The sequence below is a fragment of the Perna viridis genome, chromosome 11 (genome assembly GCF_037379345.1).
Source record: "Perna viridis isolate PV_CMFRI_1.1 ecotype Kerala chromosome 11, ASM3737934v1, whole genome shotgun sequence".
Taxonomy (NCBI): Eukaryota; Metazoa; Mollusca; class Bivalvia; order Mytilida; family Mytilidae; genus Perna; species Perna viridis.
In genome coordinates, this window is record NC_142455.1 from 16,402,921 (window position 1) to 16,475,009 (window position 72,089).

General features: G+C 32.9%; 3 protein-coding genes across 4 annotated transcripts; 1 reads left to right on the top strand and 2 right to left on the bottom strand.

Annotated features, from left to right (window-relative positions):
* Positions 1-1,478: 1,478 nt before the first annotated feature.
* LOC148603133 (UPF0415 protein C7orf25 homolog) lies at positions 1,479-25,257 on the bottom strand. 2 transcript variants are annotated; one of them, XM_088551521.1, is made up of 8 exons: positions 25,142-25,257; positions 22,378-22,553; positions 21,066-21,089; positions 8,600-8,855; positions 7,108-7,962; positions 6,107-6,291; positions 5,393-5,473; positions 1,479-1,718 (listed from the first exon to the last, which is right to left on the bottom strand). In XM_088551521.1, exons 1-8 carry the CDS (start codon positions 25,248-25,250, stop codon positions 1,650-1,652), a joined length of 1,755 nt encoding a protein of 584 aa, XP_088407647.1. In that variant the 5' UTR covers positions 25,251-25,257; the 3' UTR covers positions 1,479-1,649. The 2 variants fall into 2 exon arrangements, with proteins under 2 accessions (XP_088407647.1, XP_088407648.1); XM_088551522.1 differs by lacking the exon at positions 21,066-21,089.
* A 5,089-nt stretch (positions 25,258-30,346) lies between these two features.
* LOC148603134 (calaxin-like) lies at positions 30,347-45,226 on the bottom strand. The gene is made up of 7 exons (XM_088552642.1): positions 45,087-45,226; positions 42,702-42,839; positions 40,386-40,490; positions 37,435-37,520; positions 36,267-36,335; positions 34,722-34,826; positions 30,347-32,789 (listed from the first exon to the last, which is right to left on the bottom strand). The coding sequence occupies exons 1-7, from the start codon at positions 45,166-45,168 to the stop codon at positions 32,736-32,738; spliced, it is 639 nt and encodes a 212-aa protein (XP_088408768.1). The 5' UTR covers positions 45,169-45,226; the 3' UTR covers positions 30,347-32,735.
* Positions 45,227-47,802: 2,576 nt separating this feature from the next.
* Positions 47,803-48,902, top strand: LOC148603135 (uncharacterized). The gene has a single exon (XM_088553669.1). The coding sequence runs from the start codon at positions 47,894-47,896 to the stop codon at positions 48,662-48,664; it is 771 nt and encodes a 256-aa protein (XP_088409795.1). The 5' UTR covers positions 47,803-47,893; the 3' UTR covers positions 48,665-48,902.
* Positions 48,903-72,089: the final 23,187 nt, after the last annotated feature.

Genomic DNA, 72,089 nt, shown 5'->3' on the forward strand with positions numbered 1-72,089 from the left:
AATCCAATAAAGGAGAATTCTGACCAAAAATGAAAAAGGCGATTTTTTTGTCCATTTGAACCCCCATGAAAACGGTCCAAAAAGCATGGATTCTACTGATAAATTTTCTAACCAGAATTAAATAGGAACACAATAAAAAAGGAATAATCAAAATCGGAAGAGAAAAAAATCATTCAGTATAGGTTTTAATAAAACACCTATATTCTAAAATGATAGGGGTCACCATCTCCAAATTAAATAGGAATCTTCCGTTCGGTGTAAGTAAAACCATATCAAAGATTTAAAACAATTGATAATCCACAACTAAAGTTATCGAACATTTTTATCTATTTAACACGTCTAATAATTTTGCAATCATTATTTCATAAAGTTAAAGCCTGTGAAATTGCTGTTTTGTTTCAGATGGTTATAACAATTTTCTTCTATATCAGCGAGGTGCTTAATTTTTTTGTAACTTCGTGTTAGAGCAACCCTTGAACGATTATCTCTGTTATTTATCATATTTTGGGAGATTTTACACAACACATTTCATATTCTTTAGTGCTATATATAAACAATTGAGCTAAAACATACTAGGAATAGCCCATATGATATCAGTTCGGTAATTTTGTTATTAGCCTTCATTTTAAACACTCAAAAGTAGTAAATCTTTAATATTGTAAAGAATTTTAATTCAGTGTAAATTGTTGTAAGAATCAGGCAAAATTTGGCAAATCAGAAACATTCATGTCAAAATCCCACTAATATGACAATACAACTTCATTCAATGACGTTTTCTTTATTTGATAACACCATTATTTTATCTTTGCATCACTAAATTTTCTCAGAAACGTTTCAATAGAATGTTAAAAAATTAGGTCATAAGCAGATTTATCTACCCTTGTAATCTTCACTTTCAGTGCATATCAATGAAACGATAACTCAATTTACCAAAATGATAAGGAAAATCTTGTCTTTTTTACTGATTCTGATGGTGGAAATAGTTGAATTAAACTTTCAAATTAGTGGTTTTTTTCCGTAACATGTTTCACCCACTGCCTGATTCTTACAGAGAGTTAAAGAGTGATCAAGGGAGCCAAGATTCTAGCGGAAATCAAAAGAATGTAATCCAGGAATAAAGACCAGACATGGAAAACAGACATACACAACAAAGAACATATAATAACCAAAACCATACATACAAAGTAACAAAAGCAAATGAGAATCTCGGACTCCACTAAAAACTGGGAGCATGGACCAGGTGCACCGGCAGGGTAAGAATATGAATTAATGACAGTTAATAAGTATTTATAGTTTTGGTTCCAACAAGAACATATATACTAGAACAATATTTTTCAAGTGCAAATGCTCTTATATATAATATACAAATAACAAGTAACTTTATTTTAATTTGGTACAAACTGCTTCACCATTCATCCTAAACTGACGACAGACCCTCATCACTTATCCAAAATTTGTTGTTTTAAGGCAATATAACATTGAGTAAAATGTTATTTAATTCACAGTATCAAATAAACAATAATAACCAACTAGTATTAGAATATCAACACAAGCAAAATTAAAAAAAAACAACATAAAAATGTTTGCAAAGGAAATTATGGTCACTATTATTTCCGAACGATAATTAATGTCAGTTTTTTTTTTCAGAATCATGTTTCTATTTGCTTCCTCTCCGTCAACGCCCTTGATTGATGAAGGTAAACAGCAAATGATAATCCCTGAAAGACAAACGAGATATAGGCTGCAAGAAAACATGTCAATAGCTAACAAAAATAAACATACCACATCTTTTCTCTGGACGTACTTGGTAGTAAAGTCTTACTTATATACGTTAGGGCTATTTACACGCCTAATAACTTCTATGTAAACCATCAAATTTGCTTTGAAAATAATAAATCATCATTCCAAGCTAACACTACAAATGGAAACTTTCTTACTTGCCTCCCAAACATTTCCGACAAATTTTCAAATTGAGATTATTCTCAAATCCTTCAGTTTGTCCTAAACTCGTCATTTTCAAGGGATTTGATTCGTTGAAATATGAGTTGGGGAAGAATTTGAGGAAAATTTCAAATTGAGGGCCTGGTTCTTTTTCCAATGATGATAAGTTGAAAATATACCCCTGAAACATATATATGTCATGTGACGAAATGATTCTGTGACATTTAAACACAGGCGCAGTGCACAAGTTTTTGTCTTTAGAAAAACTAGAATCAAACAGGGATATGAAATATCATACTTGCACATAAGATTGAAAATAATTAAGAGTTTAAGGCTGTGTTTAAAGTATAACAAGTCATTTTTTTTTTAAATAAGTCTATATATCTCCACATTTTGATACATCGTCCGTAGTAACATGGCACAGCATTATCAACAAATTTATTGAATAATACAACCAATAAGAAATGGATTTGAAAAAAAAAATGAATTGTGCAGGACACTTTTATTTAAATGAGCACAAGATTATTTCTCTAAAAGTATTTAAAAATCTATACGTATGTTCTCCTATAAGAACGTGTATTAGCTTGCAGTTTTTTTTATAATATTGACAGAACATAAAATTATATTAGGGGACGAATATTTGATATTGACACCGGGTACTTGGAAGATTTTTCCGAACCAAATCATTAAATTTCACCATGTTAAGAGAAAAATAACAGATTGAACAAAAAGAAAAATGCTATTATAGTGATTTAAAAGGATCAAAATATTTATCTCAAAGTACCCTTTCATAATCAAATAGTCTTTCTCTAATTTCATTATCGCATATACATGAGACAGATTCAGAAAGAAATAGCAACATTACGTAAGTTAAGAATCAATAAAGAAAGAGGAAGTCTATATAAGTCATAGAATGAATATTAATCGTAAAAATAATAACATCGCCCATTTCGATTTCAATTTTCTTCGTGTTTCATTAATATTTAAATGCCAAAATTAGTGACGAAATTCCAAATATCACAGGAAATTTCTTCTGGTAAAATGAAATGAAATTTATTCAGAATTATAAATCGAAGGAAAATGTCAAACCTTCCCTCAAGAAGTGTAGTTCTCATGTTACATTTATCAGCTTAACGTCATTTTGCAAAGGAAAAAATGTACAATGTAAAAGATTTGATGTCTATTTCTACAAATAAAATTAAATTACAAACCATTTTACATTGCAAAAAAAAAACAGTAAGTCGGAAGTATTGCTGCGTCTTTATTATGTAATTTATTTCATTTAACTGCGAAGTCAGCAAATTATCTAAATAAGAGGCTCCCTGGAGTCTGAATCTCACTTAGTTCATGTTTCGCCTTTCAAGGGCAATAACTCTAACAAGGAGTTATCGTACAAATTTGAACCAATGAACACAATTGAACGCCTTATAATAAAATTCATTTCATTAATGGGTTTTTTTTTCTATTTATTATGGTTTTCAAGACATCGGATAAAGACAGTAAAACAAGAGGCTCCCAGGAGCCTGAATCGCTCACCTTGTTGAATTTTGCTTTTCAAAAGCAATAAATTAAACAAGAAGTTGTCCAACAATTTTGACTCAAGAAGTCTTTGGTAGGACTATCACAAGATCTTTTCAACAACTGAAAGTTTCTTTTAATCTATCATAGTTTTCAAGATATTGACTGAAAACTATTTAAAAAAAAAGTTTTGGAGATATCTGTGAAAAACTACTGTCTGACCCATACGTTCTATTTTTAGTAACGGCGGCCGTGTTTTTTTTCGACAAATCAAAAATTAGGATACTCCAAGGAACATTCACACCAAGTTTGGTTTCAATCGGTCCAGTAGTGTCAGAGGAGAAGATTTTTGAAAGAAATAACATCAAAAATAGCAAAAATTGTTGAAAAAGGGCAACAACTCCAACATAGCTTAACGGATTAAAACCAAAATTTGACCAGAGATAGATCTCATCATGCTGAACACTTTTACTAATGTAAGAATTCAGCTATACCTAACGGTTTAGGAGATATATGTGAAAAACTACTGTCTGACCCCTTTGTTCAATTTTTAGTAACGGCGGCCACATTTTTTAACGAATTAAAAATCCCCACTTCACTTCTATGCAGGATACCCCAAAGAACATTCATAACAAGTTTGGTTTCAATTGGTCAAGTGGTGTCAGAGGAGAAGATTTTTGTATAATTGTTAACGACGACGACGGACGACGCCAAGTGATAGCAATGGCTCACATGGCTTTTGGCCAGGTGAGCTAAAAATATCATTTTTCGCAATTCAATGACAATAGCACTAACAAAGAGCCGTCCTATAATTTTGTTCCCATACATACTTCAACGAAAGGTTATTTCAATTGGCTATGATTTTCAAGAAATTTGCTAAAAACTGCACAAAAAAGAGTCTTTTTTACACTTCAAGAGCAATAACAAAAAGTTGTTCTACACCGTCGACCCTATTGAGACTATAGTATCTTCAAGCTGGAGAAGGAAAGCCTCCTTCCTTTTTCTCTATCCCACATAGTTTTAGAGAGATATACCTTAAATTAAATGGCTTTACCCAATCCCACTCCCGTTTTGCAAATAAACTTTGTATTAAACAGATCGAAAGTCCACACGCATTTTTTCGCAGTATACCATAAGAGTTATTCAAGTCAACTTTCATTAAAATTTATTTTTTCCAGAGATGTTTCAAGAAAAATGTACAGATGACAAAACTGACGACGAGTGCCAAATAATGACAATAGACCTCATGGACCTGAGGGCGAAATGAACTGATATAAAATGTACCGAGTCATGCTTATTAGAATTAATGATTCTTTGCCTTTTAAACTATCTTAAACAAAATTTATATCCTACCTGATGACCCTTCGGGAAATGGTTGTTACCAACAGGTTGTTGTCCGGGTAGAATGAGACTAACTGTACCTTCCTTCTTAATATCTTATGACTTTTGAATTATATACGCTTTTAAATATCCCTTTACCTAGGTATAATTGGTAGAACGAAAAATTCACTCTTTTATAATATTTTGTTTTCGTATTGATTTTTGGAAACCACTATTAATCAGTCCTTGCTATGCAGTAAATTGAGACATCTTTATTACCACACCACAATCTTGATAATTTCCCAAACTCTTTGATGTGTCCTCTTTCAATCATTCAGTACATATAATTACCTGATATTCTGAAGTCCTATTTTCCCAAACTCGTGTCCTGCTCATCTATATTTCCGACCCTCTGTACTAATTCTCTCAGTCCTTCCGTAAATACAATTACCTGATTACCTTTTCTCTTACATTTTTCAGTTAATAGAATTAACTGATTGCCTGTTCTAGTAGATACAAATACCTGATTACCTTTTCTCTTACATGCCTTCAGTAGACGCAATTACCTGATTACCCGTTCTAGTAGATATAATATATCCGTTAATACAATTACCTGATGTTCCGCAGCCCTGACAAAACCAGAATTTGCTGATACTGTTACACACTTCAAGTGATCTCCTGTTCCAAATATTATCTATAGCAAAACAAAACCGAGGTTTTAAACAAAGAAACTGTTTAGTTCATCGCGTACCTAAAATGGTCAAGCGTCGGTTTCACAAAAAGTCGTAAGTGTGAAATTGATCGTAAATCATGACGTCACAATGCTATTTTAGTTTATGACGTCATTACTTACGATCAACTTTACACGTACGACTTTTTGTGAAATCGAGATTTGCAGGAGCTTAAATCAAAATTAAACATCAAGTGGAGCATAAAACATACATAATGTAGCAGACTGCTCTTTTATGTATTGTTAATGTCAAAAAAACAGGGTCTGGGTGTATGCTCCCATGACAGTTTTAAATCAAATTGATTTTGAGAGTATTTGTCGCTGGTTTGGTATCAGAAATTATAAGTTGCATATTTGTTTTGGTAAAGCAGATATGTTGCTAGCCCAAAGGACTGCGGGGATATTTTTACTAGTTCAAGTACTTTACTAGTATAAGGTTACATGTACAGAACTGCAGTAAATCTCAAGCCCTGATTGTGTCATTATACCTGTTTACATTATTTCTCTTTCAGTTACAGGCTCTCCCTTTGCTAAAAATTTTAATGACCATGTCTTATTATCATGTCAATTCCAACGACTCAACTAAAGAACAAATACCTTAGATCGTTCACGTATTTTACCAGTATTGGGTAAATGCTGTGCCCTTTTAGAAGGTTGATCAGGTATTATATTACACCTAGACAGCAAACTTTCAGCACGGTCTTTCTCATTTTTACCACCTAATGTTTCTAATATAGTCTGAAAATCTTCTACTGCGGTTTGGCAAACAAAAAACTGTTTACCTAGAAATAAAGAAGAAACGCTGTTGTATAATAGGATCATTAATATTTATGGTCTCGACTGGACATGAAACAAAGCGTGTATGAGATTTATCGTGAAGTTCAATGTTTGGGTCTTATCAAATCATAATCCCGTGAGGATTGCAGCTTCATTTACAGTAAAATTCTAAATTATAAAACTAACCTTTGGCATTAAATCTTACTTCAATCTGTCGTAAGTTTCCTTTATACAGACAAGTTATTAAACCTCCACATCGGTCGTTTAATGAAAGAATGATTTCTACTTCGTGCAGTTTTGTTTACATTTTTCGTCGGTGACAACTGTTATAAAGCTATAAAGCCACTGTATTATTTTACTGCTACGTTTCTGTCGTTCAAAGACTTTTTTAGCCCAGTTAATGTTTAACAACAATCCATGTAAAATAGCACCCACAAAATACCAAATCATCAAAACTACAGGCCAGGGAAACTAAAATGGCTAAAATGTAACAGTAGTATAAGAAATTGGAAATTCAGAGATAAGTATACACAATGTAAACGACATCACAAAATACAATTACAACAAAAATACTGATGGTGAAAAAAAATTGATAATTGAACTCGATCGCAAGCACATTCAATATGAACTAAAATAAACTGAGAGTGACATAACTTGCTCCAACTAAGTAACCACGTTCTGCTCCGCCAATGGCACCCGTTTCATTGCAAGTGACTAAACTCTGGAAAGCGTACATTTCGTGGGTTTTCAATCTGGTATTCTATAAAATCTCACTTCTGTTTTGTGCTTCGGTATTATTGTTCTAACTGCGTGATAAATACCTTCCAAATAACTCTCCAACTCTGGTAAAACAGGTGTTTGTCGTTCCTCTTCCGCCTGCAAGGAAAGAATCTTTTCCTTAAATGAATATTTACACCCTCCGTGTGTTATATTAGACACCAGTGTGATCATGGTTGTAATATCAAGATTGACTCGAGTTGTATCGATACTACTGTCTTCCTTATCAATAGAAGCATGACTACAGCTTTGATTGTTTATCTTCAACTCATCAAGACTATACACAGGAGCACTGGTCAAGACCTGGAGCACTGATTGCTTACTATCTGAATTTTGTAAAATTAAAGCAGATTCATTTTTCTGAGATAAATCAGACTGTTTATCATCTTTAGACGGATTTTGAAAAAGAAGATCAAGGGATCTACAATCGCTTTGCAACACTGTATTTCCTACTCCTAAATTCAATTTAGCAGTATCACCATTCTGATCAATAATGCATTTACTTTCATCCAAATTCAAATGTTTCAATCTTTCTGTATTTGATTTTGACATCAGTTCACTAGCACTAGGAATATCACAACAATCAGCGTCAGATTCACTATCGTTGTAATCACCGGTTAAAATAGCGTCATTGTTCATGTTGTTATTTTCGCATTCTGATTCATCTGACATATTTGCAGACTCGTCAATTAAACGCTGCAACTCCTTAGGAACGGGGATTCTTGTCCCCCAGACTGTGATTCCAAGTTGCTCCAGCGCCTCAGCCATGTCAAAAGTTACTTCGTTATAGAAAGCATAATGAACTTTCGGGATGACGAAGTTAACTGGGTGTTGTTCAGCACATTTCTTGTAATCTTCTGCCTGACGTATTATATCTCTATCTCCATACTGTCCTTTGCCTGTAAGATAGCCAAAATCTGTTATATCTGTCGACCAAAATCCGACTTGATATAAGATAAGTCTAAATATTTTTTAATTATTCAAATCTAATGACATTGAAAGTTATACATTTGATTATGAGCAACTCGACGGTGTCTCTAGAATATTATAAAATATACGGGTATTATTCCATTCTAATGTTCATTGTCCATGATTGCAGTACTTTGATTGAGGAAGTGTTGTAAATTATCTTTCCTTTATTTTCTTTCAGTTTTATGTGTTGTTAACTGACTTTGTCTCGGCTTTAAATATTTGGTATTTTGTCCTGGTCTCTTAAAGCTTTTACATTGATACATATGGTCTCTATACAAATACTCAATACTGCCGCTTGATATACTGTCTTAACACAGGTTTCATAATATATATATTGAATTTACTAGTTAAGTAATAAAACTCTCATTTAGTTTTTCTAACTAAATGCTTTCTTTTATTACGATTTTTTTATATTGATACAACTACTACATGTAACAGGCATTAAATTTGGGATCTTGTATGACAGGAGTATAATGAATACTGGGGACAGCAACTTCGAAGGATCCGATAAACAAACACGGGATCGTTAGCGGAACATTTAAGGTGTATTATTTTAAGTATTACCAGCCCAAATGAGGTGTAAAGCCTGTGCTTTTCTAGCAATGACTTTAACCCATACTTGGCAATCTTGTGCCACTACATCCACTACCAGATTGTCAACTCTTTCTTTGTAGCTGAAAGGACATAAGATTTTCTGGACGTTCGGCAGGTTGTTAATGGCGTGAAGTATTGCAGCAAAATGGCTGAGATTGCTACTTTTCAAATCATGCTCCCTCACACTATTATTCGGTTGATTTGTCATCTTCTTGCGTTTCTTTAACTGGAACGTAAATAGAAACAGCAATTCTTAAATAAAGTCAGAAATTAAAAATATGAATATTTAAGTGACAGATAATACACTGAATTGCAAATATAAATATTTAAGTGACAGATAACACATTGCAGGCATTGTTTTACGAGTGCATTTGGTAAAAATTGGTCAATGCTACACCTTAATCAATAATCAACGGAACCATGATTCTAGCGGAAATCAAAAGAATGTAATCCTGGGATAAAGACATGGAAAACAGACCCACACAACAAAGAAAATAATATATATATATATATATATACACACACACACACACACACACACACACACACAAAGTAACAAAAGTAAAATAGCAACTCGGACTCCACGAAAAACTGGGAGCATGGACCAGGTTCACCAGTAGGGTAAGCGTCCTCTGCTTTTCTAGTGATCATAAAAAGCTAAGTCCAGGTTAGTCGAAAGAGGAATGGAAAACTATGTCACGATGAACAAATCAGTTTTCATAGTGCAGATGGATACATCGTAACGATCCAAGAGTTCATAATGTCGACCATGAAACTTCTGAAGTGATGACTTCATTCTTGTAGCAACATAAACCTATTCCTGAGGCTTAATTGAAAGAAGTGCGTAGTTACGGCAAGCTCTGGCATAACGTACGAGTTGTGATATTAAAATTTCATACGAAGGGGCTGAAGGTATGTTGCCACAAATGAAAGGGAAATTGACAAATCGGAAGATGTTCCTTCTCTTGGATCGGATCAGCTATAAAGTCAGCCTCATAAGAGTAACGGAATAAGTAAGTAGAGGAGCACATTTGTCCCATTGGAATACCGACCATTGGTTGAAAAACGTGTCCACCTCACTGAACAAATATGTTGTCGATCGAAAATTCCAGCATTTTGAAAAATCTTCTTCAGTATATTTGGAAGATGAATTGTTTTTTGTATTTTATTTATTTTGTATTTATTTATTTTTTTTTTACAAAGTTTGGGAAACACTACCAAGAACTACATATCTATATCTAGATGTACCGCCTTTTTTTGAGTAACAACGATGTATAATGTTTTTCCGTCGGATTTGAACAGAGTATGGCGTATAGAAGTATAAAGAGTTTTAATGCTATTGTATTCTGATAATAATCTTGAATTGAGGGTTTCCAGAGATCTTTCGAATTTTCAGGGGCCATATTGAATTAATACTACTACGGGAGTAACACGCGTCGTGGTAGGACTGGAGACTCCCCTTGACAGCTGTGAATACAGAAGTTAAAAGTTTTGAATGATGTTTGGTGGAACATTCGGCAGTTCCAGCTATGTAGCTTTATTTCTATGGATTCTTGTGGAGATAAGAAATCCAGTACACAGACAGTAGATGACAATCATAGTTATGGAAGAGATACCAGTAAAGGATTGCACAGATTTATGGTTTTCCACTATATTTTCTTTCATAATAAACTGCTGCTTGAAATTTATCATTCTTAATGTCTATCGTATATATGAAAAAGAAAGACGATGAAGAAGAAATCATGTTGAACATAATTTTGATATAAATTTAATAGAAAGTCCACCGACAAACTCAGTCCTCGTCTTATGAATGCACTCACTGTAAACAGATCATATTCGAGCTTCAAAATAGAAACATAATACATATAAAGGCTAGTAAAAGTACACCCCTGCACTGAAAGCATAATTTTTTTTCTATTTCATAATGCTAAAGAAAGCGGTAAGGTATGCATGAAATAAAAAAAAGCATTAAAAATGTGCAACTCCTATAAATTAATTACCGACATCAACAATGGTGAAATCGTTATCTGTCATTAAACGCCTCGCAGGGAATCGTTGACACTGAGAAACAGTTTTTATATTGAGTAACTCCTAACAAGACATAGGATAATTCATTTGTATGGATCACGATAAGGAACGATTATTTTTCAAGTATCATGAACTGAGGTTGTGATACAAGAAATCCACAACGACTCTTCGTGCATGTGTTATGAAATAAGGACTCCAACCGCGTCATTTTATTGTGAAATACACAACGTATGTCATGTGCATAAAACTACACAACTATTCAAAATTATATTTTCAGGTGTAAACTAATTTTCATTTGAATCATTTTTTTCTATGGTAGATATGACCAAAAAAATGCGTGCAAGCAATGCCAAAAAGCTTTCGCTGATTATATCATAGTTCCATATATAACAAACCTGCAATATAATTACTTTATAAAATTTAAATTTCCAGAACCGTTTAATAATGTATGATCATTTTCCGAAAGCTATCAAATACCAATTTGTATTGACGCACAATAAGGCATGGTTCAACTACATCCTTCAATTATTACTCGTTTTCTAATATCATGACATATTAGGAACGGTTATATATTTCTATCTCTGACAAATATTTTGTCTTTTACCTATAGTCTCTGTCCCCAGCTGAGCATAAACATAATGGCTGACATTCAAGGACAGATAATTAAAATAGTGCTAACAATTTGAGTGAAAGTAACAATTCAATTAATAAACGTTGATCACTTCAAAAAATATTATTTTCGTCAGCTTCACGACGACATTTTTAAGGTCTAAGATACATGCAGTTTTTGCAACTTTCAGGATTATTTATTTCCTGTTTAATTTGATGAATTGAAAATAACTTAAACAAATGGACAGCCTCTCCTTTACACAAGAATCATTTGCATTAAGTTGTAGTCTTAAGAATCATTACAAAATGTTATACACCCGAAAAAAAGCTACACATTTTAATTTTTGTTATTAAGTTGCTTTTTAGGTCTATATGATGAAATGTGTAATTATTCATTGCAATTTTTCTGCTTTTAGGAGATAATCTACATTGAAACTCCAACAATTTCTATTGTATTTTAGTGTCTTTTACAGAGTTATCTCGCCCCGTGCAGGTCCGGGTGTTAAAAAAATAGGCCTGCAGCAGCGCTAAGCTTGCCGTAAAAGGTGACTAAATAGTGCTCAGTAACCTAGCAGGGGGCTAGGCGCTCTGCCCACAGAGCAACTTGGATGTGTGCCCCAGGTGGTGGAATGGGGTACCCCTGGCATGTTACATGCTGGGGTTGTCAGGCTATAATACGGAAAACCTGACCGCAAACCATAGTGGTGCACCGTGTAGGGAAAGATGTCGCGTTCCTCGCAGGTTAAAGAACCCTGCTGTGGTATTCGATAGGAGTAGGAACCATAGGAGGCTAAATTGCCCGACCTTACCCACCCCCCTTTTTTCTAGTGGCAATCAAAATTTGTCGACCCTATTATCCTTGTGTCCCATCCCATTTTTCATTTCATCATCATTTCATGTTCATTTTATTATCCATTTCATGTTCATCGTCTGAATATATCTGAAATATTGCTGCTCGGACGTTAAACCCCAACAAACAACAAACAAACAGAGTTATCTCCCTTATGTTTTTAATTTTACAGTACATTCTATATATTTTTTTTATCTCCTAAGAGCAGGAATTATATGAAAAGCCACGTTAACTTATGTTTAACATAACATTTTAAACAAAATATCCACACAAAAAAATATGTAGGCTTTCCAACCATGAATCACATTTTGCATGATTCTTATCAGGAATACTACTTAAGTTAAACAAGTACCGGTATCAAACACCAGCCATTTGCACTGATGCAGTAATATCATCTACACTATAAACAAGAAGTACAGAGAACCTTACACTTATAAAATACAGCACATGTGCATAAGATAATTGTTTGAAAAAACATTATTATCAAAGGTCATTCACAAAGAGTAATCATGGAACTCAGGCTGGGTGTCTTCTAAATGAAGAAATCCCGATGAAATATCTGTATTAAAGTAAGTTCTATTACCATTCTTTTTTGTACTGAAATTCTAGTAGAGTTGAGTCAGTGTTCCCCTCCAAACTGATTAGTGCAAATAAAAAGCTTTAATTTATTACGAAGCCAATATACATAGCTCTTTTATCCTACGAAATTAAATACGTGTTAACCTAGAAGCACTTTTCAATTATACAGCTCTCACTAAAAATAACATTCTCAATTTTACCCTAGAGACACCATAGCCAACAGATTAGGTGCTGACATTTAAATGAAAAATTACCATAAGAACTAAGCCGTATAACTATCAATCATGCTCCATAAAAACGCAATCAACTCTCATCAAGGAAAGCAAATTAATGTCTAGGGACTGTACACAGACATTTTTGTAGTTAAACTATGCCGGCCTAAGAACAGAAATATTTCACATGTTCTTTGTGTTATTCTCACAAAATTAATTAAATGCTTTGCGGAGCACCGCTGAGTTCGAACCCTGAACAAACTGGGCAAATATGGACACAGAGTTCAAGATTGATACGGCTCCAAATTTGATTGTAATTAGATAAATCATACAAAATATATAAAAATCAAAAAGAAGCTTACATAACTATAAAAAAAAATACCAAAATAAAACCAATTCATCAAAGTTTCATTACATTAATTTAAAGCATTTTGAAATCATTTTCCAAAGTTTCATGAAAATGGGTGTCGCCAATACTGAGATATAGTCCGAAAACTGTAGATCCCCCCTTTTTAAAACAAAGTCCCATAACTCTAAATTGTAAATTCTGAAATTTACAAATATTTAACGGGAGCTTAAGGAGGTACACCTAGGATAAGAGACTAAACTCATGAAATCAGTGTTATGTTTTTATATCATATTCAAATCAAAATAAAAAAACACTTCAACAAAGATTAACATTGCTGAAAGGGTTTTTGATTTACAGTCCAAAAACATTAAAATCACCTCTTTTGTACGAAAAATGTCCAAAAACGAAAAACAATTAGCATCCATCAAATGAAACAAATCACGAAATTTTCACAAAAATCAGCACTTCTGAGGTATAGTGCGAAGTGTAAAGGACTGACGGACAGAGAGACGGACACCCGTTTACCAAAACGGGTATATAAAAATACGCTGTATATGGTCTGTTGACAATGAATATAAAATTTAACCATTCTGATAGATAAATAATTTTCATTTTCTTTTATGCACATGCAGGAAAAATGGAAATAATATAAACGGTTTGGATTGGGCTTAGAAAAGTTCCACCTACCCCTTTTGATAAATTAGTCTATATTTTACTGGAAATCATGAAAATACTGCTTTACACAAGTGATTTTAAATTTGTTCCGTTCTGGTATATATTTATATTTACCATAAGACCTTTTTAAAAATAATTTTCAATCATTAGTGGGTCCGACTTGTTTTGAAATATGAGTGCTATGAAGATTTAGGGCTCAGCATTTTGATACTACATACAAAATTATACATCTATGTGAAACTATAAAAGCATAACCTGAAAAGACAGAACTCTTAAGTGTCATTTTTTGTAAGAATTAGGCAAATTGGGAAAAATCAGAATCATGCATGTCAAAACCGCACCAATCTGACAATATTATTTCACTGAAGGATACTTTTTCTATTTGAAAAGACCATTATTTGGACTCTGCATCTGTGTATTCATTGGATTTTCTCAGATTGTTTTTCAATAAAATGTTAGAAAAGTGACGTGTTCGACAGAGTTATCTGCCCTTGAAAGTTCATTTTTCAATAAAATTATAAATCAAAGCACCAACTTGATATGGATTTTCTTGTCTTTTTCCTCGATTCAGATGGTGTAAATAGTCAAATTAAACTTTCAAAATGGTGATTTTTTGTTCATACCATGTTTCACCCACTGTCTGATTCTTACGCAAACTGACACTTAATATAGTAAACTACTGGCAAATAGTTTCTTCAAGGTGCGTAATTTGCTATCAAGATGCATCAAAAAGAATACCGCTTGACCTGATGCACTTCCAATAAGTACATCTTTTTGTTTAAGTGGTAAATATAATTGTATGTAATAGTTATAATTGTAGCGTTTTATTTAAACAGCCATCGCATCATTTATTTAGTTAATCATTAAAATGAATTTTTCAGAATAATAATCAGAAAATGTCAAACCATCATATAATGCAAGTAATTGAAAATAGATTTAATTTGTATCCTTCTTTCCATAATTGCTTATCTGTGATCCCTTATGTATTGAATTTGTCAATTTCAGCGATGGTGTGACGCATACCAGATTTAGGGATGTTGCCCCTTGTTATAAGTTGTACATTATAACAATTATGACAGAAATTATAAAACTAAAACTTTTTCTAAATAAACAAAGCATTGGTGTCAAAAGGTGCTTTTAAATATTTAGAATATAAACAATTTCTGTACTGCTGTTCACAGAACTAATGGAACTTCAGTTAGTAATTAGAAAGGAATTATTTTGGGTGATCCTTTCAATATCTGTTTTTACTTTTGCTTATCTTTTGTGTTTGATCTGATCTGATGTTTCTCTTAGTTTCAAAACAAACGAATGAAAGTCCTGCGGTCCTTTTCACAAAAAATCGTAAGTCCAGCGGTCCTTTTCACAAAAAATCGTAAGTGTAAAATTACTCGTAAGTTATGATGTCATAATAGAGTTAAGTATTGTGACGTCACAATTCACGAATACTATTACTCACGATTTTTTTGTGAAAAGGGCTGCAGTGCAGGGGCGTTTTCCCTAATTCAAAATTTATCTTGCCCTTCATATCGTACCCCTGTCAACGAGTGGGTGGTATATTGGGATGACCCTGCCCGTCTGTTTGTCCATCCGTCCTTCAAAATTTTCGTCAAAAAAAATCTCAGCTCCCACTGGATGGAATGATTTCATATTTGGTATGTGGTTTTAAACACATAAGCAATACTTTGTTTGTCGTTCGATATACCCTTGATGTACGAGTTGGGGTACCTAGTTCGTGCAAACATGTTTAAACCTGCCTAGTTACAGCGTACCAGATATAAATTCTTAAAACTGAAATCACGTGCACATTTGGTTAACTCAAATAGCAGTTATTACTGTTACGGAAGAAATAACCACTGAATAGTAAACAGCTTAGTTCGTATTTACTTATAACATTGCCTTGTAAACTAAACTCATTAGTTTGATGGAAGGAGCTAGCGCTGTGATACAAATGATGGAGATAATGGAAAAATCAATGAGGTTTTTTTCTCCCTTGGAAAAGTATTTTCAACAAGTATATAGATCAAATCTAATTAATATGAACATCACGCCTGTCTCCAAGCGGATCAAAGAAAATTAAAACCTTAAGTTGGCTTCTCGTTTTCGTAACAGATTCGTGATAGGAAATCTAAATTATACATATGAAAGCAAATAGGTTCATGGACGGGACAAGATTCAATTTAGTAATAGTCCATCCATAGTACCTTTGAGCCATTAATAACTGGTGAAATACGGTAACACAGGCAATAACCGGATATATTTTGTACAATTACTGACCATAAAAAAATATCTGATGTGACGTCACATACGGAACTACCTGAAAGTACGTGAATGACCCTGCTTCTAATCAAAACTTTCTTTATTTAGCTCACCAGACCCGAAGGCCGATGTGAGCTATTGTCATCACTTGGCATCCGTCGGAGTCTTTATCATTGTCGTCCTTGTCGACGTTGACCAAGGACAATTTTCATATCTCTTCTCATAAACTATTGGACCGATTGGAACTAAACTTGGCATGATTGTTCCTTTGATCCGTGAAAAACATTGCTGCCGTTACTTAACACAGTAGTTTTTTTTTGCAAATATCTGCAAAAGCATACGGTTTAGCTTATTTCTGACAGGGGGTCCAGTGATCAGCATGATGAGCTATGTATACTCTAGCAATGCTAAAGGTTATCTGGCAAGCCATTTTCTGACTTGGTGCCATCCTAACCTCTAGCATCTGACACGTTGAAAGCCACCGCAAATGTGAATTAGCTAAACATGTGTTTTAAAATATTTTAAGTCTTTTATTTGCATAAAAGAAGTTTAACCTAACGGAAATCGAGCGATAAAAATCATAAATATATATTATATATCTAGAAAACATTTGTAATGAAGACAGTTGTCAAAATGACCAGCAATTTTGAATTAGGTCACTAATTTTACAGAATACAATATAGTTTTGACAAAACGGACTTTAAGATTGTAAAGGCAATACGTTGGTTAATTTGATATGTTCGTTTAGCAAAAGTTAAAATCTGTAATTTTATCAACCGGAATTACACTCAAAAAGCTAAAAACCAAATATGAAGTTCATTTTAACTACTTCTACAAAGGATTTCCAGGATTGCTGGATTTTCTCATCAGGTAGGTCATTTGTTTTTCTCGATTTAGTCACCTTCTCCAGTTTAATGGTAAAGAAACTGTATAAAACGTTTTAAATGGTAAATAGTTTACTATAATTCTACCGATTTCAAAGAATGTCGGAACGAGCGTTATGCAATATGGCGCTCGGAAGTAAGAGGTTGGGGTATGGAGGAACGGAATTCCAACATCTTACGTTGTAGGAGTAAGCTATGTATAGATCAATCAAATTTCAGCAGTGGTGCAACCAATGTACTTTCGTACAATTAATAACTTGCGTAACATAAAGTAATCAAGGGAACCAAGGTTATAGCGGTAATCAAAAGAATGTAATCCAGGGACAAAGACCAGACATGGAAAACAGACATTCACAACAAAGAAAATAAAGTAACTAAAATCATACATACAAAGTAACAAAAGTAAATGAGCAACTCGGCCTCCACTAAAAACTGGGAGCACGGACCAGAGTTGAGGCAGTGTTCGGATATTAATATGCATTTTGTACTGCCACTGAACAAAAAAAAGTTGCTGTGACGTCACAAACGGATCTACCTGAATGTTACATACAAAGACCAATCAAAATTATTGAGTTTTTTCTGGCTAGGTTTATGTTGGTGATGTTTTAGTAAAATAATAATAGTGCACATAACTCTGTTACACAAATTACTACATGTACGCTCGCATTTTTCCATGGTTCTAACCCTTATTTATATCTTACAATTGTTTCATGTCACGTCCGTGCACCATTACTGTCTTTCTATTTATAAAATGATATAATAATAATAGTTTATATATATATAATTACAATTTTACTTAGTATGGTGTATATAAAACCAGTATCCAGGCATTCTGGAATCTCTTTTATACAATAGTACTATCACCAAAACACACCATACTTCCTTAAACTTTGTGTATAATGAAAGTAAACATCTCATGCCAAACACAAGCTGATATTCAATTAAATATTACCATAAAAATAACATCATCATGATTTTACAATCAAACATCAAATCAATAGGGCATCCCTGGAGATGTAGAGTTACTGGTTTATTTTAAGAATGTAAAAAACATAAAATCAACTCCATATATTAATCAGGCAGAATTAATAATAGAAATGTGTTCACAAAAAATGATTCTATGTTGGACACATGATGCTAAACCCTTTAAACTTAATTATCCCTCCTTGTGTGCATCCAACCATGATTATCCACTCTATATTCAAGCATATGTGACCAAATTTTAGTATAAAATTTCATTAAAATCAATTGAAATATTTAGAAAGAGTTGAACAGAATTTAGTTAATACCCTTCAGGTGTTGAATTTCTTGCAGAAATCAGACAACACCTATCTTCCTCTTTTTCACATTTACATGTGATATCTAAAACTTTTAATAAAGTTTAGTTTAAATCCATTGAATGATTTAGGAACAGTTGTGCCTACAAGGACTAGATATGTGGACAGACCAATGGCCCTTAATCTTTGTCTGGTGGGAGCTGGGGGTAAGAAAAAATGAGTTTTTTCCTGAGCTGATGGATTGAAATAAAAGCCGCAGGACTGGATCCAGACACTTTGAAAAGGTGGGGTGCCAGTCAAGGTTCCTCAGAAAAAAGGAGGTGCTAGGACATTATTTGCCATTTTTTGTCAATTTTACACATGAAAATGACAATGGGTGTCAACCCCCTGAACCCCTTCTAGATCCGCCACTGAGCCAGGCATAACTTCAATGGCTTATGATTAAACCAATGCAAATATATTAATCTGGGGATCATTATTTTATTAAAGGGGCACCTGTCATGTAAAGGCATGAAGGCAATGAATGATTGCAAGGTAAAGGAATAAGACCACAGTCTGAGACTACTAGCAAATTTGTGATTGGCCACTTAAAATTTGTCAACTGGCACCTTAAAACTGAATCCTTTTAAATGCAGTGTTTATTATCCATACAACAGTTGATTCAGTTTTTCCCACTCCATTTAAAGTCTTGAGCCATTTACCCATTAACAAATGTTCTATGGACTGCATACTTATCCCAGTTCCAATAATATTTGTGTTTTGACTTCTAACAGACATTTCACTTTTTAAATCTTCCTTTTATGATTTAAGTCTCATTACTCTAAAAAGAGAGACCAATTTATAAAAAAAACTAAAGGGAGCTCACATCAATAAAAAAAAATTATAATTCACCAAAATTTTATTGAAATTGATGTAGGGACTTTGGTATTATAGTCCAAAACAGAAAATCACCTGGTTTTTGTTTGAAAAAAAAAGACCCAAAACTCAAATACCAAAAAGCTGAAATTGATAAAAATTAAAAGACAGCTTACGTCAATTCAAAGAAACAATTAACTGAAGTTTAACAAAATCGGTGGCAGCTTTTTTTAGATATTGTGCAAAGTGTGAACCACTGATGGACAGACTTGGGTAAACCTTAATACACCCTTTCTTAATTGACATGCGTATAGAAAAGGAAAAAAGAAATATATATGTACTTTCTCTGCCTTATTTTAATGTTGAGTAATACTTCATCTACAGCATCAGGTCTGCCTGAGAAATTAATTGAAAATATCATGTAATTGTAAAAAAAGTATTATTACAATGTTATTTATAGAATATCTAATCACTTCTGCAGTGTAGTTCAAATTATAATTCATCAATTGCATATGACATCAAATACAAGGGAATAAGGTTTATATGGTTCAAGATAAGTAAGTTCAAACTGGTGGTGGTACTAATTCTCCAATATATGGTCAGTCCATTTACATTTAATACTGTGAAAGTACTTTTAAATTTGTGGATACCAACTTTCATGGATACGAGAAAATACACAAGTTCATGGATTCTTGAATTCGTGGTTTTGAGGTTTTCAGTACACACATCAATGGGTATCTGCTTTTCGTTTGGAACTGAAGTTCGAGGTCTGGCTCACCCACGATAACCACGAAAATTGGTACATCACAAACAATAGTTCTTTCACATTATGTCCTTTTTGACCAATGTGACTAGGACAACTTATAGATAAATTAGCTTTTCCAATTTAGAAAATGTGACTAGGACAACTTTTAGATATATTAGCTTTTCCAATTTAGAAAATGTGACTAGGACAACTTTTAGATAAATTAGCTTTTCCAATTAAGAAAATGTGACTAGGACAACTTTTAGATAAATTAGCTTTTCCAATTTAGAAAATGTGACTAGGACAACTTTTAGATAAATTAGCTTTTCCAATTAAGAAAATATCATATATGGATAAGTTTAAGCAAACATTTTCAAGATAATTTCACCAAAAAACTTTCATTTTCACAAAATAATACTACTGAAAATTCAACAAGATGATACACATAATCTCGTACCAAGTATACCCCAACTTAACCATTTCAGTCAAAGCTGAAAAGGGAGACACAGTAAAAATCATGATGCAAAAGTAATATACCAAATACCTAAGCATTCCTTGTAATATAAGCTAGGGAATCTATTTTGAAAATCTTCATTAAGTGCCTGCTGAAAAATACTTAGTCAATCAGTAAACAGAAAGGAGAAGGAACAAGAAAAAAGGGAGACATGGTACAAGTCATCATGCAAAAACAACATATTAAATATCAAAAGCATTCCCTTAAATAGAAGCTGAGAAATCTGTTAGGAAATGTGTAATGGATGAATTGACGATCGGACAGACAAGGTATTTGCAACTGAACCACCACACTAATGAATAGGGGTATAAAAAGCATTCAAATATATGGTATTCTTTTAACTTTTGGTGACCATAGCAACAGATAAAATCTTGTATTCGTATACATTTTGTACCATTGCTTTGTCGCCTCATTAACATTTTCCATTATTACTAGCAGTGACATATAATGCAGAATAGCCATGGTGTATGGGAAAAGAAAGATAACTCCTATTTCCAAAGTAAAACAGAAATATTTGTCAAAAGTTCCATACATCAGTAAAATGATACAATATAATCAGTGTTAAATTTTAATAGCCAATGTTAGTGTGATGTAGCTTACTTCTCCAGAGTATGAAAACATTACCTTAGTACAGCAAATAGTCAAAAATATGAAAATAAAATCATTATTTCACTCATTATTGTTTACAATAAAAACCAATATCAACCTATAATATGTATTAAGTAGTACTCCAGCTAAGAATCATGCAAAATGTGATAATGGTTGGAAAGCCTACATATTTTTATTTTGGATATTTTGTTTAAAATGCTTTAGTATACAGAAATTAACATTTGGTTTCACATATAACCCGTGCTCTTAGGAGATAAAAATTGTATAGAATGCACTGTAGAATTCAAAAGTAAGGGAGATAACTCTGTAAATGACACTCAAATACAATAGAATCTATTGGATTTTCAATGTTGATTATCTCCTAAGAGCAGGCAGATCTAAATGAATAATTACACATTTCATAATATAGACCCATAAAACAACTTAATTACAAAAATAAAAATATGTGTAGCCTTTTTTCGGGTGTAACACATTTTTCAGATTTTGCATGATTCTTACAAAGACAGCTACTTAAAGAGCAAGTAAAAATGATTTCAAATGACTCAGAAGTAAACAACGCTCACAAAATGGATGTTGCATGTTTAATTGGTTTATAAGAGTACATGTACACGATAGTTCATTACCCTTTTGGTTTGTACATGTATTTATGATTTATATATTAAATATACATTTATTGACAATTTTGGCATCGTACATCCTTTATATTACTGACCAACTCCATTCAGGAACAGGAATGTGTCATTCATAAAATGTTGTGAAAAAGCCATGTAGCCATGTGCATGTACTTACTAGTAATTTATTATCCAGGGCATTGTTTAACAAAATATTTGAAGACATGCGTACACATAAATCATCTACAAACCAATGGGACTTGTGTGCACATAAGTCTTAAGTAAGCTTTGTGAACGATGCCCTGGTGTATAGTATTTAGAATCATGTCTCTAAATTGTGGTAGGATTGCTTTTTGATCCATGTATTGCAGGAATATCCTATGCTTCCATGTGCAAATATGTGAAAGTAAAGATTTTACAAGAAATTGAGTATTTTTCCCCATAGTTTCAATGCATACAATTTTGTAGCTAAAATGGTTGCAAGGTTTTAAAATGTAACAATAAAACAGAAGACCAACATGTAAATTTTTAGCTTGAGATAGCCAAAAATATATGGCCTATATGATATTTTGGAAAATAAAGTGAACTTATTTTGGCCTTTATTTACTCTATATTGACTCCAATGTGCAAAAAGAAACAGGGTGAGTACAATTTGTTATCACTGCATATCAATGTACACCCTGAATACTCACTGACAAAAGGTACTTCAGTTCAGCTCTGCATTTTTTCTCTAACTTCCTACCATCTTTTAGTTCTAGTTTCTGACACTGTGTAATTAAATCTTCACAAGTCTGTATGTAGATATCTAACATCTCATCAATGCTTCCAGGAGATAGAGTTGTGGTGCTACTGGTTGCCATAGTATTGTCTGTAAACATAAATTTCATAAGATTGCCACTGGTAAGAATTGAAGAAACTATCGAATAGTGACACATATAAAAAAACATCAATTCTTTATATACTATGTCTGTTTTGGTAAGTAAATTTTAAGAATGATTAACTCAAACCTCATTCTCAATTGTCAGAACAAATTTACCAGTAAAACTTGCAAAGTCATTTTTTTAAGTACCAGTCCACATCAAATTAAGAGACAGCCAATGGTAAAGTGATTCATGGTGTAGTAAAACCCACCAAACAAACGATACTCTTTCAGTCTACATATGCTGTATTTTCATGTAACGATAATTATTTCTGTATTCAGATCTGCACTTTTGAGATAATCATACATTTATCTCCCACTAAAATCAACCAAATCAAACAAAATAAAAAACGATAACTCTTGTAAAATGCCAATTTCATGTACAATCTATATAATTTTCATTTCAAAAGTGCAACAACCAAATGAAAAACTAAGACTGGTCATGTGATCTGTTAATACTGTTTCTGAACAAGAAATCAAAATGAATTCTGTGGGTTTTTGACGTGGATGAATCACCTTCTGTCTGATTTTTATAAAGACTTATACATGTTATACTTAACAACAAACTGATGAACTAAAACTTTATGTTGAAACAACTTCATAAACTTACAGTCAAAAAATGAAATATCCTTCAAAGATTGGAAATCAATTTTTTTTTAATACAATCAAACATATCACTATTTACTGCTCAGAAATCACTTAATAATTGATGACTCTAATAAATAAACCCAAGTATCACCACCAAAAACTTTGTAACTAAATCAAAACAATGATTTGTACATCCAAATTACATATTTTTACAATTGTTTGGACCCGAAAGTGAAACAGTAAATAGTCATATGTTCAATTTTATTTGAAAAAAGGTGAGTTAAAGCGAGGCACCCACAAATCAGGCATCAACCTTTTCATGTCTATATACTAGTCTTGGCTGTATATTTGATAGTGGGAGTATACAGAACCTGAATTGATCCCTGCAACAAAAATTGTGATCGGTCATCGATCATCGATCAACTTCCGGTCAGTCATCGATCCGCCAAACCGATCCATTTTACAGGTGATCGCATCATGTGACCACACAGTGGTCACTGTATTTTACGGTTTTTGTTGTTCTCTTGGTCAATTTTACACATATTTACACAACGTAATAGATTTAAACATAAATTTTTCCGCGGATAGGTTCAAGGACTGTAGTAACAGGTTTTCCAAATATAAATAAAGGTACACTGGTAACTCCAACTTCTTTTTATTTCATCAATAATACCAGTAATTAATCATCAGAGCTACTTTTCTAATTTTTCATGTGGAAAAAGGTACATTGTATATTGTGTACTAAGGTACCATTAGAATATTACTGATGAATTTGCAGCAAGATGGAAAATAAGTTAATAAAATTGACTTCTTTTCTTTTGAATAAAATTATAAAATAATATTTTTTTCTACTGATTATTGTCATTCACCTCAGTAAATTACTACAAACATAAAATGATGCATTCTACTTAAGTTTCATACCAACCCTGTATGTAAAGAAGTGATTTATGAAACTGCAACTCTAGTGCAGAGTTCCAAATCTATCTGTGTATATTAAATAAACTGTACAGGCACTAAAAAGATCCTGTGCAGAAAAGTGTACATATTAATATGTACATGTATTTTGCATTTCTATCTGAGGTGTTCATTGATTTCTAAGATCTGTCTGACTATGTCTGGTAAAAATTGAGTCAGGCCAGTAAAATTTTTAGGTCCACTGTACCATATGTCTGATTATTATTTCTGTGTTAAAATGATAGGTTATTTTTATTAGTCAGACCGAATATATATACTTGATGGCATTAAAGTTCAGGTTACCAGCCAAAATTTTGCAAAATGAAAATTTTGGCGCCATTGCTAAATTAATGTAACAACCAAATACTACATTGTATGTTTAATAAAAGATCAGGCACTTAGACACCATCACAGGATGAAAGCATGATTGAGTAGGTGGGAAAGGAGTAAATATAATAAGACCTTTTTTAGTTCATTATCTCACAATTTTAGTTCCAAAAGTTCATGCAAAATAAGGTACATGTATTTAGAAAATCAGCCAGCTGATGCTGTATAGAGTACCTGATACAGCAGGCTACTGAAACATTCCGGGTACCATTCTTCATTTATATTACACCTGTTTACCATAACATATATTACAACTGTCTATGTATAACTATGCTCAACTACATTTCAACAATATATCCACCAATTTTCAACTTTTTAAGTTTTACAAAATTTGACCGAGTCAACCTCAGGTGTGCAAAACAGTGAGTGCGCCTAAATGTAACTGTATAGAGTTCCCTTAGGGATGCAGTGTCAGTGGGTGGCCAAATCAGAAAACAGCTCCGGACACTGAATACTTAGAAGGACTAATGAAAAATGTGTCCTGGTTTAGCAGTTTAGCTAAAATTAAAATTGAAAGTCAGGGATATTACACAATTCCTGTCTTAAAGTAGATGGAACATAATGATCACATTTCAGCAAACTCTTGGTGCACAATGTTTAAATAATACCTTTTTGAAAGAGTATGGTTAATGATAAATATGAGCTAATTCCTCTCCAAGAATATTCTGTTATGTTGCAACATCTTGATCTGTAGTAACATGGGAAGTGAAACGACATCAGATTAAAGGAGTGTACATTTCGGTCCTTGGATCGGTCGACCCAAAGTAACGTTAGAAAAAGAATATTGACGGATCCAGATCTAGAGATTTATAAAATAAAAGCCCAAACTTATCATCTCAATTCTTCCTTAAGAAAAATGCGTGAAAAAAATATGCATCATAATACAATGTTAAATAAAAAAAAGCTTGATTCTGATAAAGTGATATTGAATCAAAGCTTGATTCTGATAAAGTGATATTGAATCTCAGCTTGATTGCAATTGGTCCCACGTGTCGATTGGTCCACAGTGAGGATAAGCCCCGTGATTGGTCTTTGGTTTAGCGGACAGACACCAAACACATACTTACGTTAGTAATATTAATTCCTGGACAAACTCGTGAGAATGGAAAGCCTTGACGAAAAGTAGCCATTGTAAATTCATGAGGGAACTATGGCCAGAAGCCGAGGCCAGAACAAGAATTATGCGACATCGGAAGGAGAAATGGAGACAGCTTGGACGAGACCCCGGACGGGAGACGGAGGAGGTCAAGAAAAAGATACTTGGACAGAATGACAAAGTTTAGAGGAAAATGACAGAAAAGGTTGAAAAATGAATATGAAAATAAAAACGGAAAACTGTCATATTATCTAATAAACCTTTAAAGTAACCATTAAAATGATAACGACTTCTTTTACAAGAGAAAACAAAGAAGCTGAAAAACCTTAAGTGCTAGAGGGTCATTGAATGTTCGCCTTGTGAGTATCACTATTTGACGTCAAAGAATTAAAAAAACTGGACATGAAGTATCAAAGCAATACTTATGTTCAGGTTGGAGTCGATGTCTGTTAAGTATTATACATGATTAACCAGTGGTATGATATGGATGTTAAGAATATATGTGTACAGGAAAAGTCTTAGGTCGTGTCGATCGTTGACACCTCAAAATATTGCACACCACTGTTGTAAGATGTTTAATATGTCTCTCTGTGTCTTAGTGAAAATTAAGTTAATTTTCTTGTTTATATACAACAGTTACTTTGACAACAGTAGTGTACACAATTTTGAGGTGCTAACGATCGACACAGAGCTGTGACATCCTGCACACAAATATTCTGAACATCCATTAATCAGGTTCTTCACAGAAATTCTGTTACGAATGACACAGATTAAGACATTATTGTCCCATGTGCGTCTTGGTATATTTGTCGATTTTTTGGTATCAATGGGAGCTCACGTTTGAACAGTATAAAAAAGGGTTAGAGGAAAAAAATAGTGCAAGAGATGAGAAAAGTAACCCATGTTTCGTCCCAACAATTTAAATTTAAAAATTCAAAATCAGACCAAAAATTTAAAAAGTCGATATTTTTTCAAGTGTGACCCCTTCGACCCCTTACAACTAGAAACTAGGAGATATCTGAAATCTGATTGAAAAAATGCAGGCAGGGATTCTTATGGGGAAAAAACTGAAATCAGACTAAAAATAAAAAAGGTAGATTTTTTCGGGTGTGGCCGTTTGACCCCTTAACTCGAAAACCATAAGAGATATCTGAAATCTGATTAATTTGCAGGCAGATTTTGAAATCGGATCAAAAATTTTAAAAAAAGGTATCCAAGTTTGGCCCCTATATATAACTTGCAACCGGCCCAATACACAAAATCTTATGATACAAGAAATTCAATGATTAAAATCGAAAAAAAAAACAAACATTCTACATGGGTTTTAATAAAACACATATTTTTACCCTTTTGAACCCTTTTTCTAAAACGGTAGGAGTCAGAAAGTCCAAATTAAATAGGAACCTTCTTTTAGTGATTAATAAAATCCAGTGGCGGATCCAAAGTTTTAGGTAAAGGGGGGGGAGGGGGCAAAAATAAATTTTTGATATTATCATCGGCGAGGGTCACGAAGTGAGTGTTTTTCATGATTTAACACATACAAACAAAAAATTCTGAAAGGGGAGGGGGGGCGGGTCCCCTGGATCCGCCAATGAAATCATATCAAAATTACAGAACAATTTGTAAACCGCAACTAAAGTTATTGCATGGAAACCAAGTGTCCGCAGACGACGCCAACGACGACGACTGTGCCATAACATTTTACGACCGCAAATATTTTTGTAGGCGTAAAATTGAAAGAGAGTTTTCATAAATGTAAAAACCATTCACCAAAGTATTTTTCATTGAAATTGCTGAACAGGTTTTTCAGTGAAAGTCCGAACACAGAAAATAATCCCATTTTTGAACGAATAAACTCAAAAAAGAAAAATTGGAAGTTAATTAAAATCCAAAAGGTATACCATAATAAGTTCCATCTTAAAAGACGGGCACATAAAAAGGGGGTGGCAAGATGTTCAAAGTGGCCCAACTCAGTTCAATTGTTTTCAATTTTTTGCTGAGAATTGAACTCAACCTGTATTTCATGGTACATGTACTCAGCAGCTGTGCATAGTTATAATCAAAGTACTCATGTGCTGAAACAATTTATATCGATAGTTTAAATTTTTACGCCTCAAATAATCGTCAAATTGCAAAAATATGGAATATAAGGATCGGGTTTCTAATTGAAAAGTATCTCAACACAAGTATTTTGTTGCAAATTGTTAATATTGAACTCTGATTGCGAAGTACATAAAAAAAATACACACACCAAACTTAATGATGCATCTTAGTAGTGCGCCAGTTTGCGTATTTTCCAGATTCAATATCGTTTAATATGGTACACCTAGATGAATGAACACAGAACTCTATGGTTTATTGTATAATTGAACTACAAACTAAATTCTAGCAGGAATTTCCTAGTTTCTAAATTTTTAAATCAACATTCAATTTATCGACCTGTAGGTCGAAACTGTCTATCTACAGGTTATCGCATAAACACCTATGTGTCATGAAAAAAAAGTTTACTTTCTGGACACCTAGTTCGAGAGACATGAACATTTACATAAACGCCAAAGTCTTAGAATATAATTCCAACAATTATAACTGGTGCAGGAAACAATAGACGTGTAGATTTAAGCATCGGAGCACCTTCAGCTCTATTATCATAACACATGGCCAAATAACCAAAAACTTTACAAGGCGACAGATTGATATCATTCCTGAGGAATACATTATCGAAATTCCTATGCCATCGTGTAAGCAGTTTTATTTTTAATTACCATATCCGGGCTTCCGACGTCACGAGGCGGTAACCGTAATAAAAAATACACGATGCAGTGGGTGATACATTAGGATGGTTCCGGGGGTTATGGCACCCTTTTATTAAAAATTAGGCAAAACATAATTGAACAGCAAAGAGTAATCAAGGGAACCAAAGTTATAGCAGTAATCAAAAGAATGCAATCCAGGGACAAAGACCAGACATGGAAAACAGACATACACAACAAAGAACACGAAGTAACTAAAATCATACACACAAAGCAACAAAAGCAAATGAGAAACTCGGACTCCACTAAAAACTGGGAGCATGGACCAGGTGCACCGGTACGGTAAGCGTTCTCTGCTTTTCTAGAAACACCCGCCAAGTTGCTCATAAAAAGTCAAGTCCGGGGTAGACGAAAGAGGAAAGGAAAACTATGACATGTTGAACAAATCAGTTTTCATGACGCAGATGGATACACCGTAACGATCCACGAGTTCATGATGACAACCATAAAACTTCTGTTGTGATGACTTCAATCTTGTAGCAACATAACCCTGCTCAAGAAGCATATTTGTTAGAATTCTAGCGCGATACCAAAAGTCTGCGTAGTTTCGGCAAGCTCTTGCATAACGTATGAGCTGTGATATGAACACTCCATACGCAGGTGCTGAAGGGATGTTGCCACAGATGAAAGGAAAGTTGACAATTCTGAATGAAAAATCATTACGTTTGTCGGAAAGTTTGGTCATTGGTTTTCCTTTACCATCGAATTCTAAGTGTAGGTCAAGATATGAGACCGACTTCACAGTGTCTGTAGTATCCTTTATCTCAAGTTCTTTGGGATATATGCGATGTATCAAATCCCAAAAATTAGGATTGTTGAAAAAATAATACGTCATCTATTTGGCGGAAACTGAGATTAAAGGATCTAGCTAAAGATATTCTTTCTTTCGAATCAGATCAGCTGTAAAGTCAGTCTCATAAAAGTGAAAGAATAGGTCAGCAAGTAGTGACAAATAATTGCTTTATATAAGCTTTGTAAATATTTAGATCCGCCAGGGCCTGCATAAAATATCAAGAGACAGCTCTTCCAATTGGTACTACGGTAAGCATTCCTCTTTATATTTCATATCTGTGACTGGTGTCTACTGATAATCTCGTATGGTTTTTATTTCTAGCTAAACATCAAATTGTCTAAGAATAAAGCTTGAAACAGATACACGTATACCTATAAAGTGGACCGAACTACATGAACCTGCATTTGAACCATTATGGGTTATGTCAATGGGACTATTTTCCTGCGGTAGTGTAAGATAATTGCAGATGCTAACAGGCTTTACAAATTTAAAGGCTCTGGTGACTGCTATATCAATTCTGATCTTCGATCTAAATTGATAAAATATCATTGATCCGTTCTAAAGTTATTACCTGGAAACTGTGGGGGTTGGATGGACATGTAACTTCTCCGAGGGCATCATATAATACCTTGCCACTTCATATGGAAGGATATAAAAAGCAAACATTTGCATTGTTTCGAATGAAGCATCTTATACATTTATGTTGTATTTGCCAGAAATGGCCGATGATTGATTTCATAAACTAATGTCCTCAAGAGAGTTTGGCTCAGATTAGACATAATATTCTGTTATTTCATGTCAGGATAGCTAAATAAATAAGAGTGCATACACAGTACAAATTGTCATACTAAATCTGTAATAATTCCAATGAAGGATAAATGTGAATATTCATATAAGTAAGATACAAAAAAAAAACTTAATGTTTAATAGTGAACTAGGCTAGAACTAAGAAAACTCTGGTGAAGAATTGAATTTTTCTAATTCAAGATATTTTTACTAGATAAGGACATTCTCTATAATAGACAAAACATGTCTTGATTTATCCACAATATTTGTTTCAAGTTGTAGTACCCACCTACTTTTTCTAGACTTGAAAATAAAATGAACATATGCATGGACGAAATAGATTTTATTAAAACTCAGTAAAACAAAACCATTTGTTAAATAATAACACTATGTAAAAATGTTAATAAATACATCCTATGGCAAAAACAAAACAATTTGTAAAAGTATTATGGCCTTATAGAATACATATACTATCTCAAAACATGGCAAGATATGATGGCTATTTCATTAAATTGCTGTGGGAGGATCTAAAACATAGGCAGATCCAAATGAGGCCTGGGGATCATCCTCTCATGCTAGTTTGATCACTTTTTTGAAAATATAGGATTTTTCTAGAGTGAGTCCCCCTTAGGCCAGTCACTGAGCCTCTTCTTTTCAGAATTTCTGGATCCACCACTGTGAATAGATAAGTTACTGGGTTAGAATGTCAGGGTCTACTCTAAATGTAGAAATGAACAAAAGCTACTTTTCTTTGTGCTCACTTCTCCCGTTGTCTTTGACAGTGAGACGTTTTAGTAATAGATTACATAGACAAAAATGTCAATAGTTTTATTTTTCAAACAAATTTTGAACTTCTGCTTGTCATTGATGTCAAGATTAAGCCTTGCATGTACCTATGAAATGTATGCTAACTTCAAGAGGCTTCTGGGCAATTGAAAGTCTTTTTCTATCCTCCCACATGCATTTCAATAAAATCAACCTTATAAAATAATATACAATAATGTTTATATAATAGACACAAATGAATGTCATTTTTGATTAAGAAATTTGACTGGTATATTTGATTGTAGCTCATTATCTATATTTTATAGAAAATAAAGGAGGTAGACACAACTCTTACAAATCGTTGGAACGTTTGTATTAAGCATGCATTTTACATCATGACATGTAAGCATCAAAGTAACATGAATTTCATTCTGTTTCATTCTGATTTCAATAGGCTTTGGTGAAACTGAATATGATACAAGCATATCACTGATTTCAAGAGTTATGTCCCTTACCTTAGGTCTATTTAGGGCTGAAATAAAACTTCAATACTTTTTCATTCTAACAAATAAATCAAAACTCATTTTCTTGAAACAAAAAAAAACTGTCAATAGCAAATACAAGAATCACAATCTTGTCAAAAATGACAGCAGAATTGGAACAATTAATGCATGCAGTAATATCTGAATTTATAATATAAGAGATTATCCTTTTTAATGCTATTTAAATACTTTACCATCCAAACCACTGGAATTAATCAGTTGATTTTTATCAGCCCTTGATATTGTGATCATATTTTGTTGTGGATCCACCAGGTACAGGAGTTATGATATATTTAGCAAAAACCTTCTACTGTCTGTTTCTTGTAAAAGATATAGCACTCAATAAATAAAAAAAAATAAATGCACTCATTTCAAACAAACAAAAATGTAAATGCAAATATCCTGATTACAAAAATAACAACTAATAAACGAAACAAATTTATATCACAGCAAAATACATAAACTTAGTAAAAATAAATACAAAATGACAAAATAATGAATTACAACATACCCTGCCAGTTATATCTTTGGGAAACAAAATGCTCACATATTTATGTGAAAACCTCCCTGCCAACTTGTTTTGCATATTATTTTTCCAAGATTTACTTATGTCTTTTCCCAAACATTAACTGTGACCCTATCAGGCTTCCCAAAAAAATACAAACAAAATACAATCATAAAATTCCAGAGTGCAAGCCTGCCTAATATTTTCAAATGACAATTTTTAGATATTTATTTCAACAAAATTATAAATACTTAACAAAATGTTTCTCTACTCTAAAATCATGAAAATACACAAGCAGATGTCCTGTTAAATAAAAACACAGAAAATATGCTTTTTGGTAACTTTAAGGGGAAAAAAACATTTTTTATCATCAAATGAAGTTTTATCTAAAAATACAAATATATAAATACTATAAACCTTATAAAATCTGAGTAATATTCCTGAAAAAAAAAATACTAAGAAAAACCTGCCTAAATCAAAATGTCCTTCCTTGGGTAGAAATAAACAAAAACTTGTCTTACTGGCCAAGCAAGTAAGTTTTGCTGAAATTGAACTGGCTCAGAGTGAAATTCACTTGTCCTTTATATGTTGAACAGAAAAAAAAACCATCCAGAATTAGGGGACCCAGCAGGCAACCTCTGTATGACTTTGACATAAAATAAGTTTGCTATCGGCAAGTGAGAGAGTATTTATTTCTACCCTGTTCTAATATCTCCTCTTGTCAGATTAAATTCTACACCAAACATTAGTCTAGACAAAAAAAAATCAAGTTTAGTTATGTTTCTTTAACTTCAAATTTATACCAAAATGCAAAAAAAAGAAGTTATTGAATGAATGTCAATTAACATGACAAAGGAGAATAAGCCTTCTCCATACTTCTTGCTGCAAAATTCTGGACAAAAACTCTACTTTTGTAAATGGGAGTCATCGGCAATCTGTTCCAAGAAAGCTTCCTTGCTCTGAAAATAAAGAAAAGAAATAAACATTTAAACACCATGAACACCACCAGTGACTCAATATCATAGGAAAAACAATTTTTGGAAAACATTTATTACACTTCATATGGCCAAAGCCAGAAATGTTTCATTAATGTTCAGTTTTTAAAACACAAGGATGTCAGAAATCAACAATTTAAATTATGCATTGGCACTGATCAATAATTCAGAAATGATTTTACAAGGTCTATAAACAAAGCAGAAATTGGCAAAATTGGAAGTAAGTATACAGTAAACTAATGTGAAACATTATATCCGTATTCATTTCACTTCGGTAATTTTATTGAGATACTTCCTGGAAAAGTTGGACCTAACTTCAAGAGGGCCTCCAACTTCCTGTGGCCCACCAAATGGTGGATGGTGAAGGAAGTATAACCACTTTTATGACGGAGGAGACTTCGGTTACCGAGAGGACCAAATCAATCCTCTCTTGAGAAAGATGGTTTAAAAGTGCTGAAGAACCTAAGTCATTGAGGTAGAAAATAAAGAAAAAAACAAACTTAATTTGTTAGTGCTTGAATTTTGTACTACTGGTACAATTTTCATGTACTTTTAATTTTTGTCCCCCTCTCATACTAAATCTGTAATAATTCCAATGAAGGATGAATGTGAATATTCATATAAGTAATCGTAACGGTAAAATCCATATTTTAAATAGCAGAATTTCACTAAAAAGTGGAAACAAATCATATTGTCTGTCAATTACAAAAGATTCAGCAACTTTTAGCAAAGTATTAATAATTCGAAGCCCTCGAAATGCAAAAAAAAATAATAATAAATATAAAAATACTCATGAAGTTTAAACAACACAGTACATGTAATATTTAATTCCTAGTATTGAACATCCATGATTGGACCAACAAACAAAACATGACTGATTAATCAATATTTTTCATTGCTGATTGGTCCCTCATTAACATAATATTCAGTTATTGCTGTCAACCCAACCATTTTGCAAATAAATCGTTTTAAGAATTTCCTTCCAAAACTTTCTTGATGGATAGAGTTTTTCTATGATTAGTGTGTAATAATCAAACCTATCTTAGCAACCACATGTATTAATACATGTATGTACATGTATGGTAATTGGAAGGGAGAAAATAACCAAATTAAAATAACCAGTGCCGAAGAACACCAATTTAACTAACTTATTCCATGCACAAGTTCAATCTCTATGTGTTCTTGGCACCAGTTACTATATTTTGGTTATTCACAATAATCTTTTGTTTATCCTATTTATTATAAAGATTCTCCTAAATTCATTGCAATTTTTAATGTAAATTTGATATGTTGTGATCAACAGATTGATAATGGTGTTGTGATGTTTTGGTGGGAGAAAGTCCACGAATCAAATCACAGTGTGAATTATTCAAAAGTCACTGTCATTTGTAGTACAGTGAGAGACGCGCCGTGACTGATCACTGACATAGTGGTACACCACTCTTAGAGTAGTAGACAATAACATTATTATTACTTAAGATTTCTTTACAGATTCTTTTAGGAAGTAGTTGGACATAGCCTAGCATTCAAAATTTCCAAAAAAAAAAACCAAAAAAATTGGGAACAGCCTATTTGGATAAAATAACCGTGGGTTACCACTAACAGAGAGGAGTACCAACATGTATGTTTTTTTTTCTGTACAGTGTCTATATACAGTACACGTTATAATCGGAAATACTCGTCTTGAGAAACTATCATTTAAATATCCCAGTTCAGTGCATTCTAAGTAAAATTAAGCACAATATAATTATCACTTGTCTGCATGACCAGGAGTCTTCTCTCCCTTGGAAGGTCACTTAAGACAGGCTTCATTGTAGTTCCGTCCACCATGGAAATGAAAGCCCAAGTACACCATCATGTTGAATATACACATGTACTACATTTACAAAAACTTACAGAAAGACTGGGTAGACAACGTCCAAAACATTCTAGCAGCAAGTTATCTTCATGAATTGATGCTTTGAAGTCCTGGAATGATACTCTGGTATCATGGTCTTGGTCCTAAAAAATATTTCACAAATTGAAAAAAAGTCATTTATTACTGAGAGGTTTTCTACACTAAATAGTACATCTACTTTTATTTTTTTTTTTCATTGTGAAAATGTAACTTGCTTGCAATTACAATATACCACTATGTCAAGCCAATTAAATTTTACATTCCTTTTTAATTTTTTTCTTCATGTCCAGGAAAGGACCCACAGAGATTTGAAAAGTCGTTTTTACAGAATAAGAATAAAAAGAAGGCTCCCTGGAAGATTTTGCATGCAATTTAAAGGTTTTAAATATCAGTCTTTATAAAAATCAGACAGGAGGTGATTCATGCAAGTCAAAACCCACCAAATTCAGTTTTATTTCTTGTTCAGAAACCATTACAGATCACATAACCAGTTTTAGTTATTCATTTGGGGGTTGCGCTTTTGAGATAAAATTTGTATATATTGTACATGGCATTAGCACTTTGCAAGAGCTGTCGTTCTTGATTTGGTTTGATTTGGTTGATTTTAGTGGGAGGTTAAAGTTAAGGTTTCTCAAAAGTACAGATCTAAATACAGAATGGATTACTGTCACATAAATTTATAGCATATGAAGACCAAAAGAGCATGGTCTGATCCATGTGGTTTTCTACACCATGAATCACCTTATCATTGGCAGCGCCTGAATTGTATGTGAACTGGTACTTAATACAAACATGTGGGGTTTTGCCAATGATATCAAAGATTAGAGCAAGCACGACTGAAAATAGGTAACAACGCAAAAGTATATGATGTATATACAGGAATTATAATAGCAGATGAAAATGACCATTAAAATTTTACTTCACATTGATTAATTGATTGTATTTTAACAATTTATGAAGGTATTTCGTGCATTTCAGGAAGAAAATGTTTGACCAATCTAATAGACCCTGCTTTGTGAAGACTGTCACTAATGGAAGCAAGAGCCTCGCCCACTTGGACACATTATTTTGAATCCAAACTAACCAGTCTTACCACTCAGTCCCATTCTAAATCTGAGCTAAATAGTCTCTTCAGTCTGTCCCCAAAATACTGTGTGCTTAGTGGACAAACAGTGACTACCAATTTTATTGTCTTTTATTGTTACCTGGCTAGAGATTGAACCAAAATTCTCCCACACTTAAGACAAGCACACTATCCCAACATCAAAATGTCAATTCCCTACTAATTGAAAAGGACATGTATGTTCATTAATGACAATTGGAGTCAGAGAAAGGAGGGCTGAGTAAATTAGAAGAAAATGTATTTATTAGCTCATAAAGCTCACAGAAGAATGGATTTAAAAGATAAACAAAATACACTGTACAATTGTAAGAGATGGATTTTTTTTTCAAATTTAAGGGCTGTTCTACACCCGTATATTGTACTTGAGTATGTTTGGTAGAAAGTGTCATTTTCAATTAAATATAGATTCTACAATAATTACTAGTTTCTTGAGAGCCACTTCAACCAGATCTTTAACACCATCATCAGGGTCGTCTTGTTCATTTCCAGGCTTAAATAAAGTACATGTATTAGACATTATAACAATCTAAAATAAAGATCAGAGCTGATACATGTTCCTTTTTATTTTACTGAAAGAAAAAAAATGAAATTTTGACAGTTGAAATTATAATAAACTAGACAAAGGGACCATCCCACACTCCATTTTAACACAGCTACTGCATAATATTTGGTTGTCAAAATTCATCCATGAGAAGATTGTTGTGAGATGCCCCAGCATGCATTTTATGACATATATAAAAGTCAATTTATACTTACAAGCTTTAATTCTTTAGAATGGTAATAATTTTATGATCAGAGAAAGAAGTTGAAAATGTACTGATTTGATAGCATTGGTCTATAGGAACAAACACTAAATCTAATGTTGATCCACTCTAGTCAGTAGGATCTTCCACTCATTGTTTTTAACATTCATGATTATTCAAAATTATATACTACCTATCTTAAATACTGTAGAAGGAGATAGTCAGAATAGACATGTACCCTATTCCCTCAAAATAGTGACAAAATGACTAAGTCCAACTATCCATGAAGATGTCAAATATTAAAACAAATCAAAACCCTTATAAAATGCACATCTTCAATCCATACATATCCTGCAAAGTATCAATTCGTACTCTAAATACTGTAGGAGAAGTTAAGCAGAATAACTATATACTCGGAACAGAATGGACGGAAAGGTGGGCGGACAGGGGTAAAGCAATATGCCCCCAAAATGAATGTTGCAGGGACATAAAAAGTTTGATTTTTCTTTGAACAGTGAAAATAAAACACATAAAACTCTGTTGACACATTCGAAAATAAAACACATAAAACTCTGTTGACACATTTGAAAATAAAACACATAAAACTCTGTTGACACATTCGTAGTTCTCAATTGGCAACCATTAAATCCATGAATGATGCTTCCAAATTTTCAAAAATAATGTACTAATTGAGAAAGCAGTAATTAGGATTACAGGGAGTCAAACACTATTGATCACGTTCAGACTGAAAATTTCTCATCTTAATCAGAAATCTCTACAAAAGAGTTACAAAATGGACAATTAAAATACTAATCACAATCATTAGAAAAAACTTAATGAACATACCACTATGAGACTTTGTTTCAGAAGATGGAACATTTCCTCTCTTGAGATGAAGCCATCACTGTTCATGTCGTAGACATCAAAACAATCTGAAGCATAATTTATCTGTATCATTCATATTTTATAAATGTGCACGCAATTACGTACATTTCCAAAATTTAGTTGTTTGAATGGCTCAACGGAAGTGATACAAATTCTAAAAGTTCTTTGGTATGATTTTCTACATAGGGCCTTATAGTTTCTGTAAAAGCCAAATAGAATTACAATAATTTAATTTCAATAATTTAATGAATGGAAGTTACAAGTACAGCAAGGTATCTCTGGTAAGTATGTGACCTTGATTTTTGACCAACGACTTCAAAAATCAATATGGTCACATAGCAGATCCAAGGAAATAAGTACAGTAAGAGTTGAGTTGTTTTTATGACATATCAAATGTATTTGAACAGTTTTTTTATTATCTTGAGATATGATGAATTATCCCCCTGCCTGATTTATAAACAAACCCATATTTAAAAACAACATTTATAACTCAACACAATAAAAAGATACATCAAACTTAGTGTATATGTCTCTGTTTGAAGATTTTTCTATGGACTTTGTATTTATACATACCTAGTTTAATCAAAATCATATTGGTTCATGTGGTTCTAGATAATATTCAAAAGTTACCTACAGACTGAAAGGAAAGGGAACCCTAGGATTATCCCATCAAAATGAATTTTGAGCAATTATGATGATTAATGAAAAAAATCATCTGAGCTGTAGGTCCCTGAGCTCATTTCTGTGTAAGATTTTTTTTTTAAATTTAAGGTTTCCAGAGAAAAACTTCAAATAAATATTAACTGGCCCACAAAACTGAATTGCAGTCTTCTTTGCAAACATATCAAATCCTTTCAGAAATTCAAATTTTCTCCTTGCTTTAAGGAAGGTGGAACACAAAAAATAACTTTTCCACATTATAGTTGCACATGTCAGGTGACAAAAAAGTGACTGTCATTCTAAGCTAACCTAATCTGTTCAATTAACTGTCTACAGGTGAATAAGCACCTGGTAAACATGAAGTTGTCATGTTTTGGATACCCCTACTTGTATATAAAGTAAATATCGTACAGTAATTAAAATCTCTTACAACTTATGCCTCATCTATATGAAGCCACACACCAAATTTGAAATAAATCAATCCTATGGAAGCCAAGATTTTTATTACAAACATTTTCGCTATCATTCCATGTAGTAAAAAAGGGCAAGGTCACACCAAACAAGAAATTGATATCATACAGCAATCAAAAATGCTTACAATATACACCCAACCTATATAAAGCCACACACCAAATTTGACATCAATCCATTCAATGGGAGCCTAGATAATGGTGAAGAAATTCAGACTGATGGACAGAGAGACAATTTGATTCCAATATACCACCCACTCAATATATATCCCACCCTTTTAGCACATTCTAGTTTGCTCTTTACTTTTAGCTTTCTGTTTTTTTCATTGGTTCCTATAATATGTTGTTTGTTCTTTGTGTCTTTGAATTTCTTTGCTTTCCGTTTGAGTTTTGAGAGAATATCTAAGGTTTTTTAATTGTTTACCATCCTTGCCATATAAAACGTGTAATCAGCTTCACCTTAAGTTTTCAACAGAAAATTCCACATTGAAGGCAAACTTCATGATGCTGTGATATGACTAACAAATAAAAACTAATAAAATCTGCCACAAAGGCCAGAGGAAAAAAAAACTTGTCTGTTCAAGGTTACCAAATCTACCCTATATTGTCTGCATATGTTAGCATCATTTTATTGGTAGATGTATTTTATTTACAAAATATCACTAAACTATCATTTTTCAGTTGAGCACTTCTAAAGTCAAGATATCCTCCCATAAGTGTCTCCATAAGTTAATGCAAAAACAAAAGGCTCCCAGGAGCCTGAATCGCTCACCTGGTTGAACTCTGTCTTTCAAGGGCAATAAATTTAACAAGAAGTTATCCAACAATTTTGACTCACAAAGACTTTAGTAGGACTTATCATAAGGTCATTTCAGCAATTGAAAGTTTGTTTCTATCTATCATAGTTTTTAAGATATTGACTAAAAACTGTAAAAAAAAAAATTTTTTAAAATGGCCATTTTTTCCCTTTCAAGGGCAATAACTGTCATAAGGAGTCGTCTGACAACTTTTACGCCTGAAGTCTTTTGCAGTCCTAAAAATAAGGATCATTTCAGCTTTTGAAAGAATTTGGTTTTTCGGTTTTGGAGATACATGTATATGCGAAAAACTACTGTCTGACCTCTATGTACTGTGTTTAGGAACAGCAGCCATGTTTTTTCACGAATCAAAAATCCCCACATCAGTTCTATGCAGGACACCCAAAGGAACATTCGTACCAAGTTTGGTTTCAATTTGTAAAGTAGTGTCAGAGGAGAAGATTTTTGAAAGAAGTAACATTAAAAATAGCACAAACTGTTGTAAAAGGGCAATAACTCCAACATGGCTTGATGGATTACAAGGAAAATTTGACAGCAAATAGATCTCATCATGCTGAACACTTTTACCTTGTAAGAATTTAGCTAAGCCTAAGGATTTTGGAGATATATGCAAAAAACTACTGTATGACCCCTATCTTCTATTTTAGTAATGGTGGCCATGTTTTTTGACGGATCAAATATCCCCACATCAGTTCTATGCAGGATACCCCAAGAAACATTCATACCAAGGTTGGTTCCAATTGATCAAGTAGTTTCAGAGGATAAGAGTTTAGAAAAATTGTCAACGACGACAGACGCCAAGTGATGGCAATAGCTCACATGGCCTTCAGAGAGATGAGATAAAAATAATATGATTTTACCTACCTACATGTACCTACCCTATCTTTTCATCCAGTGTAACCTTAAACAGATATATATATTTTTTTCTTGGCCTCTGAAAAATGTCTAAACAGTTTCAACTTACATTGACATAGTTCATCAATGCTTCCTTTTAAAAACACTGACATTCCAAGGATCCATTCTTCTTCATTTAAATGTGAGTCATTGTCTTTATCAAATGCCTTGAAAACTGGAAAAAAATAATTACCATGATTTCTAAATTTAAGACATCCATGTCAGTGTACGGAATATGCATGTATTCTTCTACAAAAACTGACATTTAAAAATGTCTGAAATCAAGAATAAGGTGTCGTCTACCATTATTGACATTTGAAATATAAAAAGTACCAGTGTTATATATTGTTAATTTCTATATGCTGTACATGTGTTTCAAGAAGTAAACAGTAACCTTTTATCAGCAGCATTAAAATCAAATATGTAGGAAGATTGTAATATTAAGTTGTATACAAGAAGTACTCAAAACCAAAACTATCGAAAGAGGAAGCCAAATCCATCACCGAGAGGTTGTTAGTCAAGAATTTGATGCCTTGTTAATATCCAAACTAATATGTAATGAAAATGCACACCCCCTCTGGAACTGCCATTGTAAACTGCACTGTAACCTATTGTTGAGTTGCCTGTATCTGTTGGTTTTTAACCAGTGGCGTACAAAGATTTCATTTAAACTACTAGCCAAAAGGATGTTCATATACCAGATACATACATGCATATTTGGGTAGTTGAGGTACATGTACAATGTAATTTATAAGATAATTATATTTCAATAAGTACAGACAGTAAAAATAGTGGGTAAAAAACAAATTAAAAAAGATTGAAAGTTTAAAAAAATATTTTTTTTACATATAAAAGAACCTGTATAATATGAAGTTGTATGCATTGTAATGTCATCCATACCTCCACATGTACAGGAAGTTGATATTGGAGAGAAACCAAAATTGCTCACAACATATGCCCCATCTATATGTAGCCAAACACCAAATGTGTAATCAATCCATCCATTATGAGCCATTGTTGAGTGGGGTATAGTCAAAGGGATCAAAGAAATAAAATTCTTTTGGAGATGTGAAATCTGTCATAACATTTCAAATGTACAAGACTATGTAGCCTTTCCTCTTTCCTTACCCTACCGGTGCACCTGGTCCATGCTCCCAGTTTTTAGTGGAGTCCAATTTGCTCATTTACTTTTGTTACTTTGAATGTATTATTTTGGTAATTTTATGTTCTATGTCATGTTTGTCTGTGTTCCATGTCTGGTCTTTGTCCCTGGATTACATTCTTTTGATTTCTGCTAGAGTTATGGTTCCCTTGATTACACCTTAACACAAAGGTGTTAATCTTCTATTAATTTTCCCTCTAAAAATTAAGGCTGTTCCACTAAAAGATAAGAAGTACCTGGGAAAGACACTTTTTCACCAGGGAAGATACCCATATAAGTTTTATTAATGTTTCGTATTAAACTTTATATTTTGTCAAGAGACCTGAACACCAATCCATATACAAAGAATAAAAGTGCCTTCCCCTGTCCCTCAAATGTTTTACTGGAACATCCTTTATCTCAAAGCAGGAGGTTTTGTGTCTTCAACATTTTATCAACAGACCTCATTTGAACTTAATTCCAATTTCACTGCAACAATTTTTCAAGATATCCCCTTCTGTGAAACATCCATCTATTACACTGCTAGCAAATCAATAGTCTTTATCACAGGTTTTGAGATCAATTTAAACTGACAAGAATTGGAAGTAATTTGTTACGATTTTAAGTTGAAAATACACATAAGAAAGTGAAATTTCCAAATGTGTCTAAATCTCTATCTTTGACATGGGCATGAAAGTGAAAGACCTTTAATTTTTATGAAATATTGGGAGGCTCCCACTAAATACAGCTCTGCCTTAAAACTAGACAGAAGCTTATGATTAGTGATTCATGAATTTCTTAATACCAAAATTTTTTTGTTTTGGCATGGTAGGAAATACTTCAGTAGGTCGCATAGAAGAAGTATTCTACAATATAACTGCAAATGAAAGTTGATCACTGGGGATATTTAAAACACTTAAATTTGGTTACATTCTACAACATAAAATTACAGGGAAATTTCCAGCTTGAATTTTTACACTTTAAGCAGTAAAAAAATATTATATGATATATAGCAGATCCAAGGAAATAAACACAAGAGCTGTTTTTAAGATGTAACAAATGTATTTGAACAGACACTTTGATTATCTTGGGATATGCTGAATTTCCCCCTGCTGGATTTTTAAACAGACCCATATTTAACACCTACGTGTACATGTATGACTCAACACAAAAAAAAAGATACATCAAACCAAGTGTATGTATATGTTATTGTTTGAAGTTTTTGTACTATACATTAATATTTACCTCGATCCATAATGAAATCTTCTGTAATGGCAAAAGTATTGTGTAGTAAATCTCTGAACTTTGACCTATCAATCTTATTACCCTTTGTACTCAATGTCCTCTGCATCTCTAGTAACTTTTCTATCTCCAACTTGCTAACTGAAATGTAATACACATGAAGTTAATTATCTTTAATAATTCAGTAGCTGCTTTGACAAGAATAGGCCATACCTCATTTCACTTCTATAAAGTGGATTCCTGTTAATTGCATAGCCTATTTACCAGAAAAAAATATGCAATTAACAGCAATTATCATTTCAAGGAAAAACACCTAATATTTTCAATGTTCAAGTGGGACATAATCATTTATCATGATAAGATTACTACCATAGTGTCTTGTCAAAAGAAAGAGAAAAAAATTGTTGTAAAAAAAGTTATATTTAGAAAACTGAGGTTTTCATTAACCATGTATAGTCATTTTACCCATTTAGGTACATTTTTTAGTAAATTTTGAAAAGTATTTATTCAATTATGGGAATTTTCTAATTTTTGGTCTTATGTTTTGCAAATAAGAGGATTTTTTTACATGGATGAGATTAAAAATGTTTTCGTTCAAAGAGTTTGAATGCAATTTACAGGTATGCGATTAAATGGATTTCACTGTATCGCCATTCAAGCAAAGTCTGTAGAGTCTTCCTCTAACACAACTCTATCCTAAGGTCAGAGGAGATCCAGTAATAAGTTGTATGTATACTGTAGAGGATTAGTAAGCTTTGGGCTAGTCAATGGTTTACAATTTTATAATAATAAAAGTTTTTGACAAATGACAAGTTGCAATACTTAAATTAGTCTATTTGTTTTTAATGGCTATTTTATCTTTGACCTAATTTAATAATGTGATACTTTTTGCTCCTAACTGAATATTTGGACAAATAAAATATAAAATATTACTGAACTAAATAGGTATTACAATTCTGCACTTTATAGAAGTGCTAAAAACTCTGTTAACAATTCCTAACCATACTATTTTCTGGGGAATTTGTGCATCAGCAACATAATTTGAAAGTGATTTTCTGATAATTTTTACACAGACATAGATCAGGTGTTTCAGGAAGTCTAGCATGTTCACACAGACTGAAACAGTTGTTTATCTGATCATAATTAATCAATCTGATCCTTTATAAGCAAAGTATCATTTATAACTAGAAACATTGCACTTCCAAGATAAATTAAGGGTAACAAAAACACTGACAAGAGAGGTACTTGACTTGCATATTACAGACTTGTCTAAAGAATTAAACAATGAACCACAGAAGCTTGTAATCATACCAATAAATACTGTTAAACATGTTAACTATCAGAAAGCATATTCTAAGGAACTTTTCTTTGTGTGAGCATATAATTTACAGTTTTGTACAGCATTTATTAAAAAGATTGCTCAGTCACAGTTAGTCCTATAACATTACATTTCATAGTTGTCATGGACATATGAGATTTTATATACTTGAGCAACACTATATTTAAACAAGTTATATCAGATCACAAGCATAGGGACTTGTTTCCCTCTGTAAGAACTATAGGTTCTTAAATGTTGTTATTCTTATTTGATTTTCCAACTCACTTGTATGTTCTTTTAACGTGTAAAGCTAAAATATTCTTTTACCAGGAAACGATGTTGACGTTTTCCTGTTTTTATGTATCATATTGTACCGTCAAATGTTCCAGGATGTCATCACGTATGGGCGTTTTCAGTATGGAAGCTATGAATTTTGTTTACTGAGGATTTAGTTTTCAAAAGAGACCAAATTTGGTAAGAATTTTATTATTGTGTAGTTTGAGATTAAATACAAGATTTTAATGTATATTTAACACCATAGAACATTTATTTAGCATTAAATGCTTGTATATTTATTCATATTGGCACTTGTTAAAGATTTTATGATAGTTTGAAGTGCTTATATTGTATGAAATTTATTGGTTTACAATTTATTTATTAATTTATTTGCTGACATTATATTTTATGGTCACTAATTTGTATTTTATAGAGAATTCTATTGATGTTATGAAATCTACATGAATTTGAATTATTAAAGTTTGAACATTTAGCACAAACTCATTTATGTTTGAAGAACAAATCCTCAATACCCTCAAAAGCAATGGTCAGTTGCTATCAAATGTAATTTTTTTTTAATTCCATCCCTTTGAGATACAGCGACGGAGATATTTATTTTTTGTTTTGACTGAGGTGGTTAAAACAAAAAAGTTGCCTCCAGCCCCTAATCACAAAAAGGATGCATAGTTGGTAGTAACCTGTCATTGACAGAAAGAACGAAGTCTACGTGCAGATTTTGCCACTGGCAGTGTGACTGTGAGAAATAGTAAATGTATTTCGAGCAAATTAATTACAATGACTCTTCTTCTTGAGTCTATCAATAAGTTTTTGTTTGTCTTGGCGAGTTCTGAAGGCTTTCACTCCTTTGTTAGGCATGTTTCCCAAGTTTCGTTCGTTTACACAGCAAGTTTTTGTTCGTAGGGTGACCGTCTAAATTTTAAGACAAACGAGTGGAACGAAAAATTACACACTGTATTTTCTTTTAAGAGAAATATTTGCCCACTTGATGATGAAAATGATAGAAATTTAAGGTGGACAATAATTTTCTGTAGTTTTTTGAAGGGCTAACGTTGACATATTTCTTAGTCGCGAAAGTAAAATAATAAGGTCGTCACAAATTCGAAATATGTGTTTATTGTTTCTATGCAATCGGAAGTACTCGGTTATTTCCATACATTTGCGATAAATATTTGTTCCGATTGGTTTCTAAGTTGTGCATAAGCCGCGAAATACAAAAAAAAATCATTTTTACAAAACCTTGTAGCCCTACTAAAAATGAATATTTTTACTGAAATCATAAATTTACCCACTTTCTCAACACAGAAAGAGAAAAGTACGAAATAATTCCATATGGAACGAAATTTTATGTAACGGAAAACATAAGCCCGGAATACGAGGCAGGTGTAATTGTAACCTGTAAGAAAACGAAACGGAATATATTAATATTAAAATAAAATCGTAATGCCTTTTACAATTTTACATAAACTAAGTTTTTTCAACTATATAACTTTATATTTTAATAATTATTGTTTCCCGTCTAAGCGATCTTTAAGTTAAACCAACAATCGGAGTATGGCAAGCTAAAGTGGACAAAATGCCTATTTACAAATATTTATAAATAATTATAAATATTTGTAATTATAAATATTTATAATTCATTTATTATTATTTATAATTCATTTACAATATTTATAATGATGATGTTATTTATAAATATTTATAATTAAATTATAAATATTTATAAATGAATTATAAATATTAATAATTGTCTTATATTTATAAATATTTTTAATTCATTTATAAATCATTTATAAATATTTATAAATCATTTATAAATATTTATAATTCATTTATAAATATTTATAATTCATTTATAAATGTTTATAATTCAATTATAAATATTTATAATTATTTATAAATATTTATAAATAGGCATTTTTGTCCACTTTGGATTGAATTATAAATATTTATAATTGATTTATTTTTTTAAACCAACAATCGGAGTATGGCAAGCTAAAGTGGACAAAATGCCTATTTATAAATAATTATAAATATTTGTAATTCAATTATAAATATTTATAATTGAATTATAAATATTTATAATTCATTTATTATTATTTATAATTCATTTATTAATATTTATAATGATGATGTTATTTATAAATATTTAAAATTCAATTATAAATATTTATAAATGAATGATAAATATTAATAATTGTCTTATATTTATAAGTATCAATAATTCATTTATTAATATTTATATATATTTATAATTCATTTATAAATATTTATAATTGAATTATAAATATTTATAATTCATTTATAAATATTTCTAATTATTTATAAATATTTATAAATAGGCATTTTTGTCCTCTTTGGATTGAATTATAAATATTTATAATTCATTTATTAATATTTATAATTCATTTATAAATATCTATAATTGCCATATTTATAAATATTTATAATTCAATTATAAATATTAATAAATGAGTTATAAATATTTATAATTAAATTATAAATATTTATAATTATTTATAAATATTAATAAATAGGCATTTTTGTCCACTTTGGCTTGCCATAATCGGACAACTTATAAATGCTGACGATAAATTTGTACGTTGTATTGATAATGTAAACTTTTTGGAAACACGCTTCGAGCGCTTGTGCCAAAATTAAGAATTCTTACCTTATCACACATTTCTTATAATGATACCAGGGACTTTATATTACATATATACTTACAGACTTATATACACTCTCTGGCGATATGTCATACAAAAAAACATAACAAAAACAAAACAAAAAACAAAAAACAAAAAGAAAAAAACGTTTCCTGATCGCCTTGTTCATAGATCTCCATATGCACCCCTTTTTGTTTACCCATATTGCATATTTCGTTTGCCTACTCCGCCACACGAAGTGGCGAGGTATTATGATTGTGATATCCTCCGGAAAGTTCGTGTCCGTCTGCCCGTCCCTGCTGGATTCCACTAACTCAAGAAGACATATGAATATGTTTTTTTTTTCAAACTTTGTATAGTTATTGAGTGTCATGAAATACAGATCAAGTATAATATATAAATTCAGATTTGATCATATTATTTACACAATATTTATAGTCATTTTAAATTTTCATTATCCCCACAATTGTTTTGCCAAGTGGCGGGGTATCAAGGTGTCCCACTTTTCTTGTTTCGATCTTCATGTTTTTATTTAACATGACTTTTTAACTTATTATGTGTTACCTTATATAAAACTTGTAATTCTAATATCTCATAAAACATAGGCGGATCCAAAAGGGGGCTGGCGGCAGACCGCCCCTTATCAATTTGAAAATTTATGAAAATAACGTATTTTTGTGTGTTCATGTAGGCATAAAAAGTAACTTAACAAGATGTCTACAAATTTTACGAATTTGAAGATGGTCGTGATATCCAGACACCAAAAGTAATGATAGGTGACTGATTGTACACGACGTCACAAAGATCACAAATAGCGACGGGCAAGCGTAGGCCTAGTGATTGCACTGGAAGTGTTGACTGCCTAGTATTGCCGTCGTCATGCATACTTAGAAAGATGCCACGGTATTGTAAATGTTATGTCGCCAGAAGAGGATCCGATATCTCTTCCGACATTAAAGATACCATGTAGGATAGTTAGAAACCCAACGTATTTTACGAAATATTTACCTGATCAGGAAAATAACCAACGACGCGCAGGACCAACACCGGTGGAACGCACAACTCCGCAACTCCCTTGTATATTCGGTAAAGGCGTAAAAAAACCAGGCGAAGAAAAGAAACCCCCCGTGTTTCGATATGATACTGCTTACGGAAATGCTTTCGTGGTGAAACAGCTGGTAGACAAGCAGATACACCTTGATGATGTCGCTAATGTGCTTGAGCAACGTTTTCCTAAACCTTTTAAAAACGAATTTTTCAACGATTTCTATTCATACAAACCGAAAGTAAAAAGAAATTATGAACTTTGGGAATCACGGAAGGACGTTAAGTATTTTCAGGGAGACATAGACAAAAAACTGGTCGAAGCTAAGCAGCGAATTAACAAAACATGGCGTCGAGAAATGAAACAGTTCTTTAAAAAGGAAAAGAAAACAGAAGATGTAGTTTTAAGAAGGGCAGAAAATATGGATAGAGGACTTAAAGCTTATCTGAGGAAGGTTGAAAAAGAAGTTCAGAAATACGAGAAAGACGAGAAACTTGCAAAACTTCGAAAAAAGATGTTTAAAAGTACAAAAGTCAGAGAAAATGATCGACAACTACAAAAACCGAGGAAAAGTCAAGAGTCCCTACACTCTGTTGATGCACAAGAATTCGAACTTCCGATGCGAAATTCTTATAATGATTGATCTTACTACGTTAACAACCAAGTGAGTACAGACTTTCGATAATGAATCATAGCGAGGAATAATTGATATATATTTCATGTACTGGTGATGCTGTTTAAGCACCTCTCAATGGTCAACTGAACAACAATTCATGCAATTAATGAGAATTTTGCCGTCAATTTTAAATCTAGCAAACAAACTGATACACTTTCACGTGTTTTACTATTTTGTCCGAAACATTTGTCATTTTGTTGATAAATGAACGCATTAATTTCTTTGCCGAAACTACGCAGACTTTTTGTATCGCGCTAGAACTTTAAAAAATAGGTTTCTGGAACAGGGTTATGTTGCTGCAAGATTGAAGTCATCACTACAGAAGTTTTATGGTCGTCATCATGAACTCGTGGATCGTTATGGTGTAGCCATCTGCACCATGAAAACTGATTTATTCAACGGGTCCTAGTTTTCCTTTCCTCGTTTGTCTACCCCGGACTTGACTTTTTATGAGCAACTCGGCGGGTGTTTCTAGAAAAGCAGAGGACGCTTACCTTACCGGTGCACCTGGTCCATGCTCCCAATTTAAAGTGGAGTCCGAGTTGCTCATTTGCTTTTGTTACTTTGTATGTATGATTTTAGTTAATTTATGTTCTTTGTTGCGTATGTCTGTTTTCCATGTCTGGTCTTTGTCCCTAGATTGCATTCTTTTGATTACCGCTATAACCTTGATTCCTTTGATTACTGTTTTTAAAAGTTTGTTTACTTCACATTAGACCAAAGATGTTGTCACGTTTCCCTGATCCGACTCACAAACCAAAAGCGAAAAAAAAAACATTTGAAGGAGCGGTCCTTGAGTCACATTTTCGGCGAGGAAGCTTTTAAATAGACGCGAATCCATTGATCCGGCGTACACCCCTCTAAATTAGGAAAAAAAAAAACATTTGTTTTCTAAATATGAATTTTTTCACAGATTGTATCCGAAATTGTCTTTCCTCATTTCGCTCAGTTATTTTGTGAGACAAAATTCAATTTTGTGTCACAAAAGTCAATTCTGTGTCACAAAATTCAATTCTGTGTCACAATAGTCAATTCTGTGTCACAAATTTCAATTCCGTGAGACAAAAGTCAATTCTGTGAGACAAAATTTCATTCTGTGTCACAAAATTCAATTCTGTGTCACAATAGTCAATTCTGTGTCACAAATTTCAATTCCGTGAGACAAAAGTCAATTCTGTGAGACAAAATTCCATTTCGTCTCACAAAAGTCAATTTTGTATGCAAATTAATTTACAGAATCCTTTGGATATGCAAATGAATTCAAAATGTGTACACGTGTATTACAAACTTAAAGCATTCACTGGCTTCTTGGCTACTCTGAAGATTCATTTCTTTTCCCAGCAAAATTTGGGACAAATACATTAATACAAATTGTCTTGTCAAATTTTAACAAATTCGGTTGCGATTAACAGATCGGGCAAAAGCATTTTATAGTTGAGTTGAAAGATGTCAGGAAATGATCACGTGATTCACCAGGGAAAATCCCAATAAATTGAAAGTAGAAAAATCGCGTATTTTATATAAAAAAAAACATTCCATAAAACACTGCTATCTATATAATAAGATGAAATCCATAAATTAATAATTTTGAGACAATTAAGCCAAGTTTTTTTTAAATCTTCAAGATTTCACGACTCAGGCATTATTTATCAAAAAGAAAGAAAAAATAAATCATATTTAAACACATTTAAAGGTCGAAGGTCAATAACATTGGCACAAGAGACATTACATTTTGCAATGTGAGGCTGTCTATCTACATGCCAATCATAAAAATGAACACCAGGGGTGGGTTTCTCGAAACTATCTTTGGGATAAGTCGTGTCGTAAGACTATCTTAGGATTCGTCTCTGTCCTAAGTCGTGTTCTCGAAGCCATCATAAGTTAAGGCGAGTCGCAATTTTCATCCTAACTTTAGGACGGCTAAATAGGTGTCTTTGGATCATCTTATCTTATCAAACAAATTACCACAGAATGACCGGCACGCGTCGGTTCAAACATATTTTTAAGGAATGTGCATGTTTTTAAACTTTGACATGAATGCTTCACGATTCAGTGACACTTTATTAAAAAATAATCTATTTCTAATACATGCAATAATCGGAAATCAATAAGTTCATTCTTTTTATTAATTCACTCACATGCATATAATAAGGAATCAATCATTTGATTCTTTTTTTGGTTCACCAAAAATGTGAAACAAAACTTTTTTTTGAAACAAAATCCATAGCCCCCCATTATTATATGGCCTTTGCCTTATCATATATGCATTTTTGTTTATTTGATATAACAATATGAACCATTTATCCGAATTTAAATATCTTTTAATAAAAAATATAATATAAATAATAATTTAAACACTTCACAAAATATACTTATGACATCTTTATGACGTCTTAACTTGAGACATGTGTGAGATAGCTTCGAGAAACAATCATAACATTGTCATAAGATGATCCTAACTGCATCCAGATTGAACACTGCTCACAGGACATGGTAGGTTGAAAAATATCCGTCGGAATTTTCGGGATTTAAGCTGGAAAACATGAATGCTACATAAAGAAACTTTCTGTAACATTAATACTAATGTAGATGTACATTACAATTGATATTCAGCTGATTTAGTGATTGTTTGATACACTAACTTTTTGAAGTGAACTCGATAGTGAGCTCGGACTCACAAACAACAACAACAATAACAAAAACAAAAACAAACATGGACGCCCCCATACATGATCCGCCTTTCATTACACAGTCACAGCCCAACCCAACTTCGACTACTGGTTTCGATTCTCTTGATTCTACTGACCCTACAAATAACAAACGGCCTAGTCCAGAAAGTCCCGAAGGTTTGCCTGCAACAGAAAAGCAGACACAGCGACAAATCCGGAGACGCAACTCCTTTGGTGATATGACAGAGCTGAAACCACTTACAAAGAAGCAATTAGCCGCTCAGAAAAACCTCGCTGACAAAGTCCTAGAGATATTATCTAGTCCCGAGGTGCTTGACTCTATCATCCCTGTGTTAGCCAGTAAAATCGGCCAGTCATTATCAACCATGATTGAGCAACAAGTAAATGAACGGGTACAAGCAGAAACAAAATCACTGCGAGAAGAACTAGCGAAACAAAGCGCTGATATTAAACACAATGAGACTAAAATTTGCAAGCAGTTTATAGAAATCTCCCATCTTGAAAGGGTGACAAGGGAGAGTATTACTGCTGTCAAGGAGCGCGAAAGGGACATTGATGCTTTGTATCAGAAAATAGCTGACTTGGAATATAGATTGGAAAACCAAGAACAGTATTCCCGTAGAACAAGCCTCCGATTTCACAATGTACCCGTGCCCATTGGTGATGACGGAAAAATCGCACATCCAGTAAATACCGACCAACTCATATTAGATATATGCAACCAGAAAATGAAGCTGAACATCCAACTTCAGGACATAGGTCGGACACACGTCATCGGTAAAGTGCGCAATGGTAAATCGCAGGTGATTGTCAGATTCATATCCTATAGGAATAGGCATCTGGTGTACTCCAATAAAAAAGCACTAAAAAATGACTCTAACGGTACATTCATTTCTGAAAATTTGACGCAGTTCAGAACAAGTCTAGTCAAGAGGATTGCCAAGCTTAAAAATGACAATCAGATAGAGGCCTACTGGACCTTCGATGGCAGAATATTTGTCAAGCGTACAGAAGATAGTACAAAGCTTATTATAAACTGTCATGACGATATCTCCAACCTAGAGCGAAGGATCCGGGAGCAACCACCGTCATAAAGTGTCTGGAATGATGACCAGAATAGCAATGATGGTGTAGAATAACTTAGTTATTATAAAAAATAAATTTGTAGAAACTTAATAAACTTTTGCCAAATTAACAATTCATAACTGTCAACCAAATACTTTCTTTGTCTGTGTACTCTTTATGTTTTAATATTAGAACTGTGTATTGGGTTCTAAAATATCCACGTCAAAGTGAAACACGTGATCTTTCATTGTTATTGTTACCTGGTTATTGATACTCACCTGTTCCACCATAGGGTTTTTCCTGTTGCTAAATTTAGAATAGACCACTTACCTTGACTAGAAAATTTCACATGTGTGATTAAAAGATGTTCATTCTCTCATTGTTTTTCCTCGACAACTTCATAAATTCTCTGGACTTTATGATTAATTATAAAAACGATTTCAAGAGTTAAATCTTTTCCGGCGAATCAAAAAGTAGTTGATTTCGTTTTGGAATAATTTCATTAACCAGGTTTTATAATCTTAATACCAATATCTTGCTTGTAGACACTGTTAAAAAAACAGTAGTTATTTAATATATTGTATATAATAAGTACCAAGTGTATATCATTCATTCCTGCTATTTAAAATCAAAACAAATGCTGCTTGATGTGTATGAATGAAATATAATGTCATTTGAATTCAAAATATCATGGTATTGCATTCAAAATTACTCATGATACCCGAATAATTCATTTTGTTTGTGTTTTGTAGTTACTGTAGTCCGTGTTCAGAATTATTCTAAAATATATTTTTATATTGTAGTTTATGTATTTTCCATCGTAATGTATTTTGTACTTTGTTTTGATTTTGGATTGCTGCTAGGCCTGAAGAACTGTAACACATGTCCTAGACCTCTGCTGTTGCAGTTCTGCGGATCTGTCAATCCTGACAAAACCACCCAATGGGTACGATGTGCATTGTGATGGATATATCTCTGCAATTATTTAGAATGATGCTTTATATCTAAATTTACTAAATACAAGTACATGTAGTTATACAAATTTTCAGCTTTTATGATTTACCATATTTTAATGCATTTCTGTGTTCGTGAAAATCTCTCAAAATGATCCCTAAATTCCCCAATGAAATGATATTTGTCTTTTACCTGTATATGTCTCCATATCTTGTGTTTTATATTGTTTCTCTTTGTACATTTTTATATCTGTTTATCTTTCTCTTGGTGATGATGATTTGATACGGGTTACACTTTATAACCATGGCTGTACTGTGGTAACTTACCTTATATCTGTCCCTGTATTAGATGATGGGTAGTGACCTTAGTACTTACAGGGCAGCCATTGGTATATTCAACAACAGAAGATTTGTCAAATCTGGGCCACTAAAACCGTCAAAATCCACCTTCTTTGAATTGTTGTGTATTAATCTAAAATGTACATTTCTCGTCGTCAATCTGTCCATCCTGCAGTCAGTTAATCCTAATATTGACATTGTTTTTCTGCTTTTTGTACTCCATTTTATTTTGATCATCGGTAACATAGAGATGAACCCTGGTCCAGGATCATCTACTAGGTCATCGGTCACCGACAACTCACTATCGATATGTAACATCAATATCCGAAGTATCAGAAACAAACTTAATTTCTTAAACTTGTTTTGTGAAGATTTTGATATTATTTCCATCACAGAAACACACTTAGATCCAAACATTAAGGACGAAGAAATCCATTTAGAATCATTTTCTAAATCCATTCATCGAAAAGATAGAAATGCGTTCGGTGGCCGTATCTTGATATTAACCAAGGAAAATATCCATGTAAAACGAATGAATATGTTGGAAAATGATGTTGATGAAACTATCTGGGTCGAAATTAGTGCAAAGGGTCAAAAATTTCTATTATGTAATGTTTATCGTCCACCAGGTACAGATTCGGAATTTTACACGCGCTTGAACCACTCGAAAGGTACAAGTTACCTATACAGTCACGGTTTAGTGATCTGTGGAGATTTGAATACGGATTTACTTGTCAGAGAAAATAATAGACTTCTCGACACAATGAATCTGTTTAATCTCACTAATGTGATCAAGAAAGCAACAAGAGTAACTGACCAACGTAGATCTTTATTAGACCCTATACTTATTAGTGATACATTGTCGTACAGCTTTTCTGATGTTTTTGATGTTCCGAGATCAATATCGGACCACGATGCAGCTGTAGTATACCTACTGTGCCCACATAAAGAATCCGTAGCCTTTAAAAGACATATTTGGTTGTATGATAAAACGAATAAAGAAAAGTTTTCAGCTGATTTACAGGCTCTGGATTGGAATGCCCTCCTTCCCGACGGTACAGATGTAGATCAAATGACTGATATATTTACAGAAACATTTCTGGCCGTCGCGGGGAGGTCCATTCCAACTAGGGAAGTTACCATCAGACGAAATGACAAATCGTGGTTTAATAACGAATTAAGAAGGGAAATAAGAAAACGTGACCGTTTACGGAAAAGGGCATTAAAATCAAAAACCGACGATGACATTCTTAAGTACAAGAGGCAGAGAAATAGAGTTAATAATCTTTAAAAATCAGCAAAAGAAAAATTCGAAAGTAATTTGGACAATTTCATTTTAGAAAATGTTAACAACCCCAAAGCGTACTGGAAAATAATGAAAATGTTGATAAAGTCAAACAAAGGTTCCAACTCTATACCCCCACTTCAGAATATTATAAACGATCAGGATTTAAATGATATAGCATATGCAGATGACGAGAAGTGTGCATTACTAAATAAATATTTCTGTTCAATCACTAAATTGGATGAAGAAAATCATCAAGTCCCGGAATTTCAAAACCAAACAAATCATAAATTATCGGACGTACATATAGAAGAGTCTGAAATTATTGATATTATTAAGGTTCTAAAACCAAATAAAGCATCTGGACCCGATGTTATCAGTCATAAAATGCTTCAGCTGTGTCCTGATAAAATCGCTCTCCCATTGCAGAAAATTTTTAATAAATCTATTCAGCAATGCAAATTTCCTACTAGTTGGAAATTGGCAAATGTGACTGCTCTCTTCAAGAAGGGTGATACATCTTTACCATCCAATTATAGACCCATATCATTAATAAGTTGTGTTGGAAAAGTAATGGAAAGAATAATTTTCAAATATGTGTACAACCATCTTCACAGCAACAATCTCATCTACAAATATCAATCTGGTTTTCTTCCAAAACATTCGACTGTCCACCAACTACTTGAAATTTATAGTAACATCCTAAATTCACTTGAGAAAAAAGAAATTAACTGTTTTGTTTTTTGCGATTTTTCCAAAGCTTTTGATAAAGTCTGGCATAAAGGTCTTATGTGTAAGCTAGATTCGTATGGTATATCAGGAAATCTTGTTGACTGGTTTAAAAGTTATTTATTAGATAGACGTCAAAAGGTGATTCTAAACACATCATCCTCTAACAGCTGCTCTCTGTCGGCTGGAGTTCCTCAAGGCTCGGTCCTCGGTCCTCTCCTTTTTATAATATACATAAACGATATTGCAGGGAATTTGACATCTCTGTGCAGACTGTATGCAGATGACACTTCTTTCAGTTACTCTGACTCTGATAGAGAGCAGATATTTTCTGTTATCAGTCATGATTTGGTGGAACTGGACAAATGGTCAAACTAATGGCTTATGTCATTTAATCCGGACAAAACTGAGATTATGGTATTTTCAAACATCGAAAAGCCTGATTTTAATTTCTCCTTAAACGGTACAAGCGTTCCAATCACAGATTGTCACAAACATCTTGGTGTTACATTTAGTAGCAATGCTAAATGGAACGATCACATTGAAAACGTTGTAACTAGTGTTAAAAAACACTTGAATATCTTGCGAAAGCTAAAATACCAACTTAACCGTAATACATTAGAGAAATTATACTTAGTTTACATTAGACCCATACTAGAATATGCTCCTGAAGTCTGGGATAATTGTGGGGTTTGTCTTTCGTCTAAATTAGAAAGACTTCAATTGGAAGCTGCTAGAATAGTGACAGGTTTACCTATCTTCACCAACTCAGAAAAACTCTACGGAGAAACTGGTTGGGAAAAATTAGAAGTGAGACGTAATAGGAGAAAGTTAAACATGATGTATAATATCGAACATAAAAATGCACCTGCATACCTATGCGATCTAATTCCACCTAAAATCCAGTCACTTACAAATTACCCACTTCGAAATGGAAATGACATTATGCAGCCTTTTTGTAGACTATCTGTGACAAGCGAGTCGTTTTTTCCTTCTACAATTAAAGAATGGAATAAACTCGATATCTGCACGAGAGAATTAGATTCAATTTCTAAGTTCAAGCCCGCTTTTAAAAGTAATACAAATATCTTGCAAGTTCCAAAGCATTTTTCTTTTGGTCCACGGAAACTAAATATTATTCTGACCCAGCTAAGACATTCTGTATCTTCCTTAAAGCATGACTTGCACAGAATGAATATAGTGGATGCACCTTTTTGTAGATGCGGAAGAATGGAAGATGTTAATCACTTCTTTTTTCATTGTCCGTTATATGATGAAATAAGAGCACGCCTTTTAAACCACATTAACTGGATTCCTGATACTTTAACAATAGATGTTGAACTTCTTACACGTGGTAGTTTGGAATTAACATATGATCAAAACATAAGTTTATTGAAGCACGTTCTAGCCTTTATCAAAGATTCTGAGAGATTTTCTGTTGTCTAGTAACTTGTAAGATATTACTTTGTGTACCCACTCTCCTACCACCATCATCACCATCATCATCACCACTACTTTTCTGTCAATTTTTTTTTTTTTTTTTTTTATTTCTTTTCTATTTCTTTCTCTTTATTTTCTATCTTTAAATTTAACTGATTATTATAAGTATACACAGTTGATGCATGCTCAATGTCATTTTGTTATTGTATATTATACTGTATTTAGGAGAGAACCTCGTAAGTGTGATTCACTTTTGTTCAATCCCTTTTGTTTATATGCAAATAAAATATGTTTAAACTAAAAACTAACTAACTGCATACTAAAGTTGGTCTTAGAACGTGACTTAGGACATATCTTAGGATAGCTTCGAGAAGCCTACCCCAGGCTTTACATTAAAAAGCAAAATCACAACAGCCCTGGTGCATATACTTATTACCATGTCAAAACTTATCTTAAAATCACAAACTGAATTAAGTCTTCAAAGTCGCTAATCGTCAAATATTCTATGCCATTGATTTTGGCTTGCTTTCAACATCCGGGCGAATTTAATGGTCTACTAAAATTAACAATCAGTGATTTTCTCATTGTATGGACTTTGTTCAGAATTAAAATAAAAATCACAAATTTTAGTATACTGAAACTTGAAGATTTTAGGTCGATTGATAATATACATTCATATTCTTTTCCATTTCACATCTCTTGACATTTGTACATCACTAGCAAAATAAGTGTATTCTTTTTCGAAAACAATTTATACTTGACATTTTAGACATTTTAGAACGTTTCGATAGTTATGTCGGTTTTAAAAAGCTCATTAGAGCTTGTGTTGTAATGTTTTATGTGTACTTTACTTTTTAACTTTGAACTTAGAACTTTGGTGTGTAACGCAACATTTCGTCAATCTTCTAAGATCGACAAACTTCAAGGGAAGTAGCGATATGCTCCATTTAAAATCGGGTGAATTCGTAACCATGATGACCCGAATGTTTTTCAATCAAAACAACTCGAAGATCAGGTGTTTCTCAGTTACATTACAGAAAATCCAATACTCACCGATCATTTCATCTTTTGATTAAAACTTCCCACTCTCATACAAGTACAAACACACCTGGAACACATGTACATGTACACGTATAATATTTAAGAGATACATTTTGATCACGAATGAAGCCAGAATTGACGGTTTTAATGCAGCTGATTGGTGCCGTAAAACCTTCAATTCTGGGTTCATTCAAAAACAAAAAAAAAAAAAAAACGAAAAAAAAAAAACATGCCACCGATGTACGATCAAGAAAAAAAATATCTTCGGTTATTTTTCCAAAAGTTTTCCCGTGATTGTCCATGGATGCCAATACGTATATTGCGTTTTCAATATGGCCCATATGTGCACGAGACATTGATTTTGGCCCAAAAGCTTTTGTACGAGGAACGGTATCAATCGAGCGCCATGCATTGGTCAAAATTCTAAAAGCCATGTTTTAATTTAATGTTTAAGTAAAAAGTGGCTGGTCCGATTCAGATGAAACTTCTTTAAGAAGCTAGAACTACTCTTCATAGGATGCAGAACTTCGGAAAAAAAATTTCCAGATGCCGCCATTTTTTCAAAAAGGCCGCCGGACTGGACGTACCCATTTTTTACACCGAAAATTTGAACATCATATATCTCGAAAACCGGTAATCAGAATTTGACGAAACTTGGTGTATAAATTAAGCTTAATAGTCCAAGCGAAATCACGAAAAAAAAATCGCCTGCGTCTCGGCCGCCATTTTCAAAATGGCCACCAACGCTGTCGAAAATTAAAATTTGTCCGATTTCGATGAAAATTGATGTTTACCTTGTTTACCTTGTCCCGAAGTCAGACATCTGGGTTTAAAGCCGGTCCATATACATCTGACGTAAATTTTATTACGAGCTTGTTCCAATGTTGTTGAAGTTGTTTTTGAATGCGTTTACCGAACTGCTTTCCACAACAGTATTTGGCAGATTGTTTAATATATCTACTATTCTTTGTGAGAATCTTTGCTATCGAGTCTGTCAATATTACTTATTATTCTATATGTTTCCACAATATCTGATCTTAACCCGCGGTATATTGAAGTAATGGCAAACCTAGATATTTAAGTCTCTCTATAGCTCAAGTGTAGTATATTTTTAAAAAAAATTGTTGCCCTTCTTTGAGGATGCTTACCCTACCGGTGCACCTGGTCAATTCTCCCAGTTTTTAGTGGAGTCCGAGTTGCTCATTTGCTTTTGTTACTTTGTATGTATGATTGTAGTTACTTTATGTTCTTTGTTATGTTTGTCTGTTTTCCATGTCTGGTCTTTGTCCCTGGATTACATTCTTTTGATTACCGCTATAAACTTGGTTCCATTGATTACTCTTTGGACGTTTTCAATTTTAATAGCTTCATTCTTATAACGTTACTCCCATACTCCAGATGTCGGCGTACAATACTTTTGTAAAGGTTGAGAAACATTTCCTTGTACATATATGTAAAACTTCTTTTAATCATTCATATACGCTGGTTTGCTGTCTTAGTTGAAGCGTCAATATGTTGCTGAAATTTAAGTTTTTCGTCAATTATAATTCCCAGGTCTTTTTCTTCCTTGGACTTGGATATTACCTCACCTTCCATTGTATACTCTATATTGGTTGGAGCGCCGAAGTGTACATGTTTACATTTTGTTGGGTTAAATTTTAATAGACAGTCATTGGACGTTAAATTTAGAACTATTCAATTTACAAATTTCAATTTAGAACTACTTTTTGTTTTCTGTTTGATAAGAAGTTTCTAATCCATCCCAATAGATTTCCAGTGATACCATAATTTTCTAACTTTCTTATGAGTCGTTTATGCGGCACTGTGTCGAATGCCTTCTGAAAATCCAAAAAATTGTATCAGTTGCATGTGGCTGTCACTTTTTTCTGTCCATTCATCAAATACCACTATAGGTAGAGTAATGCATGACCTGCCCTTCCTAAAGCCATGTTGGTGGTCAGTAAAATGATTATTGCTCTCCATGTGTTCCATTAGTTCATCTCTCATGCACACATTTGTCCATGGTTTTGCAGATAGCTGAAGTCAAACTTATTGGACGGTAGTTTGATACTGTAGTTTTAGAGCCTTTTTTTGTGGATAGGAGACACATTGGCCATTCTCCAACTGGTAGGTATTTTCATAGTTTCTATTGGTTTGGCAAATATTAGTTTAAGGGGTTCTGCTAGATTTCTAGCTGTCTCTTTCAGATATTTTGGATGTAGTTGATGAGGTCCATGAGATTTGGATTCTTTCATTCTTTTTAGGTGATCTTGGATTTTATCCTTGTTGAATATATGCTATTGATTATCATCTCAGTTCTATTGGGAAATGGTGGGATCACTTGATCCGGATTTCTATTTGTAAGTACACTTTAAAAAAAAATTGTTAAGAAGCTCTGATTTCTCTTGGTCGTTGGTATGTTGTTCTCCATTATCATCAACAATGCCTGGAATGTTTTCCTTTGTTTTTGTTGTAGATTGGATATATTTCCAAAAAATCTTATTGTCGTCCTTTATTTTAGTTGCGATGGAGTGCTCATTATCATATTTTGCCCTTCTCACAAGGTTGTTTGATATTCTTTTAGCGGATATATATATATCTTTGTTTTCAGAATTCTTAAAATATTGAATTTTTTTCCATAGTCTACGCTTTGTTATTACTGCCTCTTTTGCTTCCTCGTTCATCCAGGGAGTATCAAAAGATATTGGTCTAGATTTGCGCTCTGGTATGTTTTCTTTGTAAATATTGGATATTTTATCGGCAAATCTATCCCAAATTATATCGATTTGGATAGTTCTAAATCACAGTTGGTATCTGCTAATTGGTTGTTTATAGCATCATAGTTGCCTTTGAAAAAACATAGCTTATCTATTTTTTGTACTAAATTGGTAGTTCCAAAGTCAAATTCGAATTTTAGTACTTCATGGTCGCTGTTTCCTCACGGAGCGTTGTGTGTTATTTGATCAATCATACCTTCTTCATTTGTGAATAAAAGATCTAGCAGGCTAGGTTGGTTGTCTGTTCTAAATCTGTTTGGTTCGTTTACATGCTGATACAAGTATGTGGCCATTACAGTTTCCAGAAATTTAGTAGCTATATATTCTATCCCCGCTCTGGTTTTGTTAATTTTCCAGTCAATTTCTATCAAATTGAAATCTCCTAAATGCAACACATAGATATAGTGGATATTCATTACTTTTGTCGTCTCCAGAATTGTCGAGAGTTCTTCAATGCAATCTGGATTGAGTGCACTGGGGCTTCGATATATGCATGTAATTAATAGCTTGTTTCCCAGCGTTCCAATTCTTCAAACTTGTACGTATTCAACTAATTTGTTTGGTCTAGCATTTTTTAGTATATTAGCATTGTCTGATATATCTTTTCTTTGTTTTTTGTTGTTGAAAATAAGTTTCAGTGGTCTCGTACTGTTGCTTGTTTTGTTACCCAAACTAAAGTTTGTCTTAATATCAGGAAACTAAACATTGAGGAATGTACATAGGTCTGTTACCATTTTAACATCATGGTCTTTACGCTTTGCTCCTCTCAGCTTTCTGGAACATTGAAAAGAATGAGATTCATAGCACATATTTACCGGTCCTCAATTTCTCTTATTTCTTTTCTTACATCGTCTTGCAATGTGTTTTTTATTTCCCCTTTTATTGTTTCTATGAGAGACGGTTTTATACAAGTTATTTCTTGAAATTTCGATGAAATTTGATATCCAGGTTTTTTGTGCTACCTCGATGTATTATAAGCAGTTTCATTGACGATATGTTTCTCAGAGGTTAATCATGAAACGGGAGGCGACTTCTACACGTTTCGTGGAAACGTAAATTTTAATTATCAACTATTTTACATGGGTAATGATTTTTCCAACTTTGCAGATCAATCACACGTTTCTTTCCTTTTGAACAATTTCGTTCTTCATTCTTTGGAAATGTCTCAACTTAGATGACTTCCAACGGTAGCCAGTTAGGGGAACTTGAAAACAAAATTCGTTTATGTCGTAATTACGACATTCTATGTCGAAACTATACAACTATGTCCACATCCCATGTCGAAATTACCATACAGTTATGTTGATATTACGACGATTGACTATATAGTTAAAGTATGTCGTAATTTCAACATATTAACAATATTTTGACAAATCGAAACTACTCAGCCATTTCCGCTTTGTACACTTAAAATAACGCTTTTCTTCTGTGTAACGAGAAATGCAGAAGAATTCCGATAGCATCATCGATATAGACGACGTCATTGTGATCTAACGGAAGTGGTCGACCCTGTTAAAATGTTATTGCCCTGGGAGCAGAAAACGTACAGACAAAAGGTGTTTTTCACATATATAATGGTATTATTTGAATAAAGTTTATTATCATCTAATTTTAAGGTCAAGTTATTAGTCACCTTTGAAAATATGTGTGAAAGCAACTCAACTATTATACACATAATGCAAAAGAACAAACATTTAAGTACTTCTGCGTCAAAATGTATATATAAGGTGTGGCACATGAAGGAAAAAACGCAGATATTTTATTGCATTCACCAATTAATTATACATGATAACCACCAGAAATAACCATTCAAGTGTGTGTAAAACTTGCTCTTTTAAGATATTGATAGGTCAAATTCAGTTGAAATGCACTATGGAAAAATGGTATGAAAATTTGCAGCACTCTTTCTCTATATATTCAGTCCAAAAATATCTACTTCACAGATGCTTCAGGATAAACTTAGTTGTTTTTTAGATGAACTGAATATATTTTAGGCAAAAATGACTAAATTTGGAAAAATAATGTGCCACCCATTGCCTGATTCTTACACAGAACGGTACTTAAATGTCCTGTAAATGCCTCAATAAAAGAGTTCGCTCTATAAACACGTAAGCTGTAAATGCAAACCCAAATTAAAAGCACAGAAAAAAAGGCTATCGTACATGAAACCACATGTTAGATTAAATAGGATTCCTATCACTGCTTGTTTATTACCGAGCTTTGCTTTTTTTCGGATGTTTATCTTCTTTGTACATTTTACTTCTATATTTGAAAAAAGTAAAATAATGAAAAAAAAATCATATAACCAAATGTAAATATGATCAATTCGTGATAAAATACTAAAGGAAATATTTTGACTACAAAGAGAACAGTAGTCAAAGAAAATATAACAAAAGATAATTCAAGACGAGAGCCAGTAAGCAGTAGCGGATCCAGAAATCACCTGAGGCTCCCCCAATAGATACACTTTAATGCACGTATTTACACACACAAATACTTTATATTGATAAGATGGATTGCCGTCTCTTTTATCCGCCTATGGATCGACCATCTGAATGTAAAAAGTGATGTAGTAACCTGCAAGAAGACGTAGTTGTAAGCTGGAGTCCGAGTAAACTTGTGCGCGCAGTGGCCAATCCATGAGTGTACTTTTGAGTGCATACACATATCTATAATTTTTTTCAAGAAAACATGTCGAGCACTCGACTTATTATCTCAAGTGCTAGATTCTTTGTTTGTGTCTTTTTTTTTGCATACCTGATTGTAAATCCTAACAAAGTTTTTCGACCAAACTGTTCTTAGACTGATGACTGACAGAGATTTGTCCGTTTTAATACTGTAACAATCATGTAATCATAAAAAGTAAGAAGTTAATCAATCAAGCGTCAATTGTTTCCTATGTGATTTGCTTCCTGTAAAATTTACTGGACTTATGCACTTTCTAATTTGCTGACTTTTGAACTGCAGCTGACAGTTACTTGGACGTCTCGATATCATAACAACACGGCAATCGAATACACAGCAACGTAATCAAACATCGTTGATACATCGTATTACTATATTCAGGAAGCAATTACAAAGCTTTGTAAACTATATTGGTTTTAAGATGATTAATATTTCAAATGTCCGAGAAAATGACAATTCATTGTTGTCTTACTTGATTACGCCAGGCAAAGTTTGCACAAGACAAACTGATCAATTTGGCAATCACATATAGGGCATATGACGTGCAACCTAAGTGGAGCGTTAGAATTTAAATGATTAATCAAACTAGCATTCGTACTTGTAAACGACTACGATATTTGATAAGTTTACAAAGTTTCTACAAGAATTTGTATATTTTTGCTTTTTGCTTTCTTTTGTTTAAGGAATGTAACTAATATCTGAATATATTATCTTGTATAAAGAACTTTGGTTCTATTTACACATAATATAAACCGCTTCGCTAAGCGTATTTGGTAAAAGTAGCGCGGTTAAAGGGGGTGTGGTTTACAGTTCATGACCTTATTTATTGTTCAGATAGGAATATAGAATTATAAAAGACTGAAGTCTTCATAGTCGCTAATCGTCAAATTTATAGTCACTGTCACTGATTTTGCATACTTCCCTTAAACATCCAAAATGGTACAAATGCGATATGCTCTAAAATCGGGTGACTTCTGAAATTTTTTTTTGTTCTATTGATATTATTGCGGACTCTTTCGTAACCGTAATGACCCGAATGGCTATATATAGATATCGGTGTCCTGATAATATATATGACCTTTATATAACCAAATGTAACAAACGCCTGTGTTTGAATCGGGAAATGGGTAATATTACATTAATTGAATTATTCAATGCTAACCGATCATTTTATATTTTAATGTAAACTACAAACACAAAAAAAAAAAACACGCATAGACATGTGTACGATGTTTTTAAAAAGGTACGTTGTAGCGATCTTTCGGTTGCTTATGATATTGACATGGAACCAGTTTATAAACCAGATTAAACAGCTGGCAATAAATATACAAAATGTATTCTTAAATATCGGGGGCGTGCTAATGTATGCGACCTACATAGTCTTGTAACTAGCCTTAGTGCCTGAACAGGAAACTGGGTAATGTTCAAAGCTAACTGATCATTTCATGTGAACTTTCCGTTCTCATACCAGCAAAAAATACACGTAGAACACACGTGTATGATATTTTAGAGGTACGCTTTTATCTCGTATGAAGGCTAGAAACCACTAATTCCACTTCCCATAGGCTTTTGTGCAAATTTCACAACATTCAATGGCTTTTCTGGACTTTACCTTAACTTCAACCTGCAGAGGACTATATATCAGCATGATTCTACATATGTCAGCTCACAATCTTAAGAATGGCATGTGGGGTTAGCAGACTTGCAGTGCAGTACTGGTCACCGGAAGTGAAGTGTCTATAAATAGCATGGGAAATCCCAGTGTTTTCACAAGATAGGGGTATATTTAGAAATCATTATGGAGATTAGGCTTCACATCACAAGAAGCAAAATGCACCTATAAAATGTACAGAAATGTTTTTCCTTTCAGAAACTGTTTATATTTTTTAAATAAGATGAGAACTTTTTTCACAGCACTATGAGGAACAGGGGTAATTTCTGCGTAGGACTATTTTTGCGTACGTTCCAAATGCTCATTGGTTGAATTGGTGGTCTGTAACCTGAAGCTAGAACTATAAAGCCATGGCGGTGAACTCGGTGAAGATCTGCTGGATTATGTGGCGTATAACTACACATTAATGCAAATCATATGCAAATATTGAATACAGAGATTACGACTGCAAGAAGTCGCTAACACTATTAGCGACTTAAAAACGACGGTATTTTTTCTAACAGTAAAAGTAAAAATGGTTTTCCTAATTATTAGTTTTTTTAAATCATTATAAACGCATAAATTTTAGACAAGCGTTTTGATTGTTTTTATGTCAAACTCAATTTCTGACGTCTCCTTAACAGAGCCCTAGAAAAACGGAAAAAAGACGAGTTTTCATAGTTTTAGCCGATGATAATAATGCTCAGTCCTACTAAACATCAACGATGAAAGAATTCTACTAAGGTTATTGTCCCTTCAAGTAAAGATGAAAAATAGCCATTTGTGGAGTTTTTTGCTTATATAGCGTAAGAACAACCGTAGTTCTTCTTTATTTGTGTATCATCGTAAGTTCAGTGGTTGTCGCTTATAAGATTACTCCTTTACCAGTTGTCTGCCCTGTAGATCTTTTACCCTGCATGGTTCCCAACAATTGATTTTTTCATTGTTTCCGAGAACAATACTCGCACGCTCTTTTTGGGAGTGTAAATGGCACAGAGTTGACGGCAACAGCAATTTCCGCTATTTCATGTATTTTAATGGACTCGTGTTAAAATAATTTTGGAAAAGAAAATTTCTTTTATGATCAAATAGCAAATATCAACTATTTCATGGGTGAAAAGCCTACATATTTAAATTTTTCTTATTTTGTTTGAATTGCCATAATAAACAGAAATTTACATCGGTTTTTCATATAACCTGTGTTCTTAGGAGATAGAAATAATAGAATGCACTGTAGATTTCAACATTAAAGCAGATAACTCGGTAAATGAAACTCAAATACAACAGAATCTATTGGATTTTTAATGTTGATTTTGTTAATGCAGACAGATTAGAATGAATAATTACACATTTTATAATACAGATCCATAAAATTACTTGATTACAAAAATACAAAATATATAGCTTTTTTTGGGGGGAGGGGATGTATCACATTTTTCAGATTTTGCATGATATTTATAAAGACATATGCAGCTATTTAAGTCCTAAAAGTATAAATACGTGGGTTTGTTCCTTCACTCATGAGCTTTAAAACTTTTGTATATGCTGTAAATTTGTGCGATAAAAACTAAGACAATGTCAGAAAAAAAAACTTCAATATAAATCGAATCGTAACGTTTCCGATATAGGAATGGCGGTACAAGTCACCATAATGGCAAATAAGTGTTTACGAAAATGCTGTAATCAGACTTAACAATGCTTTCTTACGAATGCCGCATATTTCAATCCAAAGACATTGCAGACTAAGATTCGTCCGGACGGGGAAGCTAATCCGGTGGTAAAAACTTTGCTTCTGCGGGATCGTTTCGGCTTTCATATTCTTCACGTATGTCTGTTCCTTCGACATCTGTCTTTTATTTACTTTTACCCATTTAAACAAATTTGCCCCTTGGTCGATTTGAAAATATCCCAACTTAATTTGAATATCAAAATAATTAATTTGTCTTTCTATAAAACTTTATAGAAAGGAAGTAGCTATTGAATTTGTGCTCGAACAAAAAAGCTCGATTTCCACGATTTAATGAAAACATTTAGAATATAGTGAAGTTTGTAACTGTATATATATGGACTTCTCAGAGCTGGTTATTTCTTGGCTTCAAAGTGAAAGTATTGTTACATACCATTCTGTGTAGGAATCAGGCAATTGGTGGCACATTCTAATTCTCGACTTGGTCTATTTTACCTCAGATATATTCAATACATCTAGAAAACAACTGAAAAGCTATTTAAGTTCACCCTGAAGCATTTGTGATGTAGATATTTGTTACTGCTTATAAAGGGAAAGAGTGGGGAGAATTTTCCTGCCATATTTCCATAGTGCATTTCAACTAAATTTGACCCATCAATACCATAAAAAGGCAAATTTTGCAAACATTTTGATGGTTACTTCTGGAGGTTATCAGGTATAAATACTTTGACAATGCAATAAAATCTCTGCGTTTTTTCCTTCATGTGCTACACCTGATACACATTTTGCCCGATTCTTAGATGGAGAAGTACTTAAAGCATTTAATGAACATACATACAAAGAAAAAAATGCAACATTTGGAAATGCATGTTTAGGAAAAATATAGTAATGTAAAAAATAGGAGATGTGATATGAATAAGTGTGTTTTTGTGTATATAAAACAAAAAACTCAAAATTTCCGAAATCAGATATGCAGAGTTATTTTAATAACTAATTTTATGCCAACGAATAAGTTCAATGATTTATTTTGCAATTATCTTTGATTTAGTACTTTTTATGCCCCTATTGTGAACCTCATAAGAATGATAAAATGCTACGATTTGATCGGTTAATATGATAAATTAATCATTCATTAGCTTCTACAACAAGATTTTTTCGGCGAAGCCCGGAAATTTTTGAACCACCCAACAACCATAAACTTCACTGTCAAAGCTTATAATATTTGTGATATTGGTTTTTATGATAGCTAATATTTTTATTTGTATTGGATTGTTGATCCCCCTTTTTAAGTCCAAGCTTTGCGTTGTAATGTTTAGTTTACACATGTATGCTTTACATGTTGTTTATGTATAAAGAGTTGATCAGAACTTGTCTTTGTTAACACACATAAATGGTTTTATATGTATATTATTTAGTGAAATTTTCGCCATATGCTTGTTTGTATTATTTAATCAATTATGAGGTGGGCATTAAAAACAAACAAACAAACAAAAATAAAACAACAAAAACAACAACAACAAAAAAAACAGAAAAACAGAACAAGACAAAAAACAAAACAAAAACAAAAGACCCCCCAAAAAAACAACAAATAAACAACATTTGCAGCTTTTTTAAATATGCAATTATATGGAAAGCATGTGATTGCCTTTTGTCAACCATTTGATTTATTAACTTTCAAGATTCGTAAGATTATGTTCATAGTTACGAGTTGTCTACGCTTATATATAACCCAACCAAATAAACTTATAAAAAAACATTAATTGGTCTTGTTTTATTTGTTAATACTGTTGATTGTATTTTGGCTGCAAATTAACTAGCTTCGAAAACTATGTTCAAGATATCTGCCCAAATAAAGTAAACTTAATCGAATAATATAAGTAGTTGTTCACCTTTTGTTCAAATCTTACACTTGGAAATGGCAACCTTAATACTAAAATTTATGATTTGATTGTTATTTGTCTATTGTTGATCGCCCATTTTAAGTTGGTGATGTTCCTGAAGCACCCTCCAATGTTATCCATGGTATTTACATTTAAAAGCTGGTCTGTTTTGCTTGTATTTGTAAAACAATCATTTTTTAAAAGTATTGACTACATGGAATCTTGCATATTTAGAACCTTTTGTTATTACTTCAAATTAAGTCCAAAAGAATTGTAGTGACCGATTCTAATGCTGGTAGAAATCCAGTCCATAAGAATTGCAGTGACCGATTCTAATGCTGCTAGAAATCCAGTCCATAAGAATTGTAGTGACCGATTCTAATGCTGGTTGTCTTGATTGTATTGAGTCTTTACGATGTTCCAGCTTTCAGTAACTGCGAACGTTCTTTAGGTGGATATCTGTCTCATTGGTTTATGTTGAGGTATTCCATGGATCAGAGAGTATTTGAAATATTTTTGGGCGAATTTTATCAAGTGTTTGGTTATTGTTTTTGTTTATTTTTAACCTTGTATTTAAATGCTTGGTTAAGGCCTCATAGAACTAGTGTAACTCCACCGCAAATTGCATGAAAATGTCCACAGTCAGGAGATGTTGGTCATTTATGTGTCTTTGTGTCGTTATCTTACTATTCATTTTCATATTTGTCATAATTCTTTTACCATGGATTTTATTACTTTTGTTGTCGGGGCCTTTCAGAACTTACTTATTGATGTATCACAGTTTGGTGATCTCTTACAGTATATATCTCTTAAATAGTTTCGTTTCCACTTTCATTTCACTTGTATGTTGCTGGCGAATATGGGGCAACTATATCGCTGCAGCCTGCCCTGTGGTGTGAGGGTTAAATTTTCGTCGTCTTCATTGAAGACCCATTGGTAGTCTTGAACTAACATTTTTTATCTCTGTGTTTTGTTTTTTGTTGTTTTTGTTGTTTTGTTGTTTTTTTGTTTTTGTTTTTGTTTTTGTTTTTTGTCTTTTTGACATATTAACCATATCCATTCTCGTTTGTCTCTAGTGCCGTCTGGAAACAGAAACAGTAAAATGTTTCCCCATGCTAAAGGTATACGCCCTTATATAATTTCAGTTATTTTCAGTCAACTCTAATACACGGGATCAGTTTTCTAGGCGCCTTGTTTTGCTCTGACCCCGACTAACGTATGACAACAATGGAATTACGTAACGGTACAAAAGATAATTATACTAATCCTTCTCATAAGGTACAATCAAGACTCAATATTCGAAATTGTCTTTCTAAAATCAATATTATTGCTACAAATTTCAATAACAAAAGTCGTGGGTAACTTGTCATGCCAACAGTTGATTAACTTGTCCACTTCTGTCCATTTTTCTATAAAATGTGATCCCAAAATCACCTGTAAGATCCACGTGAAGCAAACCGGGATAGGCATTCAGTATGTGGGTGAAACCGGTCGATACTTATCTGAACGTACATAGAAACATTTGTATCGTTTCAATAGACTTATAAGTGTCATTATCGGAGTAGTTAAAAGCACAATCATGACCCTAATATTTAAGCGTTCAACCTTCTGAAATAGTTTATAAACATTCAGGAGAAACTTATTCCAAATTCAGCCATTCCCATATATTGGTTGAATTGTACTGGATATGGAAGTTATTAACTGTTACAGTTAACCTTTTCGGTCTTAACGTCAATACAATGGGATTGGAAACATCTCAAGGACCGATTCGGGCAACATTTTTATACAGTTTCTATACCAATGCGTACAACAGATGAACTGGACGCAGATTAAATCGCAATAAACGGATTCATCGAAATAACAATACTACAGTTTCAAACCTGATTACATTTTATAAAAACAATGACCGTCGTCAAATCTTAACCTAACTTTTTTCTGTACCAATCACTAGATTACACACTATTCTATAGAAATGTGATAAAACTTCGTCAAAATGATAAAATGTTCAAATTATTATTCAAATCATACTATTAATCCAAACCTTTCCCAAAAATTGATCGCCCAAAGAATCACAAAAAGCATTTTCTAAAAATAAATTATATGAATACAGTTTTTGATTTTATCAACATTGCTGGTAATTTGAATGATCATACAGTTAAGGAAAATATCATTGCGTATTTTCATAATACTGATCTTCATTCTATTCTCTATAAATTGTATTTACAAAAAAGCCACCCCGTAAATATGTCTTTAATTATAGTGAATTCTGCAAAAAAATATGATCGATAGATTCTTTCTTCAAAACAGTTATTAAAATTGTTGACGTCCGAATAAGACATTTTGAAGAACGCTTTATCCTTGATATAAAAGAGTAATCAAGGGAACCAAGGTTATAGCGGCAATCAAAAGAATGTAATCCAGGGACAAACACCAGACATGGAAAACAGACATACACAACAAAGAACATAAAGTAACTAAAATCATACATACAAAGTAACAAAAGTAAATGAGCAACTCGGACTCCGCTAAAAACTGGGAGCATGGACCAGGTGCACGGTAGGGTAAGCGTCCTCTGCTTTTCTAGAAACACCCGCCGAGTTGCTCATAAAAAGTCAAATCCGGGGTAGAAAAACGAGGAAAAGAAAACCATGACCAGTTGAATAAATCATTTTTTATGGGGCTGATTGATACACCATAACGATTTCACGAGTTCATGATGACGACCATAAAACTTCTGTTGTGATGACTTCAATCTTGCAGCAACATAACCCTGTTCCAGAATCCTATTTGTTAGAGTTCTAGCGCGACAAAGAGTCTGCGTAGTTTCGGCAAGCTCTGGCACAACGTATGAGTTGTGATATGAACACTCCATACACAGGAGCCGAAGGGATGTTGCCACAAATGAAAAGAAAGTTGACAATTCTGAATGAAAAGTCATCACGTTTGTCGTAAAGTTTGGTCAATAGTTTTCCTTTACCACCGATTTCTAAGTATAGGTCAAGATATGAGGCCGACTTCACAGTGTCTGTAGTATCCTTTATCTCAAGTTCTTTTGGGTAGATGCGATGTATCAAATCCCCAAATTAGGATTGTTTAAAGATAATACGTCATCTATATAGCGGAAACTGAGATTGAAGGACCTAGCCAAACGATATTCTTTCTTTCTGATC

What these genes read in the sequence shown, in the direction of transcription:
- LOC148603133 (XM_088551521.1), bottom strand. Translation starts at nt 25,250, where the DNA reads ATGTCGTTTCACTTCCCATGTTACTACAGATCAAGATGTTGCAACATA. An exon ending in TGTTTTCATACTCTGGAGAA is followed by an intron (nt 8,856 to 21,065) that starts GTAAGCTACATC and finishes TTTACGTTCCAG; the next exon opens with TTAAAGAAACGCAAGAAGAT. An exon ending in TTTACACCTCATTTGGGCTG is followed by an intron (nt 7,963 to 8,599) that starts GTAATACTTAAA and finishes GCTATCTTACAG; the next exon opens with GCAAAGGACAGTATGGAGAT.
- LOC148603134 (XM_088552642.1), bottom strand. Translation starts at nt 45,168, where the DNA reads ATGCCTAACAAAGGAGTGAAAGCCTTCAGAACTCGCCAAGACAAACAA. An exon ending in AGATTTCATTATGGATCGAG is followed by an intron (nt 40,491 to 42,701) that starts GTAAATATTAAT and finishes ATTTTTTTCCAG; the next exon opens with TTTTCAAGGCATTTGATAAA. An exon ending in CATTGATGAACTATGTCAAT is followed by an intron (nt 37,521 to 40,385) that starts GTAAGTTGAAAC and finishes ATTATGCTTCAG; the next exon opens with ATTGTTTTGATGTCTACGAC.
- LOC148603135 (XM_088553669.1), top strand. Translation starts at nt 47,894, where the DNA reads ATGTCGCCAGAAGAGGATCCGATATCTCTTCCGACATTAAAGATACCA.